The sequence below is a fragment of the Homalodisca vitripennis genome, unplaced genomic scaffold (genome assembly GCF_021130785.1).
Source record: "Homalodisca vitripennis isolate AUS2020 unplaced genomic scaffold, UT_GWSS_2.1 ScUCBcl_2303;HRSCAF=6921, whole genome shotgun sequence".
Taxonomy (NCBI): Eukaryota; Metazoa; Arthropoda; class Insecta; order Hemiptera; family Cicadellidae; genus Homalodisca; species Homalodisca vitripennis.
The window spans coordinates 1-72,089 of NW_025778421.1; the positions used below are offsets into that span (position 1 = coordinate 1).

At 35.5% G+C, this 72,089-nt stretch overlaps 3 protein-coding genes across 3 annotated transcripts; 1 reads left to right on the forward strand and 2 right to left on the reverse strand.

Annotated features, from left to right (window-relative positions):
• Nucleotides 1-61: 61 nt before the first annotated feature.
• LOC124371948 (PDZ domain-containing protein 8-like) lies at nt 62-27,850 on the reverse strand. Its single transcript, XM_046830317.1, has 9 exons — nt 27,528-27,850; nt 23,705-23,913; nt 20,211-20,393; nt 18,070-18,262; nt 16,693-16,850; nt 16,267-16,462; nt 11,223-11,353; nt 10,937-11,134; nt 62-174 (listed from the first exon to the last, which is right to left on the reverse strand). Exons 2-9 carry the CDS (start codon nt 23,873-23,875, stop codon nt 73-75), a joined length of 1,332 nt encoding a protein of 443 aa, XP_046686273.1. The 5' UTR covers nt 23,876-23,913; nt 27,528-27,850; the 3' UTR covers nt 62-72.
• A 19,436-nt stretch (nt 27,851-47,286) lies between these two features.
• LOC124371947 (putative GATA zinc finger domain-containing protein 25) lies at nt 47,287-49,742 on the forward strand. The gene is made up of 3 exons (XM_046830316.1): nt 47,287-47,513; nt 47,830-48,051; nt 49,438-49,742. Exons 1-3 carry the CDS (start codon nt 47,486-47,488, stop codon nt 49,443-49,445), a joined length of 258 nt encoding a protein of 85 aa, XP_046686272.1. The 5' UTR covers nt 47,287-47,485; the 3' UTR covers nt 49,446-49,742.
• A 3,481-nt stretch (nt 49,743-53,223) lies between these two features.
• Nucleotides 53,224-56,462, reverse strand: LOC124371946 (putative GATA zinc finger domain-containing protein 25). The gene is made up of 3 exons (XM_046830315.1): nt 56,236-56,462; nt 55,698-55,919; nt 53,224-54,311 (listed from the first exon to the last, which is right to left on the reverse strand). The coding sequence occupies exons 1-3, from the start codon at nt 56,261-56,263 to the stop codon at nt 54,304-54,306; spliced, it is 258 nt and encodes an 85-aa protein (XP_046686271.1). The 5' UTR covers nt 56,264-56,462; the 3' UTR covers nt 53,224-54,303.
• Nucleotides 56,463-72,089: the final 15,627 nt, after the last annotated feature.

Genomic DNA, 72,089 nt, shown 5'->3' on the forward strand with positions numbered 1-72,089 from the left:
AGACACTAAGGCGATAACAGAGACCATTACATGACTTATCAGTTAGAATGGTTTAAAAAATGTGAGTTTAGATCAAAATAAAACAGTACCTGACAGAGAAGTGGAATTGCTGCTGTCACTATCAGTCTTGTCCCCTGAGCCCCTTCGGTGTCTCAGCCCTGAGATTTCCAGTAACTGCACACCATGTAAACTCTGTTAATTGGCTGTTTAATGTTTTTATAGATCATACATTATAGAACATTGAAATTTTTTATATTCTGCCTGAAAAATTTGTAGGAAAATATAAGACTGGTTAAAGTTTTCTAAAGCAAAATTCATAAAAGATGAGTAATATTTCTTTACCATTATCTTTACAGTACAATATTCAATTAATACATTAAATACTATGTAATTAAACTATTAATTAAACAAAATTATTAATGTTATAAATATTGTTATATACATTTTTGAATACAAAAATTTGTTTAGCTACATTTTAACATACTTTACCTAAATATGATAATCAGGGTGTCCAGTAATGACCAAATCTAAAATTCAAGCACATTTCAAGGTTTTCAAGGCTCAAAATTATAAAATTCAAGGGCTATAGTCGCGGTTTACTTTTGGCTCTTTATCGGTAACTAACAATTTTACAAGCCAAAATCAAGTCACGAAATAGTGTTTACTTTCCATGTAACAATAAAGATTTCTCAAATATTTAAGGCCTAATAACAGCATTGTGATATTTTAAAATAACTGCTTAAAAGAATACATACCTTTATTTTAGGACGATGCTCAAAGATAGTAGGCCCTCTGTTTAAATTACTAATGTCCTTATACATTATTAACAACATTTTATAATTCGTTATTTAAAAATCTACAGTAAATGAGGTTTTTTTTATAACCTATAACTTATAAATGAACTTCCTTGTGTTCAAAAACATTGAACTGTAATCGTACCTATAAAATATGTTAATTTAATTATTTAAACAATACTATGCTTAATGTGTCATTTAATTTTGTTTAAAATGAATTTCAGTGTAATGTTACTATTAAATAAAATAGTAAAAAAAGTTGTAGGCCTATAAAAAATTATGATAAAGTACCAAAGCCTAATTTAATGTTTATATTGTAACAGTTTGTTACAAATACATTTTAATATCCAAATAGGTAAATGAATTCGATTTTTTATTTGAAGTCTGAAAAAAAACCCCTCAAAAACACAGGATAGTAAAGAAACAGTTTTACTTTTAAGTTAAAGAAGTTTTACTTACACTTTCAACATCAAACCCAATACTATTCTAAACCAGTTGAGGGTTAGGTTAGTTTTAGGTGAATTAAGTTTCATAAAAACAAAATAACTGTTAAAATAAATAAAAATATATTAATATTCATTTTGAAAAAACGGAATTAAACTTAAAAAGTCAAAAACATGGGCTATTCAAATGTTGAACCCTTTTTACAATTTATTTTGTGTTAAAAAATAAATTTGTCACAGAAAAAAAGTTTTACTCTTTTTAGAAAACATGTGTGAAAGTTATACAACTTTAAAATTGAATTACTAACGATGTATTGCACCTTTACTCATTGCACAAATTAATTTAAACAAATAAGGCTATTGACAATAAGTTAAATGAAAACAACCATTAATAGTATAGCAAGGGTAAATAAACACCTAGATTACTAAAAAAGTGTTGTATTAATTATATATCTCAAATATATTTAAAATAAATCCTATATGCATCCAATTGTACACCATTATTGATTACATGATCACGGTTTTCGATTACCTTAAATTGAAACATTTAATATTCATCACTATGTTTCAAAGAATTGGCAACCTCTTCAACATGCGAATATTATAAATACAATATATAGTCGCATAGGTTATTTAGCCACTCTTCAAATTACTTTAACATCAAGCATATATAAATGCCATCTCTCGCCAAACGTACTACAACACCATTTTTGGCAACTGCAACGAGAGCGAGTTACTTCCAAAATATCCTTTGTATTCTGTCAATTTCACATTGATGTGAACATAATCGAACTGTTGCACCAATATCTTCATTCGTGTTAGGCACAGCGAGCACTGCGACCGGCCCGGCCCGGCCTTTTATACTCTGTCAAAATGCATACGATCAAATGAAAACCCGCCCACTGCGACCGGTCCGGGCAGGGCTGGACCGGGCCCGGTCGCAGTTGGTGGGTGTCCATTTGATTGCGTGTATTTCGACTTCACAAAAAGGGCGGGCCGGGTTCACTCCGGCATAGCACCACCCACTGCGGCCGGGCCGGGTTCACTCCAGCCTAGCACCGCCCACTGCGGCCGGCCCGGCCTATCCAGCCTCGGTCGACTCTTCGGGTGCGGGCCGAGTCTTCCCGGGCTGTGCCGGGCCAGCCGCAGTGGGCGGGTGTCCCTTTGATTGCGTGTATTTCGACTTCACAAAAAGGCCGGGCCGGGCCGCCCGCAGTGTGCGGTTGCACATTTGATTGCGTGTATTTCGACTAAAAGGCCGGGACGATTGCAGTTAGCGGGGTGTCCATTTGATTGCATGTATTTCGACTTCACAAAAAGGCCGGGCCGGGCAGCCCGCAGTGGGCGGGTGTCCATTTGATTACGTGTATTTCGACAAAAAGGCCGGGACGGTCGCAGTGGGCGCCTTGCATTGGTAACGGCAGCGGCGTTAAAAAATATCAAAACTCCCGATTTGCTACAAAATACAAGCATAATTCCCGCCTTATTCAAGGCAGGTAATATTCAAGCATAATTCCCGCTCTTCCCGATTTTCAAGGCTGCTGGACACCCTGATAATGTATTTTATATAAATAAAGATTTCCATGATTATATCTAAAACAAGCTCAAAAATAATATAAAGAAAATATTACGAGTAACGATTTTTATGCTTTTGCTTGACACTTATTTTAACTTCTCAATTCCTAGGAAATTCAGATATTTTTTTCACTGTACACAAAATTACTCTACTAATAAACAAAAACTTACTGTACAGTTATAAAATATTCATCCTAAAGTTATGGTTCTTTACTCTTGCACACTGTGAATTGGCAAATGGTTTTTGAGCATGGGAAATACTTACATCTTCCAAGCTTAATTACAAAGCAACAACAGAGTCCTGCACAGTTTTTTTAAATTATTTTGACCAATCTCTCAACTAAACAAAAACAAAAAACAATCTAACCTTGCATGTAATAGGTGACAATTGAAAACAATGAGAAAGCATTCAAACAGGTGATCAATTCAGTGCTACCAGTAAAAAAAAACGAAATGAAATGTATTTTAATCTTAGTAAAAGAAATCAGTGAAAACCATACCAACAATACCTAGTGGATATTTTCAGAACTGGAACAGCCTACAACAATAACAAATGGCTAAAAATAAACTATGTAATCATCTCGTACCTCAGCATTCATCCACTTGGTACATGATCAGCTTGTATGTCTTCCTCAATGGGTTAATAATAAATAATAAAATTTTTAAAACATTTACATAACTCAATTTGGTTTACAAGTTTATTTATTCTTCTATTTTTTTGTTGCCATTGTGGTTAACTACTAAGACCAATGTAAAAACTAATAGCATCAAACTCATTTATGAGATAATGATGGATATTGAACATTTACTATCACAAAGTGGTCAGCCAAAAATAGGCTAAAACTAATAATACACAAGAGAGGAGAGTGACTGTCATTCTCGATGGTGAAAGTTTTGTAAGATTGCGACTGGGTAAGAACTCATGACGTCATACAAAGCTTTTGAGCTTAATTTTGCAATCATGTTACTCATTCCATTGTACCGTAGTTGTAATTATTATGCTGAATCGCGGTAGGAAGTAGGCTCTTTTGTTAACTAGACGCTGTGCGTGGACATTGTTTGTTGGTTCGAGACAAGTAAATCGGCTGATCGAGATGTCTACGGTGATACGTTCCCGAACCGGTTGTCTTGAGAGAGGGGGAGCAGTGTTGGAGTGTCGACGACAGGGTGCAGACGTCCAGTTGAGAAGCAGTAGTTCTTCCTCTAATCCTCTAGTTTGGGATATAGAGTAATTCTTTTTATCGGGTGTAATTTAAATCAAGTTATTAATTTTTCTTTAGTGCGTATTAGTTTCCTATCAGCCTCCATAGTCTTCAAAGTAGTAAGTCCCGTACCAGCGTTTTAGTTAACATATTTTATTTTTATACTGTTGTGATTAAATTTCTAAAGTTTCCCATATTACAGAGTCTGTGAATTAATTCAATTTCTGAAGTATTGTCAATTAGACTTTGATCGTAAAGTTAATATCAAGTTTTTGTGTTATTTTGATTTTGAATATTTTGAGAAGAGAACTTTTTATTTTATTTTGTTAATTTAAACCATTTTGGAGAAGTATACATTTTTAGTTTCATTTTCATTTTAATTCATTTTTGGGTGAATTTTAATTTGGAATAAATCAAGTATTTCCAAAAAGTTGTTTTGATTTATAAAGTATTAGCTCCAAAGTAATATAATATATGTACTATAATAACAGTACATAATTTGCGCCAATCTGCTATTTCTTTTTGAGCATAAAAAATTGTACAACAGGTTATTTACAAGAAAGAACTTGTAAACTTGCATAAACTTGTCGGATACCTGCAAGTGTGTATAACTTGTATAAGACTTGTGTAAGACTTGTATAAACTTGAAAAATTGTATATAAACCTGCATAATAGGGTGGGCTGAAAAAAAAAATTATTTTTTTTTTCAAGTGCTATACCGCGGAAAACTTGCATATATACTTCATAAATAAAATGCAACTGGGAAAAAAATTATTTTTTCAATATCACGGTAGCGCAATGCAATTAAAATAGTTCGTTTTTTGAAAAAAACTTGGATTTTTATAATTTTTTCTCCGGTGTAAAAAACTTTAAATAATCAATCGCTATAGTGAAAAAACTGTATAATTTGACTTAGAAAACAGAAATACACAATGAACCAGTTAAAAAAAACAATGTTTACGGTAGCGCAAACAGCTTTAAATAACGGATAATTACGCTAAAAGGCGCAGTTTACAACACTGCCGTTCCCGCGCGGAATGATTCGTTTTGTATGTGACTGTACCGTGTCCCCCACCACTCGTACCCAACCCACAATTCCTTGCGTTGTGTACGCTTGCTTCGCCATTTTGTGAGCTCGCGTCAGTGACTCGGCAGCTTTTGTCAGTGTCAAAGCTTCTTTTGTGTTACTTAGTTGAGTGTGTGTTGAGTGTCATGGCTTTGTCCAAGAAAATTACGCGTAGTGAGTTTTATTGTCCGATATTCGGTTACCCAAAGGAACTACCTGTAAGTAAACTGCCTTCCTATGAAGACGTTTTAAAGTGCTTCTTTCTTGAACATTACAATTTAGCTGTGGAAACCAACAACAAATTGTTGAACAACAACAGTTTTTCACAAATTTCTAATATTGTTGCACCGAAAGTTAAGCAATTATTTGATAAATCCTCAATACCAACAGTCTCCCTTTACAGAATTGTTCAAATGATCAATGCCTACAATAATAGTTACAGAGGTCTTATGAAGTCCTACAAACGAGATAAGGAAAAAGACTCGTTCAAAAAAAAAGTTGAAGAATTCAAGCAAAAGTCTTTGCGACTGTTTGATATCTCCGCATGCAAATGCACAATAACATTAGATTGCAATTGCCGAAAGGCCGTTGACTTGTGTGAGTGTCCGGTATCGATTGTTTGTACATGTGAGAAGTCAAAAAAGTACCAGTCATTGAACTTAAGTTTTTGTACCTTCAAAGAAAACATAGTTTAGGCAAAATTGGTAACGTAGATGTGAAGGAGTCAAAAAAAATTATTCAAAGACAAAAAAGAAAAAAACACTGAGTACAGCGGATGTCAGTCGAACGTTGACTCATTGTCACAGCCATTGTGCTCAAAAACTATGGAACCTACACAAATAGAAGACTTTGACTCAACTGAAATAAATAGAAATGAGGATAGTAGCGATGAAGAGTTTCAACCTGTTTGTAAAGACACCATGGCAGATGCGAGTTAAATTGACTAATACTGCGCTAACAAGTGATCGTTTTGGAGTTTCTGATAGAGCAACAGCTGCTATTGCTTCTAGCCTTTTGCAAGATTTTGGTATTATAACTGAAACTGAACATTCTAATGTTATTGATAAAAATAAAATCCGAAGGGGGAAAAAGGTTATCCGCACAGAACTGCAGGTGCAGAATCAGGCTGAGCTCAACACATTTCAAGGATTGTATTTTGATGGAAGGAAAGATGACACTATTGTGATTGAAAAGGTAAATTCAAAGCATTTTCGGAGAGTGATTAAGGAAGAACATTATTCTATCATTCAAGAACCTGGATCTGTATATGTTGGTCATGTGACACCTTGTTCTGGATCTGCTCAAAACATTGCCGACAGTATAATTTCTTATTTAAAAAAAACTGGACTTTCCCTTGATGATTTAGACGTCATTGGATGTGACGGCACCGTTACAAATACAGGGTGGAAAGGGGGCGTAATTCGAACAATTGAAGAAAAAGTGAAAAGGCCAATGCAGTGGGCAGTTTGTCTCTTGCACTTCAACGAATTACCACTCCGACACTTGTTCCAGTTTTTGGATGGAGACACTACAGGGCCTACAACATTTAAAGGACCTATCGGAACAGAGCTCAATAACTGCGAAAAACTCCCCTTGGTGAAATTTGCTAGTGTGGAGTGTGAAATTCCAGATATTGACCGAAGCATATTGAGCAAGGACCAACAGTATTTACTGGACATAAGTTCTGCTGTACAATCAGGAATCTGTCCTATAGATTTATCTCACCGTGAACCTGGCCCACTCTCTCACGCAAGATGGCTAACAATGGCTAACAGGATTCTAAGATTGTATGTGAGTGTTGAATATCCATCAGACGAACATAAAATCGTAGTTCATTTTATTCTGAAGTCATACATGCCTGTTTGGTTCAATATCAAAAAAGCAAGTACTTAACTGATGGACCAGAACACATATTTCAAACTGTAAAATCCTCAAGATTCCTGCCTGAAAATCTGCTTCAAGTAATTGACCCCGTTATTGAAAGGAACGCTTACTTTGCCCACCCAGAAAACTTGATGTTGAGTATGATAGTAGATAAAAGAACTCACATAAGAGAATTGGGTTTGAGACGAATCATAAAGGCCAGGACATCAGCACCCAAAAGAAAGTCAATTAGAGCTTTCCATCCACCCAAATTAAATTTTCAAGCCACAGAGTACAGTGAACTGATTGACTGGACTGCCACCACATTGTCACTACCACCATTACTAAGAAGAATCAGCAACGAAGAAATTCGTGCAAAAATCTTGACTGGGGACACCGCAGCTGAATGGAGATTCGACAAATTTCCTTGTCATACGCAAGCGGTTGAACGATGCATCAAACTTGTAACCATCGCTTCACAAAAAGTAGTTGGTTTTGAAGCAAGAGATGGGCTCATCCGAACTACACTACAGTCAAGAGCAGCTATGCCATGCTTTGAAAGCAAATCAGCCTTCAAACTTCCTAAACAAGAATGATTATGGACTTGTGATGAAATATATCCTACAAATCAAAATTCCTTTTTGAATTTTCAATAACAATTTTCATGAAAAATGTGTAATGCTATGATTAAGTTGATGCTAATAAACTATGTTAAAAGGAATTTGAATTATTAATTTGCAGTCCCCACACTTTAAACAACAAATAAATTAAAACAAAACTTTTTATTAAAAGGCATTGTGAGTAAACTGTCGCAGGACGGCAGTGTTGTAAACTGCGCCTTTTAGCGTAATTATCCGTTATTTAAAGCTGTTTGCGCTACCGTAAACATTGTTTTTTTAACTGGTTCATTGTGTATTTCTGTTTTCTAAGTCAAATTATAAATTTTTTCACTATAGCGATTGATTATTTAAAGTTTTTACACCGGAGAAAAAATTATAAAAATCCAAGTTTTTTTCAAAAAACGAACTATTTTAATTGCATTGCGCTACCGTGGTATTGAAAAAATAATTTTTTCCCAGTTGCATTTTATTTATGAAGTATATATGCAAGTTTTCCGCGATATAGCACTTGAAAAAAAAAATAATTTTTTTTTTCAGCCCACCCTACTGCATAATCTTGTGTAGTGTGTAAGACTTAGGACTTAGAACAGTATTGTGATTTTAGAACATTGATTTATTTTTAAGTAAATTATATTAAAAATAAAATGGAGCTAGCGCATGTGGATCTGTTGCTCAAAAAGGAATTAATATTTGAAATAAAATTTTAGGGGCGGAAATGCTTTTGAAAACGACACCGTCCCGAATCTTAGAAGAATGTAGAGCTCCCTTTTGAAATTAAATATTAGGGACAATGCTGTAATCTGAAAGGGGGTATAAAATAATTATAGTTATAATAGAAAAGGTCGAGAACAATGAGGGCAGGAGATAGGAATATTGTGAGAGCTTCCTGTGTAAATCTTAAAAAGGCCGGACGTACCCAAGCCGCAATAACCCTGCCCGTTGTAAAAGTGTTTGTTTGTAAGAGTACATATCATAAAGTATGATTACAAGTGAACCTGATAAGTGAAAGCGAAGTGAGCCCGATAAGTGAAAGTATTTATGACTCGATAGTAAAGAAAGGACTGGCCAGTATGATTGAACATACTGATGTTAAATGCTTATCGGAGATAATAATGAAATATTGATCCTGGTTAAATGAGTTTTTAAAAATAAAGATAGGTTGTTTTTCTTAAAAGGTGCATATTTCCAAATTAAAATTAAAATACGAAATGTGATATTTGAGAACTCTATAAACATTAGCCCGCCGCACAGGTCAGTATGTTTTATTTTCAGGAAAATTATATTGTCGAAAAGGAACAGAAGATGGGTCTAAAACAATAAAATTGGCAATATAATTCATTTCTAAATTAACTTCAAGAGAATTGATTATATATTTATGTATTAATTTGGCCCAAAACATAAAACAAATTAAGTGTGAGTGTCAAGTATTTTATTATAATAGTAAAAACAAATAATGGATTATAAAAGGGTGATGTGACGACGTTTTTACTACAGCAAATTGTATGGCTAAAACAATGAGAAGTCATGATATAAAATGCCAGTGTAAGTGTGTGTGATAGGGGTGTTGTAAACCATGTAATTTTCAGGGACAATGAATGGCATAAATGGTGTATGAAGTTAATACACTGATAAATTGTGATATTTTTTCCCTGTTCCTTCAAATAGAGAAGGACAGGGTAATTTTGGTAATATTGTGGTATTATTTTCCCCTGTTCCTTCAAATAGAGAAGGACAGGGTAATATTTTGGTATACAATGAGTTGTATTGATAGTGATAATTCTTCCCTGTTCCTTCAAATGTCGAAGGACAGGGTAATATTGATTTTAATCACTATAAGAGGTTATTGTGTGTAAATAATTAATTATTGTGCCATTGTAATCCCTGTAAATTGATTGTATTGTAATTAACAACATCTGGTAATGGTTTACATTCGTGACACTGGCGCAGGCGTACAATTAAGAACACTGTGAAAGACTGACAGCCATACAATTATACGGAGGGAATATTTTGTAAAAAAGGATGTCCTCCAAGAGCTAAATGCCTCGCGGGCTGAAATTGTTATTAGATGGGAGGAGCAGGTAGCAGTTCTATTAGTGAATCAGAGCCAGCCAACCACAAGATCAACGAGGCCGCCACACTACACCGGCCGCCTGGTTATTGGGGAAGCTGCGCCTCGACTCCTCGCCTATCACATCCCTCCGCGATGGCTACATCTGGACCCATACTGGACATCGGGCAACCCTACCACATCATCCCTCGGACTACAGACCACGGCCTCCACGTAGTGATAAGTATAAAAGATTGTTATTTAAAAGTGTGAATGTGGAGGGAAATTATTGTACTTAGTCCGGGATGAGTGTTTTTAACGGTTTTGGTTCCTACCGTGATTTCAGCTTCGGGGTAGGGAAAATATGTACCGTAGTTGTAATTATTATGCTGAATCGCGGTAGGAAGTAGGCTCTTTTGTTAACTAGACGCTGTGCGTGGACATTGTTTGTTGGTTCGAGACAAGTAAATCAGCTGATCGAGATGTCTACGGTGATACGTTCTCGAGCCGGTTGTCTTGAAAGAGGGGGAGCAGTGTTGGAGTGTCGACGACAGGGTGCAGACGTCCAGTTGAGAAGCAGTAGTTCTTCCTCTAATCCTCTAGTTTGGGATATAGAGTAATTCTTTTTATCGGGTGTAATTTAAATCAAGTTATTAATTTTCTTTAGTGCGTATTAGTTTCCTATCAGCCTCCATAGTCTTCAAAGTAGTAAGTCCCGTACCAGCGTTTAGTTAACATATTTTATTTTTATACTGTTGTGATTAAATTTCTAAAGTTTCCCATATTACAGAGTCTGTGAATTAATTCAATTTCTGAAGTATTGTCAATTAGACTTTGATCGTAAAGTTAATATCAAGTTTTGTGTTATTTTGATTTTGAATATTTTGAGAAGAGAACTTTTTATTTTATTTTGTTAATTTAAACCATTTTGGAGAAGTATACATTTTTAGTTTCATTTTCATTTTAATTCATTTTTCTGAACAGACTCTTAATTAGATTTAACCGATTGTGAGAAGTTTTTGAAGAAAATCAAATCTAAAGTTTGTAAACTTTGTTAAATTTTTGGGTGAACTTTAATTCAGAATAAATCAAGTATTTCCAAAAAGTTGTTTTGATTTATAAAGTATTAGCTCCAAAGTAATATAATATATGTACTATAATAACGGTACACCATTCAGCATGGTGTTGGAATTTGGAGGAGTCTGTCATCACTAGGAGAGCCTGACATGATCTTGAGAATGAAATAATGAGTAACACCATAATGTATTTTGTCTGAAGGCCAGACAACATCAAGAACACAAAATAATGAGTAATACTAGAGTGTACCTTGTCATCACTAGGAGGGCCAGGCAAGATCTTGAGCCTCCGTTCAAGTCTGAGAGGCACTCGGTCCCCAGCTTGCTTGGTGCACTTGCTGATCTGAGTGAGTGAGGTCACTTTCTTGCCATCAATAGCTACCAGAATATCCCCAGGACGGACCTCTGCTACCACATACGGAGCCACTGATTCCACTACAAAACATACCTAAACAAACCAAATTTGTTCTTGACATGATGATAATTCACAGCATACAAGATCTTCACTTTTATTAATATTAAAATGAGTGAGTTACCTGATATTTGTCTGCCACAAACTCCTGTTTGAAGTGTACACCAAGGGAGTTACCTTGCTTGAGTACACTGACATCCACCGTTAGATAGCTGCCAGTCTCAGAGTGCACCATCTCCACCCATGCCATACTGTCTGGACATTCACACAGTTCAATCAGACTAATGTCAAATTAACACTGATTCCTTTTAGATGTTGTTAAAATACTTTTAAGAGTTATACGATTTTTGAGTTGCTGTTTCCTGTGTACTGTCATGGCTCCCATGACTACAGCCTGCTGCTCTGTCCTCTCACATATTAAGAGTATATTATATATCATACATCATATTATGAATGTATCATATTATATATCATACCTGCTTCAAATATGCTCTTTCTTTCCCTCCCCTTCAACCTCTTTTTGCTTATACAAAATTCCTTGAAGACTTATAACCTTCTATGAAGTGTTATAAAGAAGTTACTTCTATGAAGTGTGGGTAATGACAGTAATGAGGTGATATGGGTGTCAGTTGTAGGCTGGCAAGGGAGCTAGACTTGTTAGAAAATAGTGACTGGGAGAAAAGCAAGTGCACCCCTACTGATGTATATATATGCTCAGGCCAGTAGAAAGTTGGCTGAAAAATCCAAAGCTCCATGATAACACAAAATCTCCAAAGTAAAGTTTCCTCATTGTATAGAACTATTACTTGTGGTGTTCCTCAAGGATTTATTCTTGGTCCTGTATTATTTCTCATTTACGTAAATGATCTTCCAAAAATGTCAACAGACCTAAAAGTTACGATGTTTGCTGATGATTGTTCTTTTCTTGTGTCCAATAAATCCCAACATTTGACTATATCAAATTCAAACATCCAGTTGCAAAGTTTAAATCAGTGGTACATTTAAAATAAACTAAGGTTAAACATCAGCAAAACTAATATCATCCAGTTTCATCTGGAGAACGCAAACCAGTTTAGTTCAGGGTCTTATCAAACTAGGAAGTGAGGCAGCCAAGCAAGAAACTTCAGTTAGATTTCTGGGTTTATATATCAATAATAGGCTCACATGGAGTGGCCACATGGAACATGTCTGCAAAAGGCTTTGAACCATGGGATTTGCTCTCAACCGTCTCGCCAAGATGTTCAACGGACAGTGTATTTTTCTCATGTTAAATCGATTTTGAGGTATGGGTTGATGTTCTGGGGTCCATCCAGCGTGGCAAATTTCAATTTGAGTGTTTGTCCTCCAGAAATGGTGTCTGCAAATCATCTCAGGATGTAGGAGGTTCGAGACTTGTAAACCTCTTTTTGGTGAATTAAAAATCCTTACTCTGGCGGGTCTGGTGGGGTACGAGCTATGCTCTTTTGTTAAGGGTAATCCAAAGCTTTTTGTAAGCAATGGATACTACCATCAGTATCCGACCAGATCAAGAGAACTGATATCTGTGGCTGCACATAGTACCAACGCATTTGAGAGGGTTCCACTTAGGTGCAAAAGCACACAATAAATTACCATTGGATATTAAAAAAAGCACAATTTACGTTTATTTGAACAAAAATTAAAGACACACTTTCTTAATAAATGTTATTACTGTGTAAAAGATTTGTTATGTAAGGTTTAGTTCTTAGTATTTGACGTGTAATGTAAATATGTATTTTGCATTTACAAATAAAGATCTTAAATCATGAACCTCTAAATAAATCAATATTTTGCAATTTACAAAACACCAAGTTCTAAGTCAAACATAATCCGCCATAGTGACTAACAACTTTATTCCCACAAAAGTAAATTGACATTTTTTCTAATACTACTATTAAAATATAAAATAAAAACAATTTGTTCTTGTACAAAACTTATTGTCTTAACCCATATTTCATATGACTACTTACAAAATCTACAACCCATCATGGAGTGATAAAAAAATTTATATTTCTAATGTCCTCAAAAATGGTATTTTAAAGAGTAGTGCCTATTACATTAAAAAAACCCCAACCTATTCATTACCTTAACTATTTTTATAGTTTAAACCCTTATCTTTTCTTTTTCACATGGCCAGAAAAATGCATTTCCTAAGTTGTTTACAGCTATCAAATGCTTCATTTATGACTCTTTTAGTTTCATAGTTTTAGTCTATGGTTGCAATGGACTTAATATCTTAAGACACTATCAAATATTTTTATTTAGCAATTTTACTGCTAACACTGTTTGTTTTTGTTCTTAAGTCATCTAAAAATTACAGTTCACTATATTCAGAATATCCAGCCCTTCTTGGAGAAGGGCCGTGGAAAATTATATCTGTCCCAGGAGATTTAAATGGCTAAAAGGATCTTATTGCCCGTTTAATCCTCTCAGATGTAATGTCTCTTTTTGATGGTTGTCTGGATTTAGCAACCTCCCGACTAGATCTCCCCCCTGTTAGAGAATTAAAATCGTCATTTTGAGTTAAGAGTCTGCCCGGAAAGTGTGGAGTCTCTTTATTGTCCACTGTAAGGCTAACATTAGCCTTTACTAAGGACCCTAAAGGGTTAGAGTGATCAATTTGGAGAGTTTCATGAAGCCTGGTAGCCTCAGGTAGGCTGTTAATGTTTTTGCAAAAATGTTTCCAGGTTATTCTTTTATTTTTTCTAATTTCTTTCTTGTGTTCATTTAGGGCTTGAGAAGTTTACGGGTTTTGTTTTGTGAGTGTATCTAACCTGTTAGTCCACCAAGGCACATCTTTCTTTAGCCTGTTTTGTCTTAGAGGGCAGTTTTCCTCATAGGCATTCATGATGGCTTGCTATACTGACCTGACCTTTCTAGTTCAAATTCATTATTCTGATAGGTAACATAATTTGGTACCCTAATGAAGTAAGTTCCAACCCTAAGGCGTGACCCCAAAAGTTCCGCTTGTTTCTTTGATGTTTAAATCACAAACCAGATCGTTAAGATTCCTTTGAGTTAAAAAATGAGGCATAGTTCACTCAAAACAAGGAAGTTGTACATCTTCAATTTCTTCTTGTTCTGTGTCAGAAAATGTACTTTTCTTGATTTCTCCTATAAGTGGAGGAGAAGAAATCAGTAGTTCTTGATAGTCGAGTATCTTGGGACAAGTTAGGATATTTTAAAGTATGTTTAGACTTACTTGTTGTTCCTGTTACGTTTGTTACAAAAGTAAGATCCGAAGTATGATCTGATGATTCTCTTCACACAATTGAAACCAATAATAGCGTACAGTATATGTACAGCATATATGTTATGCTGAATTTTTATCCTGATTGCTCACTTGACAACCAAAATAAAGTTCATAACATTTTTGTACTAAAGGAGTAAAATTTCTTCTTTTTTTTAAAGTCAACTCACCTTACTCATAGCAAAAGGTATCAGGATGATTTAGGAATATATGTGATATTGTAAATCAATCATTCATTGTGAACAGTACATACGTCAAAATCAAAGTTTGTATATATGGATTAGGGGTTACATATTTTTTGTCAGTTCGAAGAATTCAGTAAGATGGAGTAGAAGGGATGAAGCCAGAACTTTAGTCAAAGTCCAAACTATAGTAGGTCTGTCTTCTTTAGCTCATCTGGAAGGGCATTCCACAAATTCGCTACTGCATACATTGGTTTTTTTCTCTGTAGAGGTAAGGTGATGTCTAGGAAGGCAGTAGTTTTAGCCAGGTCGAGTGTTATATTTATGGTGTTGAGTGCCAATTGTCAGTAGCTCAAGCAATTTGAAATGCATGTGAATTACAGTTCCAGGATGTATAGATTAACCGTGGTGAGAATATTCAACTCTTGAAAAGATTACCTGCAGAACTATCTTGTATATGAGTTTGCAATGATTTGGATGGCTCTCTTTTGGTGGGTGACTATCTGCCGCAGATAGCCCTATGCAGAGCCTCCCTACTCTGCATTTCCATACCAGAGGGGGTTCATAGAGAGCATGGTAGGGAGTTTTGGCTGTTACTGTGTCACTGATATGTTTCATCCCGCGGATAACATACAATCCTCCACTGAGCTTTCTGCAGAGAATCCATATGCTCGGTCTGTTAAAGAAATCATTATTTTTTACCCAGAGATATTTGGAAGAGGTACTCTTCTCCAGATCAGGGAGTCCTCCAGTGGTGTTTATTGTGCTTTCGTAGTGCTTTAATAACAAGTTCACTACCATGGCAATATTGCACTGACATGTTGATGGCGTTATATGCATCTATTTCAAGTTCTTGTTGTTTTTTACCTAGTAGTAGCACTGCATCATCAGCATACTATTGAGATTTTACATGTATTAGGGGAAGTTAATGGTGTATAGGATAAACAGGACTGCCCCAAGTACACAGCCTTGAGGCACTCCTTGTGTGATAGTTTGCATCCCTAAAACTGTTTACGTGTTAGACTTTTGGTAGTGTATTTAACATCTATCATTTGGCTCTGTTCAGTGAGGTAGCTTCCAAACCACTTAAGAGATTGTCCTAGTTTTTCAAGAGAAGTTAATTTTAACAGTAGATGGTCATGGCTAATGCAATCAAATGCTTTACTGAAGTCAAGTATAATGGCAGTGGAAGTGTTTTCCTTTTGTAATTGATCGGTCAAAAATTCTAATACACTTATCAATGCTGTTGTTGATCTGCTAGGCATGAAACCATGCTGTTGAGTTGTCGGTAGTTAGCTGCTGATTAGCTGTTAAGTGTTGAGCCCAGCTCGTCAGTGATCCGCAATGGGTTAATGTCTTCTTGGTGGATATTGGTGCAAACACAGTCAATTTAGGTTACTGTCAGAGGTGATTATCACAATAAGTGTTTTATAAGCCTTTACTTAATCTAATATTGGACTGACCCTTCACCTTTTTGTTAGAAGCTGAAATGAGTCTTACTTTAGGTTGCCCTGTGAGTGTCATAACCAGTGACAGACTATTATCTTGCTGCACTAACTTATGGCATCACTAAAACCTAATACAACCCTAGTTGTGTTACTATAGGTACTCTTGACTAACAACGATTTTAGAGACACATTTTTCTGCCATACCTGAGTTCTACTTATATCCATTTAAAAATGTACCAGAACTAAATTACTAAAAATTTTATACATTACCAACAGCCAGACTGCAGTAGACTGGACCTGTGGTTTCTGACACTCGAGATACTTGAAGCACTGCCACATCCAGCCCTCCGGACAGCATTACGACTGGGCTGTCATCCACACCACCTTCCTCACTCTTGTTGAAAAAAGGTTTGTAGCGAAGTTTATAGTTTGGAAGCGTGTGTTTTCTTTTGAGAGCTTTTCTGATCTATTAACACAAAGCAACACATTCATTTTACACGCTTATACCCAGAAAATTTTAGGATACTATAAAAACAGTGTATTCATATGCTTACATCTGGCTTTTTCATTTTACAGCTGTTAATTAACGTGTAAAACTGTATATATATATATATATATATATATATATATATATATATATATATATCTCAAATCTAATTTAAAATATTAGATACTTCTCTGTAATTGGACTCGAACCTGACTAGCTATAATGGAGTTGATTTGTGTCAGCGCCCGGCCCTGGAACTGGGATTCGACAGTCAGCTGCAGCTGGGGGTCTGAGTAGAAGCTGAACGACCAGTGAGTATACGGGTGTCTGGTGAACTTGAGGCAGCCTTGCCCCTTCAACTCATTCACTGATACAGTTCAGTATAAGTTAGACAGGTAAACTATGTTCGTAAAATAATGTTGTGATAACAAAAAAGAGGCTGTTAATCTGTCTTGAAGAACTCAGAATTACATTTGCAACTGTGTGATGAAATAATATTTGATATGCTGAATATAGTTCAATATCAGGATCTTGAAATTACTACAATTACTAATTGAACATTAATTACATTTTTTAAATAAATTTGATTTTTAAATAAGTTTGTTCAACATAATATGTTATGAAGAAACTACATTACAATTCAAAAAACATCACTAGCATTCTTCCTGTTATGTTTTGGCTCATGGTTCGATCCAAAACCTCCTGGGGCTTCAACGTTCTACTAGAATTCTGCTTATACAGTTAGATATACGGAATTTTGGCTCGCCGAATTTAAGCGTTGCTTGTTGCTATGCCTCTCCGCTTGGTAAAGCATCTGTTAGCATGGAAATTTCGGTACTTATAGTATGCACCATAAGGTAACGTAGGTCTTGCTAGCCAAGCTTATCTGCTGTTGACTTTTGTTTACAGATTTTTGATTTACAGATTTTCTATCAATCGTTAAAATCTCATACTCAGCCAAAAATACTTAACATTAAGAAATTTAAACAAACCCATTTAGATGGAGGATTCAGACTTTATTCCATTGTTTCTATAAGAGGAAAATATACTACTAATTTAAAATCTTTGGGGGAACCAGGCAAATTTTGGGAAAAATTTAGGTAATTAATCAGATTTAATAGTTAAGTAACACTGGATCAAAACTCCTCCGTTACGGTGTGTAGCACTGCCGAAAATAAATCCCTTCCCCTGAGGCTTTACATAATTTAGGGACAGCCCCTTATGAGTATACTGGGTTTGTTTACAAATTTATTTAATCTGCTGTTTTCTCGTTGCTGTCACGGTTATCCATTAGACCAATGTAAAAATATTCGCTAATGCTCAGCCAAATCCCATGGAATGGCATGCACCAATATCAAACTCAATGTTCCTCATATATAAATGGAGCTTCAAGCAATATTTCAAGTGTATAGGTTAGTTTGTTTTTGAGATATATTGTGAACAGACATACAGCCAGAACTTAAATCATATCAAATCACAAGTGATATGCTTCGCTAAAGCTCAACCAATGAGTATTTTTAAAACTATATTTTATTTTAATATTTTCTTAAAAATAATAAACTAAAGAAATTTTAATGCGAAGATACCTTTGACAGAGACTCGAGCAGTCTTGTTGAGTCGCATGTTCGCATCTATTGTTAGCTGGAAACCACCACTGTATTCCAACAGTAGACAGAGCTCTAAATCATCAATCAAACCACTTGTGGGATTCACATTCAAGTGTTTAATCTCTATGCAGTCAATGTTTGGAAACTGTGTGCCCAAATTAAGTTCTCTAAGCTGAAAAATAAAAATTATATTTACTGAAATTGTTCAGCCTATAGGCTATAGATGCAGACACTTAACACTGTTTATGAGAATTTTAATCCATTCAGGAAGTATTTATAAAGGCCTCTGCAGTACCGGTAACAGTAATCTTCAATTTATAGTTTAATTTAATGCGGTATGTTATGTAAATTTTCATGTTTATCAAAATTCAAATAAACTTTTGTGTGGAATCAAGAAATTACATAATTCAACATGCTTTTTTGAGTTCTGTATTTTTGGGTAATAGATGCAAAATTTTAGTTAAAAAAAATATACCATTTACCTGTATTCATTATCGCCATACCACGGTTGTTTTCTTCACTAATGCAGCCAATTAACCCAATGCGGATCGTATTGTTTTGGCGCACAGGCAGCAGCGGGCACGAATTAATTTACAGTCAGCGGCTGCACGATCAGCAATGGTGCGCCACATCGAATTCCTTGCTATTGTATACTAGAAAATTTAGCTGTGTAGGTATTCGTTCAGATGGAATATGGACCTGCTGGGATATCCGTGATATAGGAATGATAACACGCGAGCAAGGTTCAGGGGTGGCAGGGATGATGTCTGAATCATAGTCTAAATAAAGCGGCTCGGGCGAAGCAATTACGACATCCGGGCCATTGTCTATACTAAACTCGCCAACATGTACGTCTGCGTCGTTTAGTTCTGTGTCACTAACCTCAAAAGTATTATAATAACAACTGAGGAAAACACCCAATCAGAAGCGCTAAAAAGCAGAGAGTAAACTCATATGAATGATTTTTCAACTTCGACATACAACTACGATCTGTAGGATATTCATAAAACTTTTGAAAACTCTAAACGTAGATCATTGTTAAACACTCTTAATTGACAAGTGAAGAGGATCGCCCGATCTATCAGACATTAATAGAACTATTTGGAGGGAAACTGAAAAGCAGACCGCTTTTGTGACCTGAGCTCGTCATTGTGCTGTTAGGCCCGGCCGCTGCGTGACGAGCCCAGCTCGTCAGTGATCCACAATGAGTTAATCAGTTCAAAATCTGTATATAATTTCTAATGTGCCACAGTGTGTCAATCAGTTAATTACCATGTGTAGCTTTATAGTAGATTCCATCAACAATAATGATACCGGAAGTAGTCTGAATGTTTCAACATAATATTATTCACAATGGTGAACAATTCTGTTTAGTTATAAGCCAGAAGCTGTTCTGCATTACCTGTGATTGAAAGTACCCAAGCAAATCACAATGCAATAAGTTTTGTTTGCAGAGCTCTCTAGAAAGTTGTAATACTACGTTCTACTTACACAAAGGGGACCTAGCCTGAGTAATGAAAAACTCTTTTTTTCACTAGTGATATACAATCCTTATCTATACTTTCACCATAGCCTAGGAATATGGCTGTGACTCACTAACTGACCTGTCAACAGTTCAGTAGTTCAGTTCAGAGGAAAATAAAAATCTGTAAATGAATGTGGATCATATTTTCTAAATAGTATTTAATATCCTCAAAGTATTTTTGGCATGGAAAGAGCCATTCTAAAAAGTGTATGCCAAAATATTGATACAGTATAATAACCTTAACTAGGAATACAATTTTATTCAAGAGAAAAATTTTACTATAACACCTGAATGTCAATAAGGCAATACAGGTGAAATATAAAATACTATTATGTGAAATAGCCATGAATATTGTTTTAATTACAAAGTATAAACAATATTATCAGTCAATATAATGCATATATACATCACTACTCATTGCAAACGATAAACACCGATTGTGGGTATGTTGGGCTGATAATTCTGAGCCCAATGATTTATAACATTCATTAAAATACATTCTTAAACAGTTAAATCCGTAACCATGTATAAATAAAATATTTAGTTCTTTGCTGCAATGTGTAACTGAGTGTCATAAAATGAGATGATACTCAACTGCAATAGCCTCAAACAGTTTCCCAGTAGTTGTGCGAGTCAGCAGTTCCTCTAACTCAAGACTAAGTCGGGCCCTGAACCAACGTCTCACTCTGTTACTGTTACGACACTCTTGGAATAAAAACTGAAGGACAGAATTTAGAGCTTTTGCTGGTTCCGGTTTAAAACACCCATCAAGCAGACTCTGGAAAATAAAACACATTTCAAATTCTCAGATCTGTTTAATCTACAAGAAATTATACTTGTTTGTGAACATTTCATCCTTGACCGATTACTTTGACCATATTGGATTATTAAATTTGGAATCATATTCTTGAGTATAACAAATGGTTGTTCTTACTCCATATTTAATCAATCAAACAATCTTATTATAAGTGTTTATTATTTACGAGTATCTTCAAGAAGTATTAAAATAAATTTTATAAAAAGTAAATTTGTTTAAAATCTAGGACATGTAAAAGGTAAATTAAATGTTATTTAATTGTAATACACAACGTATCTGTACAAAACAAAAATATTGGTAAATTTATACTTTTTTACCATGTATGTTTACAGAAATTGAAAAATAATTCTATTTTAGGCCTGAATTCTTTTGGTAAAATTATGTATAAAAATCAGATATTTAAAAATAATACCTGGTATATTTAAGTATAAATGGTAAAATGACATTTTTTAGAAAATTTTGTTTGAGTTTTTACAACACAGTGCTTTAACTTCTACGACTGAGGTAGAGGTCAAGAAATAAGTGCAGTTAGTGATGACTAATAGACTGGATAGGCCCATGTGATGTTGCCATATAATACGCAACGCCCGGGGTGGTGTGCTGCAACCGACCCGGACTGTTGTCACATTGATATATTATACAAACCTCAAACTAACAATAATTCTCATCCATATCTTATCGACGTAAAGGTAAAAGCTCTCCACAAAAAATAAAGGATTAAATGATAGTTTACTATATTATACTTTGATTAATTTCATAGTTTAATAATGTTATTACAAAATCACCAACAGACACAAAAAAAACATAAACCATTTTAAGAATTTTCCCAGGAGGACTTGATAGGTTGTTTTCGGCGGTTTGTTGAACTGCTGAAGTTGTAGACTGGTGGGCCTCATGGTGTGTTTCCGGGGTGTGCAAAAAGCCCTTGAGGCTTAAGTGCATGGCAGTAGGCCGCCCCAAGGGGGAAAAAAATTGGTGAAACAGTTGGTCGGTGTACTTGCTTATTTACCGCACGATACAACAATCTTTTCATATGAGATTATTTAGAATCTTTTCAACAGATTTTATTTGATTACTAAACATTACATTAAACTAATCTGCCACACTGTGTTGGTTAAATTCTACGCTAAATGTGTTGCTTGATTGTAAGAAATGATTACAATTTATAATATGATCACATTTTAAAATGATCAAATAATCACATTTCCCTCAAAATATTTAAAAGGATTGTAAAACAAAATGCGTTCAAGAGCATGAATGTGATTAATATTCTTACCTTTACATTGTATTCGCTTTCAGGAGGCTATATCGTAACCATATATGCTTACTAGAAATCAGGAAAATGCAAATAAATCCCTAACTGCCACTGACGGGTGGACAGAGGAAGGGGACTCGCGCAGCTCCTGTTTACATGTATTTCACCTGTTGCCATGATTACCACTTGTCTGACATCACCTATTATATATTGTGTTAAACTTTATTGGCTAAAAACAGAATAGTGCATTCATATTGTAGAAAAACTTGTGATTTACCTGTATGATACTCCCAACAGTCTCAGGTTTAATATTTACATCACCAGGTTGTGGAAATAATTTTACGTAAAACAGCCAGGTACAAGAGGTAATATCAAATGTTTATTTATGAGTGTGTAACCAAACCGTTGCATTAAAAAATTCCCTTTGTTATACACAGAATTATATCATTGAAAAAAAAAAACAACATAATTCTCAGATTTATTTGATAAAGTCCTTACAAAATTTAATGTTTATTGAACATTACATGATTTTACTATGTAAATATGTAATGTCGTTATGTCAAAGATAAACATGTCGTATTTCCTAACATAAAATAAGGGCAATTAACATTGATGTTTTCTTTTTAATTTACATTATAGCTAATTTAATACAAAAGGCTTGTTTCTTTTGAGTGTAATGGTTAAATATGTTAAGTACTCTGGGCTGCTTGTGGTTAGAGTGGAGAACAAGTTTGGCAACATCGCTCAGACTTCATTGGCTATCCCGAGGTCACGTGCCAAATAAGCTCCTCCCTCAACTGCAGTTTTTGGTGATCTATACGGTAGAGGTGTTGGATCGCCCCCGGAAGAGTATAGAACACTCACTAGACGAAAAGGGGCTCTTATCCTGAACATTTTGATAATATGAGGTCTCAAAACAGTGTTTTTATGCATTTCTTAGTAGCAGGAGAAATTAGTTTTCCATGCATATCAAAATTTCTTATATTTAATTTTTACAATAATGAGCAAGGTAAAAATTCCAAATGTGCATAATCAGCCATGAATTAAGTCTGCCAAATATCAGACCAATATTTAGTGGTCCTTTAGAAAATGTACCTAGGTTAACATTGCTAAGTATAGGGATAATACAAGTGGCCTGCTTTTATTTCTGTTCATATGTTATTTATTCAGCTCAGTGACAAAGTCCTATCAGTTCAGTAATATATACCTTAGAATCGTGATTAATTTTCTGCCACAGTCAATACATTGTTTTTCTACCAGTTAAATATAATATGTCACTGAAAAATTGATTGAAAAGAATATGGTAGAAATGTCATGTACTCAATTAAGAATCAGTGTTCTAATTATCTAATATAAATACATTTGAGAAATCAACATGAATGGCTTGAAGTGCAATTTTAATATAATTTTCCGCAGTTTAATAAATTAATTGCGAGTTTATGGGTCTACAGAGGGTGAGTTCTAAATGTCTGAATTTATTTGCATTTTTCTTCAGATATCGATAGCAAACCTTTACTCGACATTGGTCAGTAAAAAATATTACCTGTTGGTATAGTTGAAATTTTTGGCCACCACCTTATTGTTGCCATGCTGGAATTAGTTATTATTTAAATGTAAATATACAGTGGAGGCCAAACTACTCAGCACTGATGGTCTGTCACTCCTTTCTTTGTTGTGAATTTTTGATCGACCACTTTGAAAAAAAAAAAACCAACCCATTCATGTACTTTCCCCTCACCCATAACAATTGACCCATAAATGGCAGTAAGTTCCCTATGTTTAGCTGCCACTGAATATGGTTTTAGTTTAAAAAAACCTAATTACAGCACACACTTCGAATTTGGAGGGAAACTCAACTGCGGCACATATTTTGCAAATCCATAGAAAATAAACAAGTGCTTTTATAACCTTCTAACTTTTGGAATAACACTAGTATTTAATGGTTGTATATTTTAATGCAATAAAGGCATGCTCAATATTATCCTTCTAGATAGTTTAATTGTTTGTAGTAGCCTACCTTGGGTATCTCAAATAGTTCTGCTGTAGGTTCATCTGTTTTTGTAACCATAGGTAACTTCATCAAATATCTATTAAAAAAATACCACTGGATGAGTAGTGTAAGAACCATGCCACTGAGCAGGGAAAGCACTATGAGGAAGACAGCTGTGAGTAAACCTATTGTGAACATTGTTATTGCTTAAATTCAGGCCGGTCTTGTTCATTAACCTGAAACAACAAAATCAACCATAAGCAATTAATCAAACATGATATCTTGTTACAAAATAATATACAAAATTTGAGTCTTGAGCAAACTAAAAGTTCTTTTGTCAAATTTGTAAATAAACTCAAACTCTAAAATATTTATTGTTTAATTTCTTATATGCTATAAGTATCATGACATTATTAGTACAACTTAACACAAATAAATTGTCATATCCTAAACAAATATTTAGTATACAAGGAAGGATCTGAAGGTAAAAAATAATATAAAAAAAATTATTTTGTTACTTTTTGGATCATGTACAAATGATGGTGTGATAAAAAAAAAATACTGTGAATGAATTTTTATAGTGGCAATTGCTGACCCTGGACCTTGTTTGTCGACTGTCAGATCCAATAGATTGAGGTTCTGTTTATCATGTCTGACATGAATTTTGAAAAACGCACTAACATTAAGTTTTGTTTTAAAAAGAATGCTAAAGAATCTCACAAAATGTCAAAATCTGTGTTTAGAGATAATGTAGTAAGTCTGAAGAATGTATACAAGTGATATGACCGATATAAAAGCAGTAATAAGTTGGTTACAGATATTTTTTAATTATACTTTTTTGTTTTAGGGGTGTGGGATCATAACCACATAACTGGTATATATTTGTATTACATCAAAATTTCAAAATTTAAAAAATATTTATTTGTTTCTCTAGTTTCAGAAAATATATAGTTTAATGGACTTTACATTTTAATTTTCATATTGATAAAATTTACAACAGTGTAGCATTGTTTTATGAAAATTGATATTACGTGGTAACATACTATGTTACAATATTTTTTCCTTACATGAAACATTATTATATCACTTCAAGTGTCAGCAATAACATATCATTTATCAATAACAAGTACAAATACAAAATTATGTAGCATAACTCATAATATATATGAATCTGGAAAGCATAAATTTCCTTACATGTCAAACTGTATATCTTTAAAGTTAGAAGCAATGTTCAAATTTTCTTTTTATTCGAAAAAATAAAATTGTATTTATCTACTAAACTTATTCTGTATTGTTAACACATATCCCTAATATTTATAAAACTTTACTTAGAAAAATGTACAATAAACCTAGTTTCAGTTGGGGCACTGAGATCTTACATTAACTAGACCTAATCAGATTCATCACCGCTGTCATGGTCTACTGGTTCACTTTCTAACATCTCTTATATTATTGGATCGATTCCTATCTATTTCAAATGCATACAATGTTGGTAAAGTTCAACATATAAAATAAATAAAACGTGCTAAAATACAAACTTGACACTGCTACTCTAGGCCTAAATAGATTACAAAACTTGGGTTATTTTGAAACAAAACACTAATTTTTTGATTTAATACATCACTCCCCATGAAAGAGAAGATGATAACGTCTCTGTTGAAAAAGGTCTGACCAATGAAGAAATGTTCGAGTGCTTTGAGACTGGCATTAAATTGTTGGAAGAGCAAGATTAATGTGATGCTATGCAGTTGCTGTCTTTAAAAACACCTACGAGACTTAGCGGCAAAAGAAAACGGGTGTCAAAGCTTAAGTAAACATGTTCAGCTATTTTAGGTTAAGTTTTAACTATTTTATCATATAGTATGTATCTAATTTTTGGGTTGATTTTGTACTGTTCCCATTTTATCTTATTTTAAGTAAATTTAGTACTGTTTCTACGATATCTAAGTCACTGGGCCAAAATTGTATTTACTGTACGTGCAATCCCTACTTTATGTGTAACCTTCACATAATATTTTATACTTTCTTGTGATATTAAAAGGTTTCAATTTCAATCTTTTTATTGTCGTAGACATGTATTACGTGTATGACAAAAGTCAGTAGTGCATTATTAATACTATTGCTACTATATCAGTAGTACATCGCTAAACAGAAATGTCTTTGGTAAAGGGGTAAAGCAAATTTTAAGGTGGATGGCGCAGGTAGTCATGCGACCGTCGACCGGGGTACCGCTATGTCTGGGCTGGACAATGGACACCTCCTGCACGGATACCCTTGAGGATCAACCGTTTGACAGTTCTTGGACTCGCTAGTTAGCGCCCTCCCTTGTATTATAAGCCGCAAAAACATTATTGACTTATTGCCTGCCGGCAGGGTGTCACGGCGAAGACAGTTGTACAATTAGTAGGATTCCGAAAATTGTACCTGGAACAACAGGTGCTATTGTGTGTTTACTCCAAAAACGTGTTTTTTGCTCTCCCACCCATTCTCCTACCCTTAACAAAAAACTATGTTTTTTACAGTGATCTTCGATGATCCGAAAACCCTCCTACACCAATTGGTTCGAATAATGAACAATACACTGTAGTTAATTTATTATGTAGCTTTATTGCAGTGATGTTTGACCAGTGACGTGGTGTCATTGCAGCGATTGTCACCAGTACCTCACTTAAATTATAACTTTTCAAATATAAAAACAACTTAATTACTGTACTTAACATAATTCGTTTCAACATTTCGGTGTTGGTAGTTTAGATAATTATAAATATCAACGATTTTATTGTGGTGGTGGCCACTTATTACACTGCGGGTAGGGTACGATAAGCGGACCCGGTTTTTTATATCGAAATTGGCAAACGATATTACTTAATCATAACCATGGATATAATCAATCGATACTGATTAATTATTTTGAACTATTAACTTAAATAATCTATATCAACAACGGTAAACACTATAAAATAATACACTTAGGATAATATTTCAATTTTACATTAAAGTAATTCTGATTATTGAAAGTGGCAGTCAGTTGTAGAAAAGTACACGATGTTGCTTTTTCGTGTCTTCAACATGTTGGACCCGTACCGAAAAAACCCATAATGTGAAATTTGTGGGAAAGAAACAACTGTAACTGTGTGAAGAGTCTTCAGTTTTCCTAATTTCGGTTATAATAATTTGTTTGATCACTGTAAATATTAAATTCATATTTTAATTTAAAACATATGATTGTTATTGAGGACTATAGGTAATTTTATATCGATTGATAGTCTATGATTTGATATGCGAATATTAGGTATCGATGACTATATTCTTTGATATAAAAAACCGGGTCCACTTATTGTACCCTACCCTACACTGCAGCCTAATATCAATAAACAAATTTCAAATTGATAATCAACAATTAATACAAAAATAATATACAAAAAAATTAATACACAAAAAAATATACCAAAAAATTAATACACAAAAAATAGTATTACAAAAAATTAATATACAAAAATGTATAAAATTTCATATTTGTAGTAGATTTTTGCAAAATTTAATAAAAAGTTGGAATAAACCATGAAGATGCAGGAACATTTCAAAGATTATAGAATATTTGTAGCTCTCTAAAGATGAGAAAAAGGCAGATAAACTTGGTCAATTTAAAATAGGTAAGATAGGCCTTAAGAAAGGACTCACCTTAACAAAAACTGTCTTAGAATCTTATACAATTTTTTAGTTTGGTTTAAATACACTAGGGTAATATAAACATTAGAAATATAGGCCTATTATGGTTTTCTTCTAAAACAAATATTCTGTGTCAGGATATGTACTAGGCCTAGTGAGAAACAGTTAGGTTTTATCTTACCAATACGAATATTACAGCCTATTGAATTTTATTTCTCTTTCAAATAGTGTCTTCCTTTGATATTAGTTGTGAAAATCTGCTTCTGAGGACAACAAAAACTTGACACATAACATAAGTGTACATTTTTTATCATAAATAACTGTAAAATATGGTGCAGTAGGTAGTCAAAAATAATCACAGCAGTAAACCAAAGTTATCAAGTTTACAATTCGATTCAGTGAGTATATTGTGCCTACTATATCGTTTTTGACAGGTAAATTAAAATTGATTTTCGCACAGCAATATTTATTAAACTAAACATACGGTTACCAATGACAGTAAGGATGAACCAGCTGTGTGATTTTTTTATTCATTAAAACAAAGACCACCCCACTATACTGTGAACATTCAAAAGCACGCAAATGGGTAATAACCGAATGTACAATCAATGATGGATTTCAGTCTGTATAATATGTATCAAAAATAGGGGAAGGTAAAAGAATCAGTCTATGAGAAGGTTTTGCTAAAATCTGTTCCACTTGAAACGTTGTAGTAGTGTGCTGTATGAAATAGCGATTATAAAATATATCACAAAAAACTATTAAACGTCATGTATTATATTATATATTATAGTAAACTCGAAAAATAACAAAAGCACTTTACATTATAAAATTAATTCATAAAATGAGGGGTTGCAGTGTAATAGGCGGGAACCACAACTGAATCGACTATTGATTAGAACTATGGAATATAATTGCTCTTGACCTAAATTCGTAATTAACAATTGGTGGCTGTTTCTATTTTACAGAATAACAATATTGCTTAGTACAATCTTAAAAGTCTACAATGCAATTCGATTCGACATTATTGTTCGATATTATTTCAAACATAGTGAAATCATGTGTATAGTATTTGAATAATGGCTACTAGATATGGGATATACAGTTATTTACCTTTTTACTACAAAAACAACGTCATGGCCGATACTGTTTATTATTTTTTTTTGTATTATAGAAGTTTCACAGAAGTTATTGGGTTTGCTAATGATTTTTTGAATCAGTATTATCATTGTAGTGCGCTTGCCCTAGTTCGGACGAGATTACGTAAGGTATTATATTTATTTCGAGGAACAATTATTAACTTTAGCTTTATACAAGTTAAGTAGTTTGTATGAAAAAAAAATGAAAACTATTATTAAAATGTATTAAACTAGTTATTGAACGGAATATTTTATCTGTTTCTAAATTTATGACAAATGCATCTGTTTGGCTCACCCACGAAATTGAGTTAAATTTATGACGTAGTTCATAAAAGACTGAACAATTTGGGTATTTATTTCATTTTCATTTATTTATTTCCACGGCAATCGCCACTTTTACAATACCATTACATAGTAAAATAACATTGTATTGATTTGTATCCACTCCTTTAAGCCTTTAGACACTTGTGTTCAATATAATTGAATTATAATGGTGTATTGAGTTGTGTTATTATAACATTAGTACACTCTGTAATAAAGCAATGAAAAAATAAATTTTGATAAACTGATATGAAATCTTCTAACTGACTGCATTTTACGAATTATTGATTAATACATGGTTTGAAGTAGTGTATACATTGAATTGCTCTTACTTGTAATTGGAATGTATTTGTTTTAATTCAAGAGTCTTGAAGAACAGTTACTCTAATGCTATGCTATTAAGATATTAATCTCAAATTCAAGTAAATTGATCATTAAGATCAAGTAAATTGTTGATTCTTAATAAACATTAAGATACATTTCCTAACAATAGGAAGTGCTAATGTAAAAGAACGTTCTTTATCAAAATTGTGCTTTATATAAACACAGGGAGTCATTGAAAAGTTGATCAAACATCGCGTCCTATTACAAAAGTTTCACCAATCGTAACGAGGGAGCTTTTGTTCTGAGAGAAAGTTTATATCAAATCTCAATTCTCAGCAGTCGAAATTGTTGAAAACTGATATCTTTGTAGCTGAAGTAGTGCTACTAAGTAACACTTTACCTTATGATCATGTTACTTTGCTGGGTGTTATTATAGAGTCTGATTTTATTCCGGAGACTGAAGATTACAAAGTCCAATTGTTGAGAAGATCATTATTGTTTAGTACAGTATACAACAATGTATATAACTCATTACAACGTAATATTTAGACTATACATTTCTTTAAATTGTACTACGTTTAATTAATGATAACTGAGAACCAACAAATAAATGACGAATTAGTTAAGTTTGTTTTCAATTTTCAGAAATTAGTCTGTACATGTCCGTTTCTACAGGGTGGCGCATATGTCAGTTTCCCCATAAATTGGGATATTTTTCGATAGGTTGGTAACGATGTGAAGTTGACAGCAAAACGGAGTAAGATAATTAATTGTTGTCTGTTCCAGAAGCTAGTGTAAAGTGACGCTCTTTGCATATGTCATTTTTTGCTTGTGTTTTTAAAATGTTTACAACCCAACAACGAATTTACTGGTATATCCCTCAGTTGTGGTGGAAGCATAATAGAAATACTGCTATAATAATTGAAGAATTTAGTGGTAAATATCCAGGTGTCACGATATCCTCTTGACAGTAAATGCGGAAGTTAAATAAGAAAGTTGAAAACACAGGAAGCGTTTTAAATGCCTTGAAGTGTAGTCAAATTGCAACGAAGAAAACCTGCAGACAGTTTCTCAAGCTTTTGTAGTCAGTCCCGGTAAATCGATTCGTAAGGCATGTGCTGAACTAGAAATATCAAGGAAGAAGCGTGCAAAGAAGTTAAAGCAATTAAAATTTAAGTCATACAGTCCGTCATTACTCCAAGCGCTTCACGAGGATGATTCCGATAGGCGATTGAAATTCTGTGAGACAATAATTATCATCTCAGAGGCTGATCCAAATTTCTTGCGATAAATTTTGTGGTATAATGCGAGGCATGTTTCAAACTAAATAGACGTGTTAATCGGCATAACTACGTGTACTGGTCGGAAGTTACAATGCTTGACAAACTTGAATCTCATGGCATCCGAGGCGTGCCTCTCCAGTGGCTCAGGTCATTTTTAAGTCACAGAACCCAAATTGTCCAGATCTCAAACAAATTATCTGAACCAATTCACCACAGGGCTCAATTCTCAGTCCAATTCTCTTCCTGATCTATGTCAATGACGTAGGTTCATCACTTCTGCACGGAAAACTTGTGCAGTATGCTGATGACACGACTCTCTGTTTCACTAGCAAATCAAAATTGATTCTGGAACAGCAGAGTTTTGTTGAGATCAACAACTGCGTTCAACATTTCAACAGCCTCAATCTTAAGACAAATTCTGCAAAATCTAATTTTCTAAATTTTGCTTTGCGATCAGTAGACAGGCATGACGAGCAAGCTGTTATGTTGGCTGACACAATGCTGGAAGAAGTCTACTGTTCGAAATTCCTGGGAATATACCTAGATCGAGGGTTGACTTGGAATAATCACATCGATCACGGCCGTGTGTTGGTCGTCGTACGGTGAAAGAATAAATTGACAGCGCAGTTCTCAACCTGCAAGTCCACACATGTCCGCACCGACACCAGACCATCGTGATCGCACCGTGCCCGCACCGTCACCGCTAGTTGAAGTTTGAATTTTGATGGGCACGGTGCGGTCTACGAGAGGCATCAGTCATGGATATAAAACACTTATCGAAGAAGTAAAGACTTTTCCTGTTTTTTATGATCAATCAAGTGAAAAATATCGGAATGCAACATATGATAATGTGTGGAAGAAGATTACAGAAAATTAAGAATTGGAAAAGTATAAATTTGAATAGAGTTTTGAAATATAATTCTATGTTGGTTACTGTTGCATTCTTCTTTTTAAAACTATTTAAAAGTAGTCTAAACGTTTTATTTTATTGAATTATTAGTATAGCCTACTAACTCTAAATTCTGCGTTCGCGTACAAAATTATATTTATTGATAAAAGTATTTAATTTTTTTACATTTAGAGTAAACTAGTCATATTTCCTTACTGTACTAAAATTGAAACAACAAATTTGAAAACTAGCCTATGTTGTACATTAAGTGATTTTAAGCAACTAAATTCGAATTATGTAAAATCTATAAAACGTTTTCATTAATCATAACAATTATGTACTTATTTGCGCAAAATTCTATTTACATTGGATTTATTAAAGTTACTTGATAAATTTATTCCGGTATTTTGTATGGGTCATATTTGGAATGTTTCTATGAGATTTTTATTTGGTATTGTTTTCACTACAATAAAGTAAAAATAAAAATATTTTATTTACAATAAGATTTTCAAGCAAGAAAAGAAACACGTTCTCCAGTATTTATTTTACAAATATCTACTATGTTTTGCAAATTATTATAAAAAGGCTTGCAACACAGCAAACTCTGGCCTCACATTATAAACTCTTGGGTGTAATACAAAAATAGTGTCCCGGACCTTACTGTGAAGCCAATGACATATTGGAGTAAGCTAGGTGTAATAGAAGAGGACAGGAAATAAAAGATCAGATTATCAGGTAGAGTGATATTTATCAAAATACAGGGTGGCGCATATGTCAGTTTTCCCAGAAGAGAAATTTAAAGGCGTTATAGGTTAATCGAATAGGTTTTCACTTTAAGGCAAGAAAACAAATTCATTATACGAAATTACTTACACATTACCATACAATGTTATAGCGGTTGTTTGAAATGTCCAACTTGATTTTGTATACACTTCATACAACGACTGAGAACAAAATCACAAACATTTAGCAATAACGGTTTATCATTATATTATCAAGTTCAAATGCATTTCTAATTATTTTTCCGAGTTCGTCAAGATTTTGCTGTTTTGAACCATGCAGTCTCCTTTATAATAACAGTGAAAAATCACATGGGGTCAGGTCTGGCGAGTACCAAGGCTAAAAATCCATTCGATAAATGTGTTATTTAAAACATTTTAAACTTGGATACCGAAATGTGCTGGGGCACCATCTTGTTGCCAGATGAGCGTTTTGCAGCTTGAACACTCATAAATTGATTGTTTGCACAAGCTCCCCACAACACCAACCCGTAAGTGAGATGGGGGTAAATCAAGCCATAATACGCCATCATTAGAACCTGAATAGGGCAGTATTTGGCTAGAGACCTCAAAACATAAATGCCTGAGGCCAATTTGGAGCAAACGTGATCGATGTGATTATTCCAAGTCAACCCTCGATCTAGGTATATTCCCAGGAATTTCGAACAGTAGACTTCTTCCAGCATTGTGTCAGCCAACATAACAGCTTGCTCGTCATGCCTGTCTACTGATCGCAAAGCAAAATTTAGAAAATTAGATTTTGCAGAATTTGTCTTAAGATTGAGGCTGTTGAAATGTTGAACGCAGTTGTTGATCTCAACAAAACTCTGCTGTTCCAGAATCAATTTTGATTTGCTAGTGAAACAGAGAGTCGTGTCATCAGCATACTGCACAAGTTTTCCGTGCAGAAGTGATGAACCTACGTCATTGACATAGATCAGGAAGAGAATTGGACTGAGAATTGAGCCCTGTGGTGAATTGGTTCAGATAATTTGTTTGAGATCTGGACAATTTGGGTTCTGTGACTTAAAAATGACCTGAGCCACTGGAGAGGCACGCCTCGGATGCCATGAGATTCAAGTTTGTCAAGCATTGTAACTTCCGACCAGTACACGTAGTTATGCCGATTAACACGTCTATTTAGTTTGAAACATGCCTCGCATTATACCACAAAATTTATCGCAAGAAATTTGGATCAGCCTCTGAGATGATAATTATTGTCTCACAGAATTTCAATCGCCTATCGGAATCATCCTCGTGAAGCGCTTGGAGTAATGACGGACTGTATGACTTAAATTTTAATTGCTTTAACTTCTTTGCACGCTTCTTCCTTGATATTTCTAGTTCAGCACATGCCTTACGAATCGATTTACCGGGACTGACTACAAAAGCTTGAGAAACTGTCTGCAGGTTTTCTTCGTTGCAATTTGACTACACTTCAAGGCATTTAAAACGCTTCCTGTGTTTTCAACTTTCTTATTTAACTTCCGCATTTACTGTCAAGAGGATATCGTGACACCTGGATATTTACCACTAAATTCTTCAATTATTATAGCAGTATTTCTATTATGCTTCCACCACAACTGAGGGATATACCAGTAAATTCGTTGTTGGGTTGTAAACATTTTAAAAACACAAGCAAAAAATGACATATGCAAAGAGCGTCACTTTACACTAGCTTCTGGAACAGACAACAATTAATTATCTTACTCCGTTTTGCTGTCAACTTCACATCGTTACCAACCTATCGAAAAATATCCCAATTTATGGGGAAACTGACATATGCGCCACCCTGTAGAAACGGACATGTACAGACTAATTTCTGAAAATTGAAAACAAACTTAACTAATTCGTCATTTATTTGTTGGTTCTCAGTTATCATTAATTAAACGTAGTACAATTTAAAGAAATGTATAGTCTAAATATTACGTTGTAATGAGTTATATACATTGTTGTATACTGTACTAAACAATAATGATCTTCTCAACAATTGGACTTTGTAATCTTCAGTCTCCGGAATAAAATCAGACTCTATAATAACACCCAGCAAAGTAACATGATCATAAGGTAAAGTGTTACTTAGTAGCACTACTTCAGCTACAAAGATATCAGTTTTCAACAATTTCGACTGCTGAGAATTGAGATTTGATATAAACTTTCTCTCAGAACAAAAGCTCCCTCGTTACGATTGGTGAAACTTTTGTAATAGGACGCGATGTTTGATCAACTTTTCAATGACTCCCTGTGTTTATATAAAGCACAATTTTGATAAAGAACGTTCTTTTACATTAGCACTTCCTATTGTTAGGAAATGTATCTTAATGTTTATTAAGAATCAACAATTTACTTGATCTTAATGATCAATTTACTTGAATTTGAGATTAATATCTTAATAGCATAGCATTAGAGTAACTGTTCTTCAAGACTCTTGAATTAAAACAAATACATTCCAATTACAAGTAAGAGCAATTCAATGTATACACTACTTCAAACCATGTATTAATCAATAATTCGTAAAATGCAGTCAGTTAGAAGATTTCATATCAGTTTATCAAAATTTATTTTTTCATTGCTTTATTACAGAGTGTACTAATGTTATAATAACACAACTCAATACACCATTATAATTCAATTATATTGAACACAAGTGTCTAAAGGCTTAAAGGAGTGGATACAAATCAATACAATGTTATTTTACTATGTAATGGTATTGTAAAAGTGGCGATTGCCGTGGAAATAAATAAATGAAAATGAAATAAATACCCAAATTGTTCAGTCTTTTATGAACTACGTCATAAATTTAACTCAATTTCGTGGGTGAGCCAAACAGATGCATTTGTCATAAATTTAGAAACAGATAAAATATTCCGTTCAATAACTAGTTTAATACATTTTAATAATAGTTTTCATTTTTTTTTCATACAAACTACTTAACTTGTATAAAGCTAAAGTTAATAATTGTTCCTCGAAATAAATATAATACCTTACGTAATCTCGTCCGAACTAGGGCAAGCGCACTACAATGATAATACTGATTCAAAAAATCATTAGCAAACCCAATAACTTCTGTGAAACTTCTATAATACAAAAAAAAATAATAAACAGTATCGGCCATGACGTTGTTTTTGTAGTAAAAAGGTAAATAACTGTATATCCCATATCTAGTAGCCATTATTCAAATACTATACACATGATTTCACTATGTTTGAAATAATATCGAACAATAATGTCGAATCGAATTGCATTGTAGACTTTTAAGATTGTACTAAGCAATATTGTTATTCTGTAAAATAGAAACAGCCACCAATTGTTAATTACGAATTTAGGTCAAGAGCAATTATATTCCATAGTTCTAATCAATAGTCGATTCAGTTGTGGTTCCCGCCTATTACACTGCAACCCCTCATTTTATGAATTAATTTTATAATGTAAAGTGCTTTTGTTATTTTTCGAGTTTACTATAATATATAATATAATACATACAAATGATCTCGCACAGCCGTGTGTGTTGTCACAGTCGTATCACGACTCACAGGTCTTATGACGAAATGTTCTTACAACTCAAGGCCTAGGTCATCGGGCGACCTTGAAATCCAAGGTCATCAAGGTCAGTGACCGGCCTTGCGAGGTCAGTGACCGACCTTGCGAGGTCAATGATCTTGCATTCCTGAGTGATGACGTCATGTGATCTAGATTGGCGTAGAAGAGACATTTCTTTACTACTTACTATGGGTTGATATATCCATACCTGTTTTATGTTATGGCCATTTAGAGATTCGAATGTGAAAGCACTAGACCAATTTTCAAATTTCGGAAGAAGGCGTTAAGAGCAGCATTCAGGTAACCTCACCGGTCTTCCTGCAGGCCAATCTTCAAAGATTCCAATTCTCTTATTTTTCCGTCCATTTACATTTTGAGTTGTTTAACCTTTGTGCGAAAACACTTTGAATTATTTGATGTAACAAACACATCAATTCATTACAATCTTAGGCAGTCCAGACCATCAAAATTACTAAGTATCATACAATTTTCTTTGATCGGCATCTCCTCATCAGTGGTACTGAGCTTTTTAAGCACTACCTGACTGCTTCAAGACCGAAAATGCCGTAAAGGCTTTCGAAATAGGCGTTAAAACTCGTCTTTTCAACAGTTGTCTTTAAAGCGTTCAGGAATATTTAGGCCTAAACCGTACTATTATTACGGCCACCTGCATGCAGAATATGTTAGTACATATATATATTTTAAAATAGTAATAGTTATTACTTTGTAATGTATAACTGTGAAAACTGATCCTAATGGAGCTATTGTATAGTTAAACACTGTATAATAAAAAATTTTGAGTTCTGAGAAACCAAATTAAGCTGTAGGTATTTCAATGTGCAGGATAGTTCAGCTGATTTAATATCTAAAACATTAATAATTTAAACATCTATAATAAACAACTATCTAGGCTGTGTATACTTATAAAATATAACAAACAAAATAGTGTAACATTTAGTGACTTTTCATAAACGTGTCTGACACCTTGTGATACAAATACCACATGTACATCGCGGTCATTAGAAGTTAGTGATTGGCATTATATTACGTATTGTTGTCATTCTGTGGTAACGTAATACGGGGATAATTACCTCCTTCTTTTCGACCGGCGCATACCGGAGAACCCGGGGAGTGTCCCTGAATTGTCGCAGGGACTGATGTGTGCTTTGTACTGCCGATGGTGTTTTCTCTGGTATGACGCCAGGAGCCAGCCCCTTCGGGCCCTAGTCAGGAAGTGCGCCATGGATGCAGAGGTCGGACTCTGCATTGCTACGGTCGGCCCCCGGCACGTCTGGTTTCCGGTGCTGGGAGTACGGAGGTCGGGCCCCAGGGAACTGAGATAGAGGCTCAGTCCTCGAGGGTACACCCGTTCCCGATTTTTCCGGGCCACCCTTGTCGCATCGGAAGATATCGATGGAGAGACTGCAGAGAGAAAGCCGCGAAAAAGAGACTCAGACCCCATCACCATCTATGGTGGCAGCAGCCTTTACCACGGCTGGGAAACGAACGGCCGGAAGTCCCCCTGAACATCCAAGGGAGGAAAAGCGGCAGAGAGACGCCGGAGAGCCTGCTTCTGTCGACGCGACAGAAGAGAGCGAGTTTCGCCTGGTAGTCTCAAAAAAGAAAAAAAGAAAAGCGAAGGCCGTAGATAAGAGCGGGAAGAGGCAAGACCTACCTCCACCTCCTCCCCCACAAGTAAAGAATCCGGAGAAACTCTCGCGTTCCAGGCCTGGGAGGCAGGTGGTGATTGTCAAGCCTAAAGCTGGCAAGTCATACGCCGAGATTCTTGGAGCAATGAGGGCTGGAGTTACTCCCGAAGAGTCGGGCACTGTGGTACGCCACATAAGGAAGACTGTCACTGGAGGAGTATTACTGGAAATCGCAAAATGCGACGACAGAAGGAAACTCCAGGAGGCGATACAGAAGGCGGTGGGCGATAGGGGCGATGTTCGCTCCATTGTTCCTAAGGCAAGGCTAGAGATCCTAGATCTGGACGCCTTGACCACCGAAGCCGACATCTCGGACGCCCTAAGCAGGGAGTTTCCTGTCCTTGGTGGCGAAATTAGGGTTACCCTCTTCAAGCCTAACTGGCAAGAACAGAGGAAGGCCGTGGTTGAGCTTCTCGAGAGTGACTCCTTGACAGTACTCCGAAAGGGGTCGGGTGGGTCGTCTGCCGGATTCGGGGTCGTGTGGAGGTGGACAGATGCTTCCGCTGTCTCGGCTACGGTAACACAAGGAGGAAATGTTCCGGGCCGGATAGGAGCAGTAACTGCTGGAAATGCGGCAGCGCCGAACACAAGGCGGCTGTTTGCACGCGGGCTCCTTCTTGCGTCTTATGTACCGGAAACCCTGGAGCAAAGACGGATCATGTTCCAGGATCAGGTGCCTGCGGGGTTTTCAAGAAAGCCCTGGACGACAGGAAGACCCGTGCTAGGCCACGAAAATGATCCGGTTTATCCAGGCCAATCTGCAGAGATGTCACGCTGCGGACGCAATCCTTGAACAGCTGGCCTGTGAGACCAAAGCCCAGATAGTGATCGTCAGTGAACCCGTCCGAACCAAACCCAGCTCATCTTGGTTTTACGATGGACTCGGCACCGCGGCTGTTTGGATCGCAGACAGTCGTGGGGTCCGTGTACTGAGTCATGGTTCCGGTGACGGTTATGCCTGGGTTAAGTTGAACAGCGTTACCATTTACAGTGTGTACCTCTCCCCAATTACTCCGCGCGAGAGTACCTGGGAAGGTTGGAAGCGCTGGAAGACAGTCTCCGAAACGTCCCTGGGCGTGTTATAGTGGCGGGTGACTTCAACGCCCGTGCGGTTGAATGGGGTATGCCCGTGACTAATGTGAGGGGAAGACATATTTTGGAGACGGTCTCGAGACTCGATTTGGAAGTCGTGAATAGAGGGACAAGGCCGACCTTCCGAAGCACTCTCGGTGAGTCAATACCAGATATTACGATGGTATCGGCCGATTTGTTTCCTTTAGTAGCGGAATGGCGAGTGATGGACGTCTACACTGCTAGTGACCACGAGTTCATCGCTTTCCATCTTATCGATAATCGGCTGCCGCGGCGAGCGAATACCCGAAACACTCTTGGCTGGAATCTGGCTAAGCTGGACAGCGGAAAACTCGTCGAGCAGCTAGATCGTAGTATCGAGGCTGGTGTTCCGGGGTTTCCCGAGTCCACTGTAACAGCTGAGGTTGAGGCTTATATCGACTCTTCCATGAAACTGATAGAACACGCTTGCAATTCGTCAATGCCTCGGAAAAGACCTTACCGGGGCCGTCGCCAAGCCTTCTGGTGGACGGACGAAATCGGCGAGCTCAGAAGAACTGCACTAATGTGCAGACGTAGAGCGCAGCGAGCTCGAAACCGGCCTGAAGCTATAACTAGGTCGGCAGAGCACAAGGCTGCTAAGAGTGCAGCAATTCGCTTGAGCAAGGCACGATGCTGGCGTGAGCTCTGCCAGGAGGTGGACTCGGACCCTTGGGGAAGAGGATACAAACTTGTAGGAAAAAAGCTCGGAGGAATAGGGAACAGCACGGAAATGCCTGCTGGAATGATTTCGGCGATCGTGGAAGCTCTCTTCCCAAGTCACCCTGTAAGGCGGGAGGAGAGAGTAGCGAGACCAGTTCCAGTCGTTCCCATTTTTACGGAGCAGGAGCTTGTAGCGGCGGTGTCTACCATGCGCAACAAGAAGGCTCCAGGACCTGATGGCATTCCAGCTGAGGTTTTGAAGATTGCGGCGGCGAGTTATCCACTCTTGCTGCTGAATATGTATAATGCATGTTTGGTAGCGGGTGTGTTCCCGTCGCGCTGGAAGGTTGCTAGGTTGGCGCTGATCAGCAAAGGCAAAGGTGATCCGAACTCCCCGTCGGCATACAGGCCACTTTGTATGCTTGACACCGCGGGGAAGCTCTATGAAAGGTTGCTGAAACCCAGGTTGCAGTCGTCCATCGAAGCCGCCGGAGATCTCTCTCCCCGGCAGCACGGCTTTCGAAAGCGACACTCAACTCTGAACGCCATTACAGAGGTGATCAGTGCCGTCCAGCAAGCCGAAACAGCTTGTCACCAGGCTTGGCCGATTGTGCTGTTGGTTACCCTTGACGTAAAGAACGCGTTTAACTCTGCTCGGTGGGAGGACATGCTAAAGGCGTTGCAGCGGGACTTCAGCGTGCCCGACTATCTCCTGGTCATTGTGCAGGACTACCTGAAGAACCGTCAGCTGTTGTATGATACCAAAGACGGAAGGAGAACAAAAGAAGTCACTGCCGGTGCGGCTCAAGGGTCTATTCTCGGCCCAGACCTATGGAATGTTTCATACGATGGTTTGCTTCGCCTTGAGATGCCCCACGACGTCTACCTCGTGGGTTATGCTGATGACGTGGCTGCAGTCATCACGGCGAGGACTCCGGACTTGGCACAGTTACGCCTTAATCAGGTAATGATTCGGGTCAATGCATGGATGACGAGCCATGGACTTGAGCTGGCGGTCGCCAAGACCAAAATCGTTATGCTCACTCGACGGAGAATCCCCACTCTGATCTCTATGAATGTGGGGGGTGTCGAGGTTCGGACAAGAACTGCGGCGAAAGCTAGGGGTCAGCCAGGCATCCATCTTCACGTTTCTGATGAAGGATCGCATGTACATGAGTGGTGACTGCATTCCAGGCGTCCTCACTCTGCAGCATCATCTCCACAATGGTCTCTGCTGTAACATCGCCAACTTTGGTGGCGAGCGTTCGCCTGGCCTCGGTGAAGCGCCCGCAAGCGAAGAAGGTGTGATGAACATCATCATTTTCCTCCGGGCAGTAAGCATACCGAGGCGACCTGACTTTTCCCATCCTGTAGAGGTACTTCCTAAAGTAACCGTGTCCCATCAGGAACTGGTAGAAATCTATCTCCCCGTGGCCACGATCTATCCAGGATTGAAGCTCTCGAATGAGACGGAAGGTCCAGCGACCGTCCGATCCTTCCGTCCACCTCCGCTGCCAAACATGCAGAGTCTCCACCCTGGCAGCAGCCAAGGCATCCTCTCTACCACGCTCGGCAGCCTCCCGGAAGACGGTCTGTCTCTCGATGGCCAGCAGGTCAATAGGAATCACCCCAGCCACGACCGCCACGGCCGAACCGGAAACGGTGCGTAAGGCGCAGGCGACCCTAAGTGCCGCTCTTCTCTGTACCGATAACAGCTTTTGACTGTATCGCCTTATCCTCATGACATCCACCCAAACCTCTGCGCCATACAGAAGGGTTGAGTTTACAGTAGACATGAGGAGGCGTCTCTTACTTGACCTAGGGCTTCCTACGTTAGCCATCAGCCTGCCGAGAGACATAACCACCCTAGAGGCTTTATCACATACCGGCTGAATGTGCTCCCAATACCGAAGACGGCATTCGAGTAACACACCGAGATACTTCGCCGCAGTTCTTGTCCGAACCTCGACACCCCCCACATTCATAGAGATCAGAGTGGGGATTCTCCGTCGAGTGAGCATAACGATTTTGGTCTTGGCGACCGCCAGCTCAAGTCCATGGCTCGTCATCCATGCATTGACCCGAATCATTACCTGATTAAGGCGTAACTGTGCCAAGTCCGGAGTCCTCGCCGTGATGACTGCAGCCACGTCATCAGCATAACCCACGAGGTAGACGTCGTGGGGCATCTCAAGGCGAAGCAAACCATCGTATGAAACATTCCATAGGTCTGGGCCGAGAATAGACCCTTGAGCCGCACCGGCAGTGACTTCTTTTGTTCTCCTTCCGTCTTTGGTATCATACAACAGCTGACGGTTCTTCAGGTAGTCCTGCACAATGACCAGGAGATAGTCGGGCACGCTGAAGTCCCGCTGCAACGCCTTTAGCATGTCCTCCCACCGAGCAGAGTTAAACGCGTTCTTTACGTCAAGGGTAACCAACAGCACAATCGGCCAAGCCTGGTGACAAGCTGTTTCGGCTTGCTGGACGGCACTGATCACCTCTGTAATGGCGTTCAGAGTTGAGTGTCGCTTTCGAAAGCCGTGCTGCCGGGGAGAGAGATCTCCGGCGGCTTCGATGGACGACTGCAACCTGGGTTTCAGCAACCTTTCATAGAGCTTCCCCGCGGTGTCAAGCATACAAAGTGGCCTGTATGCCGACGGGGAGTTCGGATCACCTTTGCCTTTGCTGATCAGCGCCAACCTAGCAACCTTCCAGCGCGACGGGAACACACCCGCTACCAAACATGCATTATACATATTCAGCAGCAAGAGTGGATAACTCGCCGCCGCAATCTTCAAAACCTCAGCTGGAATGCCATCAGGTCCTGGAGCCTTCTTGTTGCGCATGGTAGACACCGCCGCTACAAGCTCCTGCTCCGTAAAAATGGGAACGACTGGAACTGGTCTCGCTACTCTCTCCTCCCGCCTTACAGGGTGACTTGGGAAGAGAGCTTCCACGATCGCCGAAATCATTCCAGCAGGCATTTCCGTGCTGTTCCCTATTCCTCCGAGCTTTTTTCCTACAAGTTTGTATCCTCTTCCCCAAGGGTCCGAGTCCACCTCCTGGCAGAGCTCACGCCAGCATCGTGCCTTGCTCAAGCGAATTGCTGCACTCTTAGCAGCCTTGTGCTCTGCCGACCTAGTTATAGCTTCAGGCCGGTTTCGAGCTCGCTGCGCTCTACGTCTGCACATTAGTGCAGTTCTTCTGAGCTCGCCGATTTCGTCCGTCCACCAGAAGGCTTGGCGACGGCCCCGGTAAGGTCTTTTCCGAGGCATTGACGAATTGCAAGCGTGTTCTATCAGTTTCATGGAAGAGTCGATATAAGCCTCAACCTCAGCTGTTACAGTGGACTCGGGAAACCCCGGAACACCAGCCTCGATACTACGATCTAGCTGCTCGACGAGTTTTCCGCTGTCCAGCTTAGCCAGATTCCAGCCAAGAGTGTTTCGGGTATTCGCTCGCCGCGGCAGCCGATTATCGATAAGATGGAAAGCGATGAACTCGTGGTCACTAGCAGTGTAGACGTCCATCACTCGCCATTCCGCTACTAAAGGAAACAAATCGGCCGATACCATCGTAATATCTGGTATTGACTCACCGAGAGTGCTTCGGAAGGTCGGCCTTGTCCCTCTATTCACGACTTCCAAATCGAGTCTCGAGACCGTCTCCAAAATATGTCTTCCCCTCACATTAGTCACGGGCATACCCCATTCAACCGCACGGGCGTTGAAGTCACCCGCCACTATAACACGCCCAGGGACGTTTCGGAGACTGTCTTCCAGCGCTTCCAACCTTCCCAGGTACTCTCGCGCGGAGTAATTGGGGAGAGGTACACACTGTAAATGGTAACGCTGTTCAACTTAACCCAGGCATAACCGTCACCGGAACCATGACTCAGTACACGGACCCCACGACTGTCTGCGATCCAAACAGCCGCGGTGCCGAGTCCATCGTAAAACCAAGATGAGCTGGGTTTGGTTCGGACGGGTTCACTGACGATCACTATCTGGGCTTTGGTCTCACAGGCCAGCTGTTCAAGGATTGCGTCCGCAGCGTGACATCTCTGCAGATTGGCCTGGATAAACCGGATCATTTTCGTGGCCTAGCACGGGTCTTCCTGTCGTCCAGGGCTTTCTTGAAAACCCCGCAGGCACCTGATCCTGGAACATGATCCGTCTTTGCTCCAGGGTTTCCGGTACATAAGACGCAAGAAGGAGCCCGCGTGCAAACAGCCGCCTTGTGTTCGGCGCTGCCGCATTTCCAGCAGTTACTGCTCCTATCCGGCCCGGAACATTTCCTCCTTGTGTTACCGTAGCCGAGACAGCGGAAGCATCTGTCCACCTCCACACGACCCCGAATCCGGCAGACGACCCACCCGACCCCTTTCGGAGTACTGTCAAGGAGTCACTCTCGAGAAGCTCAACCACGGCCTTCCTCTGTTCTTGCCAGTTAGGCTTGAAGAGGGTAACCCTAATTTCGCCACCAAGGACAGGAAACTCCCTGCTTAGGGCGTCCGAGATGTCGGCTTCGGTGGTCAAGGCGTCCAGATCTAGGATCTCTAGCCTTGCCTTAGGAACAATGGAGCGAACATCGCCCCTATCGCCCACCGCCTTCTGTATCGCCTCCTGGAGTTTCCTTCTGTCGTCGCATTTTGCGATTTCCAGTAATACTCCTCCAGTGACAGTCTTCCTTATGTGGCGTACCACAGTGCCCGACTCTTCGGGAGTAACTCCAGCCCTCATTGCTCCAAGAATCTCGGCGTATGACTTGCCAGCTTTAGGCTTGACAATCACCACCTGCCTCCCAGGCCTGGAACGCGAGAGTTTCTCCGGATTCTTTACTTGTGGGGGAGGAGGTGGAGGTAGGTCTTGCCTCTTCCCGCTCTTATCTACGGCCTTCGCTTTTCTTTTTTTCTTTTTTGAGACTACCAGGCGAAACTCGCTCTCTTCTGTCGCGTCGACAGAAGCAGGCTCTCCGGCGTCTCTCTGCCGCTTTTCCTCCCTTGGATGTTCAGGGGGACTTCCGGCCGTTCGTTTCCCAGCCGTGGTAAAGGCTGCTGCCACCATAGATGGTGATGGGGTCTGAGTCTCTTTTTCGCGGCTTTCTCTCTGCAGTCTCTCCATCGATATCTTCCGATGCGACAAGGGTGGCCCGGAAAAATCGGGAACGGGTGTACCCTCGAGGACTGAGCCTCTATCTCAGTTCCCTGGGGCCCGACCTCCGTACTCCCAGCACCGGAAACCAGACGTGCCGGGGGCCGACCGTAGCAATGCAGAGTCCGACCTCTGCATCCATGGCGCACTTCCTGACTAGGGCCCGAAGGGGCTGGCTCCTGGCGTCATACCAGAGAAAACACCATCGGCAGTACAAAGCACACATCAGTCCCTGCGACAATTCAGGGACACTCCCCGGGTTCTCCGGTATGCGCCGGTCGAAAAGAAGGAGGTAATTATCCCCGTATTACGTTACCACAGAATGACAACAATACGTAATATAATGCCAATCACTAACTTCTAATGACCGCGATGTACATGTGGTATTTGTATCACAAGGTGTCAGACACGTTTATGAAAAGTCACTAAATGTTACACTATTTTGTTTGTTATATTTTATAAGTATACACAGCCTAGATAGTTGTTTATTATAGATGTTTAAATTATTAATGTTTTAGATATTAAATCAGCTGAACTATCCTGCACATTGAAATACCTACAGCTTAATTTGGTTTCTCAGAACTCAAAATTTTTTATTATACAGTGTTTAACTATACAATAGCTCCATTAGGATCAGTTTTCACAGTTATACATTACAAAGTAATAACTATTACTATTTTAAAATATATATATGTACTAACATATTCTGCATGCAGGTGGCCGTAATAATAGTACGGTTTAGGCCTAAATATTCCTGAACGCTTTAAAGACAACTGTTGAAAAGACGAGTTTTAACGCCTATTTCGAAAGCCTTTACGGCATTTTCGGTCTTGAAGCAGTCAGGTAGTGCTTAAAAAGCTCAGTACCACTGATGAGGAGATGCCGATCAAAGAAAATTGTATGATACTTAGTAATTTTGATGGTCTGGACTGCCTAAGATTGTAATGAATTGATGTGTTTGTTACATCAAATAATTCAAAGTGTTTTCGCACAAAGGTTAAACAACTCAAAATGTAAATGGACGGAAAAATAAGAGAATTGGAATCTTTGAAGATTGGCCTGCAGGAAGACCGGTGAGGTTACCTGAATGCTGCTCTTAACGCCTTCTTCCGAAATTTGAAAATTGGTCTAGTGCTTTCACATTCGAATCTCTAAATGGCCATAACATAAAACAGGTATGGATATATCAACCCATAGTAAGTAGTAAAGAAATGTCTCTTCTACGCCAATCTAGATCACATGACGTCATCACTCAGGAATGCAAGATCATTGACCTCGCAAGGTCGGTCACTGACCTCGCAAGGCCGGTCACTGACCTTGATGACCTTGGATTTCAAGGTCGCCCGATGACCTCGGCCTTGAGTTGTAAGAACATTTCGTCATAAGACCTGTGAGTCGTGATACGACTGTGACAACACACACGGCTGTGCGAGATCATTTGTATGTAGGTGCAAGACATGCGCAGGAAGTAGTTGTTTGCCTTTTCGGAGTTTTTTGCTTCATTAATATTAATAAAGCGGATGACTAGAGTGATTAAGCAACGTGTGATGCGGCCTTGAGGTTTCTTTATAAGCTGAGGAGGAAATTCTTTTTTAGACAGCAGTGCGTGTGTTGTATAATTCAAGACATTTGTTGAAATAGTTAGTAGATTTATCAAACAGCGTGTGATGTATTATTGATGAATCATGACATTATTGCAACAGATAGTGGACTTACCAAGAGAGATTCAACTATTGATTTTCCTTAATTTACCATTTGATAATGTTAAACTAATTGAATGCTCTTATTTTTGGCAAATGTACTGTAGAAGAATCAATTTAAACAATAAAATATTGGATTTCGATTGGAAAGCTAGTTATATTTTACATTGTATGCATAATGATAATTTAGAACATATAATATCTTTGTATAGCAGAAGTTTATATTTTGGACATTTTTGTATTAATAAATTGACTTCTTCTTTTCTTATTGCTGATTATATTTCAAATGATAATGATATAAGAAATTGTAACTATTGGTATCATATATTTCGTTTTAAATATTTACAATCTGAAGATAGGTTTTGTTTTAAGAAGTGTAGGCAACGGTATGTAATTTTTTTTGCATATTCAAAACAGTCTATTAACAGATGTATTAGTATAAAGTTTGTGTCGGACTTCAATTGTAACGGAGCGAAATCTAGTAAAATTAATTTTATATTACCAATTAAACAGTATTACAGTAATATTCATAATTTTAATTATATTTCAATACACAAATATTTGCCTCAGTATGACATTCAGTTTCAACAAATTAGTGATGAATCACTTGTTTTAGTACAAAAAAGTAACAATTGTATAGGATGTATTATTCCTCATAGTTGTCAATGTTTTTGGAAAGGTTTTTATTTAAAATATTACACAACATGATTTGTTTCATGATAAAATTGTTAATAGAACAACACATGACTATACGTAGTTTACTTGTGATGTGTATAAATTGAAGAAAATTTTACAGTGGAGTGGTGATACTATTGATATTAGAAGATCAGAAACGCGTTATAGTATAAGTGTTCTTTGGAAGGTAGTTGTTTACAGAACTTGTTTAATTAATTCCACTTGCAAGAGCGTATTGATGTGACCAGGATATAGCGCATATAATTATTCCACGTGCTAGGACAAGTGAAAGTCATAGCCTCGTAACTTTGTTGCATCAAATACTAGCTTCATCAACTGATATCAAAATTATGATTTGACTATTTGACAATGTAGAAACTAATAACAGTTTCTATTACGATTTTATTATATATATAATAGTTGATTTGACTGTTGAAATTAAATGTAAGATTTTTATTTACTTACCGTTTGATAGTGTTAAATGTGCAGACAACGATATATATAATTTTTATTGGAGATTCAAAATATTCTGTAACCAAATGTGTTAACATTAAGTATTAAACAAATTGAAATTTAAATGCAGTAACATTTATACGAAATAATTTTATATTGTCAATATATTTTAATATATAAGTACATACCTCAGAACAAAGTATTTTTTAACCAAATAATTATTAATCTGTTATTTTAATAATAAATTTATAAGTTGTGTTATACCGCATATTGGTGATTGTTGTTTGAAAAGGAATTGATTTGAAATATTATTACAAACTGTGTAGAGTAAGTACGCGTCAGCCTTGAAGCTTCCTTTATAAGCCGAGGAGAAACTTTCAGTCAACAGTGGTCTCTGAATGTTCACCAAGACACTCCAACATACAGGTGTGTATTTGTTTCAATTTAATTTCATTTTTTGTTAGGAGGCTTTTTTCCTAGGCCTATATTGTTTTTTCAAAAATATATTAACGATAAAGAAAGCTATTATTTTAACGAAAATAAATGTTTCTAATGGTTAATTTTAGTTCGATAATTAACAATTTAGATATTTATCCACTTAAAGTTTGTTAATTGGAAAATGAAAATCATTTTTGATTTGTTGATGATATCAAATCATCAAGGTAACAATTATTACTGTTGAAATTAATTTTAATTGTACTGATTATACTGTTTATTAATTATTTTGTATTTTATATTTTAGAAATGAACTCGGAAACAATTGACTTGACTCTGCGAGTTGAAGAAGAACCATCATCAGCCGCTTCTTCTAAAAAATTACCTAAACTGCCAACTACTACTTTTATCAACAAACATTATCAACATCATCAACAGCAGCTGCAGCAGCAGCCGCACCAACAACCGCAACAACCTCAACAACAACAACAGCAGCAACAAGGACAGACTCCTACTACATCAAATACTGGTAGGTCAACATCACACATAAGGTTTCTAACTTTAATGCAAATAATAGAAAATCTTTGGATGATAGGATTTAGAAATTTGGACACATGGCAACAGTTAGTTGCAGAACTTCAAAGATCAAAGGAGGTTTACATGAATCCCGTTGCTGTACAACTACTTTTTATTTTTCAAAATTTGTGTGATGTGCTTTCAAAACATTATATGATGTCTGGTGATCTTTCACAAGACAAACAATTGTATTACATGTTACAAGATCAGCCTTGTGATGAATTGTTATCAATCTTTTCCGGTGTTGTTGAAAAAAATATAAATCTTTCATTTCCATTAAATATTATTTAAAATATTCAAGATATTGGAAGAAATAAATTAATTTCACTTGAAACAGGTTATGTGAAAAAAACTTCTGCTAAAAAACAAATCAAAAAAGGAATTAAAAGATCTAAAAATGAAGCATCGTCATCATCATCATCATCATCTGATACTGATTGTGATAACAATGCTGATTATGATGATGATGAAGGTGATAAATTTGTCAAATTATTTAATCAAAAGAAAAGTAGATCATTTCTCAACATTTACAATACCAATGTGGGGATAAGAAAAAGAAAATTTCCACACCTGGCGAGTCAGGAACACATTTAATCAAGATTGAAATAACTGATGTTCGAGATCTAAAAAAATGTAAAAACGAAAAGTTTTACTGGCAAAAAGTTTCCAGAAAAGGTTATTTCTTGTTAGATATTAAACAAAATGTAGAAGATAAGAATATTTTTGATACAATTAATAATGTATTAACAACAGTAGGACAAAATATGTTAAGACTTGAAAACGTAAAACAAGAAACTGTCACTTATGATAAAAAATATAAGGCATAGTGTAAGTAGTAAATGGGTTTAATTAAATAATATAGTTAGTTTTATTTTTTTCAGAAAATACAAACTTAAAATTTACACGGCTGTCAGAAAACGGATTTCCACCTGAACGTTATTCGTCTTGTGCTGCCGGCTTTGATTTAAGAAGTGGTGAAACTGTAGTTATTAAAGCGTGGGAACGTGAATTAATAAACACTAACATAGCCGTGGTGTTACCAGACGGTTGCTATGGACGGATAGCGCCCAGATCAGGGTTATCATTAAAATATGGGATTCACGTAGGAGCCGGAGTTATTGATAAAGATTATAGAGGAAATATTGGTGTATTATTGTTTAATTTATCGAGTACCGAGTTTAAAGTAAATATTGGGGACAGAATTGCACAATTAATATGTGAACGCATATTTCTATCCCGAAGTTGAGGAAATTACAATTGACAAATTAAATTGCACAGTTAGAGGAGCTAAAGGATTTGGCTCAACAGGACTAAATTAGTTTATCAAATTATTTTACAGATAGATAATGGATTCATCTTTTAGTCAAGCTATGGAAATAGACAGTGACTATGAAATGGAAGTAGATCAAGAGGAGGAGGAGGAGAAAAAAAACTATTAAAAAACTATTAAAGACAAAAAAGCTATTATTAATCCGAAAAATATTAATGACAACAAATGTTTTCAATGGTCAATTTCAGCTCGGTACATACAAGGTGACCATAAAGACCGCATTGATGAAAGGTACACATCTATTATTAATAAATTTAATTTTAATGATTTAGATTTTCCATGTCCTTTGAGACAGATTAAAAAGTTTGAGAAGAATAACATAGGAATTAGTTTACGGTAAACATAACATTTATATGTTTACGGTATTAATAACAATTTAGAAATTTATCCGCTTAAAGTTTGTGAAACGGAGTCTGAAAATCATTTCGATTTGTTGTTGATATCAAATAATCAGGGGAATAACCATTACTGTTATATTAAAGATTTTTCAAGATTAGTTCGATCGCAAATTTCTAAATCGACAAAAAAATGGTATTCTGTAAACGTTGTTTTACCCATTATTGTGGAAATGATAAAATTAACAGATTAAAAGTTCATATGATGGACGTTCTTGCAGATAAAACTAATTTTTCATTTTGTGTACCGCTCCAATTATTATTGGGTTTTGCAGAAGATTATAAAAAAATACTTTTGAATGTAAAACAAGAATTAGTGCTGATACGCGCTTCAACTGATAAGAATGCAATTTTTCAAGCTACACCAAGTCTTCACGAGTGTTCATTTCAAATAAATAAAATTGTTTGGAAAGTTCCTTATGTTCGTGTTGATGATAATATAAGATTGTCATTACTAAAAATTACTGACTCTGATCAGCCAATAACAATGGCGTTTAGAAGATGGCAAATACATGAATATCCTTCACTTCCTGTTTCTAAAGCTCAGACTTGGACTGTTAAAACTACATCTTTGGTGGAAAAACCTCGATATGTAATAATAGGCTTTCAAACAAGTAGAAAAGATAAAAATGATAAAAATTCATCATATTTTGATTTTTGTAATTTGGAAAATGTAAAACTTTATTTGAATAGTAAGTATTATCCTTATGATAATTTCAATGGATGCAAAGCACTGATGTATGAATTGTATTCAAGATTTCAGTCTTCATATTATGTAGGAAGTGATAACCAACCTTGTCTGAGTAAAAATGAATTTCTACAAAAATTTCCACTTTTTGTTATTGATTGTTCAAAGCAAGTTGATACAATAAAAACTGGAGCATTGGATATAAGAGTTGAATTACAAGCGAACGAAGACTTTCCAACTGGAACTGCAGTTTATTGTTTAATTATAAATGATGCAATTGTACAATACACACCATTATCAGGAATTGTAAAAAAGATTATGTAAAAATAAATGAAATTTTTTTTAAATAAATATTTGATGTTGTTATTTTTTGCCATTGGGTTGCAAATAAAAACAATAGTAAATGGTTACATAGAAATAATTTATTTAATAAAAACATAACTTGATAAGGTTAGTACATTATACATAATATATATACACATACAGATATGATGTTGTTATTTTACCCTTGAAATACAAATAAAAAACAATAATAAATGGTTACATAACACGATAAGGTTAGTACATTATACATAATATATATATATATATATATATATATATATATATATATATATATATACATACAATAATGAACAAGAAAACAATTGTTAACAACTTTTTTTTAACTTTAATAATTTATGGCCATACGCTAATGTGTGAATACAGTCGTCTGATATAAATCTTTTGTCATCATTTCCATTTAACGCTATTTTGTTTATTGTAATTGTTCTTAAAATATGTTTTCTTGATTGAAATATTCTCATTTTTTTCTTAAATTACAAGACATAAATAAACAATTTTTGTAGTCGTAGAAATTAATATGTTTTTTTTTACTACTGATTTAGTTACACCTTTCGCTTTTTTTAAATTCAATTTTTTACAATTTTCTAAATAATTATCGTTCATCGTTCTATACGTGTACAATTTGCTTCTTAATCCTACGAATTCAACTATTGGAACACTCATGCACTCGTCTTTAAAACAACCTAATTTTTTCTTGTTGTGTCCAAAAAAACATTTATGTTCTTTTGGATAGTCTGACATATCAAAATAATTTTTAATTTCTAAATTAGTCAAATCTTCATAAAAATCAGTAGTAAAAATTTCGTAAAAAAAAGAATCAGTATCTATATAGAGTAAATTAATTCTATTAGGATAAAAAGGTTTCATTATATTATAATGAAAATTATACATGTGATATTTGCTTAACTCTAACACAGTGAAACCTATATAAATGGGTTTATTAAACAATACAGTATCTTTAACACATTCTACAGCACTTAAATTTTCAGAATAGATTATTCGGTTCTTAAAACTCGGTTTGGATATCAGTTCTGTTAGTCTTTTTTCGTTATTCACTAATTCTAGATTTAATCTATCACGTACATTTTCAATAGATTTTCCAAACATAGCGTTATTGAGTAATTTATAAAAGTCTTTTTCAAATTCATTTTTACTCTGTTTTCTTTTGTCAGTATTAAACATTATGTATGGTTTTAACCATTCACTTTGATTGAATTTTAAAACTCTGTGTATTCGTTTTAATACTAATCCGTTTTCTATTGCTTGTTTCAAATAAATATAATGGCAAACATAGTAATCTTTATCTAAAAGCGTTGACAATAATTTAGGTTGTTTAGATTTTGGAGGTGGTTTTTTTTTCTGGTAAAAACGGTAAATCATTATGTTCTTCGTGCAAATAAGAAGGGTAACCGATACTGCACTCAACAATATAACCTACTGGGCTATCGTCTGAAACTGATTGCACATCAAATTGAATGATCTCTTCCGTTGTTAACCATTGAAATCCGTCTTTTGGAATATGTCTAATCATAGCCCAACCATATAAGTTATTTGCATCAATGTATGTTAAATAACTAGAAGGTGTATTAACATCATAGAGAATATCATTTAAATATTTGTTATTTGCTTTAGCATATCTTTTCACACAACTCGTTATTCCACCTCGTATACCTTTCTCAATAAACATATACATATCATAAGTAGGAAGCAATTGTAATTCAACTTTTGTAAATTTTAACATTGCGTCGAATGTTAAACTGGGAAACGTTAAGTAATTAGCAGGATCTAAATCGTAATTATTACAGCATATGGTTCTAAAATTTTCAAAAACATCTGCTAATAAAAGTACATCTGTACGTAAATATACATGTATATCTGAATAGTCGCCTAATGTTGTACAATTAAATTTTGACCAAACTTCTTTGGCATGATCAAACTCTTCATCTGAAATATGTTCTTCTGTTATTTTATTGAAAAAACATTCTTTTGGTGGCAATTGTGTTTCTTCTAATTTAGTCCATGAATCAGTGTAATCATAAGGATATACCCCTTTTCTAGTAACAAGAGGCATATCGTCATGATTAAAAAACAATTGAGTATGGTAAAAGTGATCTTTAGGTAAATTATTTGCTAATTGTGATAAACTGGTACATATTTAAAAATCGAAAACTATCTAAAAAACGTAATTTAATTTTACCAATAGTTGATTTGGAAAAAGTAACATATTTTTCAGAAGAATTTGGAATAACACTAATTTTTTGTTGATCACAACCTAATTGCTTTACAATAAAATGTGTATCGTAATTGGAAATTCCATGTAAAAATACAGGTAAAAAAGTTTGACTTTTTCTTTTTAGATTACATTTACTACAAACAATGTTTCTAAAACGACCAGTAAAATGACAGTGGTCTCTAACAGGTTTATCTAACATTGAAAATTCTAAATTACATAATTCACAGTGAGTAATTGATTGAATTCGATTGAGTTCATCAATTGTAAGCGATATCATTGGATTATTAACATCAATTAAATCAGCAATTAGGTTTGCAATTGATATGAGATAATCCATAAATTTTAAAGCAGCGTCTGGTCCTCTATAAAGATAAGGATCATTTGGCAACTGAGACGATATCGGTTCTGGTAAATCTTTGTCTACAACTAAATAGACACAAAAACTCATAGGTTCATGAATTTCATTGACTAATGTATATTGCGACTGTTGTTCATTAACTTTTTTTAAAATACATTCAAAATCGCAATATGCAACAACAGGAACTTTGTATTTAAAGTGAAAATTTTGAAATTTTAAAATTGAAGGATTATCTTCATTGTCAACAAAAAGCATTTTTGCATTTAACGGTTTATTAATTTTACAATCTTTTATATGAACTTTTAATCTGTTAATTTTATCATTTCCACAATAATGGGTAAAACAACGTTTACAGAATACCATTTTTTTGTCGATTTAGAAATTTGCGATCGAACTAATCTTGAAAAATCTTTAATATAACAGTAATGGTTATTCCCCTGATTATTTGATATCAACAACAAATCGAAATGATTTTCAGACTCCGTTTCACAAACTTTAAGCGGATAAATTTCTAAATTGTTATTAATACCGTAAACATTTATACTAATTCCTATGTTACTCTTCTCAAACTTTTTAATCTGTCTCAAAGGACATGGAAAATCTAAATCATTAAAATTAAATTTATTAATAATAGATGTGTACCTTTCATCAATGCGGTCTTTATGGTCACCTTGTATGTACCGAGCTGAAATTGACCATTGAAAACATTTGTTGTCATTAATATTTTTCGGATTAATAATAGCTTTTTTGTCTTTAATAGTTTTTTAATAGTTTTTTTTCTCCTCCTCCTCCTCTTGATCTACTTCCATTTCATAGTCACTGTCTATTTCCATAGCTTGACTAAAAGATGAATCCATTATCTATCTGTAAAATAATTTGATAAACTAATTTAGTCCTGTTGAGCCAAATCCTTTAGCTCCTCTAACTGTGCAATTTAATTTGTCAATTGTAATTTCCTCAACTTCGGGATAGAAATATGCGTTCACATATTAATTGTGCAATTCTGTCCCCAATATTTACTTTAAACTCGGTACTCGATAAATTAAACAATAATACACCAATATTTCCTCTATAATCTTTATCAATAACTCCGGCTCCTACGTGAATCCCATATTTTAATGATAACCCTGATCTGGGCGCTATCCGTCCATAGCAACCGTCTGGTAACACCACGGCTATGTTAGTGTTTATTAATTCACGTTCCCACGCTTTAATAACTACAGTTTCACCACTTCTTAAATCAAAGCCGGCAGCACAAGACGAATAACGTTCAGGTGGAAATCCGTTTTCTGACAGCCGTGTAAATTTTAAGTTTGTATTTTCTGAAAAAAATAAAACTAACTATATTATTTAATTAAACCCATTTACTACTTACACTATGCCTTATATTTTTTATCATAAGTGACAGTTTCTTGTTTTACGTTTTCAAGTCTTAACATATTTTGTCCTACTGTTGTTAATACATTATTAATTGTATCAAAAATATTCTTATCTTCTACATTTTGTTTAATATCTAACAAGAAATAACCTTTTCTGGAAACTTTTTGCCAGTAAAACTTTTCGTTTTTACATTTTTTTAGATCTCGAACATCAGTTATTTCAATCTTGATTAAATGTGTTCCTGACTCGCCAGGTGTGGAAATTTTCTTTTTCTTATCCCCACATTGGTATTGTAAATGTTGAGAAATGATCTACTTTTCTTTTGATTAAATAATTTGACAAATTTATCACCTTCATCATCATCATAATCAGCATTGTTATCACAATCAGTATCAGATGATGATGATGATGATGACGATGCTTCATTTTTAGATCTTTTAATTCCTTTTTTGATTTGTTTTTTAGCAGAAGTTTTTTTCACATAACCTGTTTCAAGTGAAATTAATTTATTTCTTCCAATATCTTGAATTTTTTAAATAATATTTAATGGAAATGAAAGATTTATATTTTTTTCAACAACACCGGAAAAGATTGATAACAATTCATCACAAGGCTGATCTTGTAACATGTAATACAATTGTTTGTCTTGTGAAAGATCACCAGACATCATATAATGTTTTGAAAGCACATCACACAAATTTTGAAAAATAAAAAGTAGTTGTACAGCAACGGGATTCATGTAAACCTCCTTTGATCTTTGAAGTTCTGCAACTAACTGTTGCCATGTGTCCAAATTTCTAAATCCTATCATCCAAAGATTTTCTATTATTTGCATTAAAGTTAGAAACCTTATGTGTGATGTTGACCTACCAGTATTTGATGTAGTAGGAGTCTGTCCTTGTTGCTGCTGTTGTTGTTGTTGAGGTTGTTGCGGTTGTTGGTGCGGCTGCTGCTGCAGCTGCTGTTGATGATGTTGATAATGTTTGTTGATAAAAGTAGTAGTTGGCAGTTTAGGTAATTTTTTAGAAGAAGCGGCTGATGATGGTTCTTCTTCAACTCGCAGAGTCAAGTCAATTGTTTCCGAGTTCATTTCTAAAATATAAAATACAAAATAATTAATAAACAGTATAATCAGTACAATTAAAATTAATTTCAACAGTAATAATTGTTACCTTGATGATTTGATATCATCAACAAATCAAAAATGATTTTCATTTTCCAATTAACAAACTTTAAGTGGATAAATATCTAAATTGTTAATTATCGAACTAAAATTAACCATTAGAAACATTTATTTTCGTTAAAATAATAGCTTTCTTTATCGTTAATATATTTTTGAAAAAACAATATAGGCCTAGGAAAAAAGCCTCCTAACAAAAAATGAAATTAAATTGAAACAAATACACACCTGTATGTTGGAGTGTCTTGGTGAACATTCAGAGACCACTGTTGACTGAAAGTTTCTCCTCGGCTTATAAAGGAAGCTTCAAGGCTGACGCGTACTTACTCTACACAGTTTGTAATAATATTTCAAATCAATTCCTTTTCAAACAACAATCACCAATATGCGGTATAACACAACTTATAAATTTATTATTAAAATAACAGATTAATAATTATTTGGTTAAAAAATACTTTGTTCTGAGGTATGTACTTATATATTAAAATATATTGACAATATAAAATTATTTCGTATAAATGTTACTGCATTTAAATTTCAATTTGTTTAATACTTAATGTTAACACATTTGGTTACAGAATATTTTGAATCTCCAATAAAAATTATATATATCGTTGTCTGCACATTTAACACTATCAAACGGTAAGTAAATAAAAATCTTACATTTAATTTCAACAGTCAAATCAACTATTATATATATAATAAAATCGTAATAGAAACTGTTATTAGTTTCTACATTGTCAAATAGTCAAATCATAATTTTGATATCAGTTGATGAAGCTAGTATTTGATGCAACAAAGTTACGAGGCTATGACTTTCACTTGTCCTAGCACGTGGAATAATTATATGCGCTATATCCTGGTCACATCAATACGCTCTTGCAAGTGGAATTAATTAAACAAGTTCTGTAAACAACTACCTTCCAAAGAACACTTATACTATAACGCGTTTCTGATCTTCTAATATCAATAGTATCACCACTCCACTGTAAAATTTTCTTCAATTTATACACATCACAAGTAAACTACGTATAGTCATGTGTTGTTCTATTAACAATTTTATCATGAAACAAATCATGTAGTGTAATATTTTAAATAAAAACCTTTCCAAAAACATTGACAACTATGAGGAATAATACATCCTATACAATTGTTACTTTTTTGTACTAAAACAAGTGATTCATCACTAATTTGTTGAAACTGAATGTCATACTGAGGCAAATATTTGTGTATTGAAATATAATTAAAATTATGAATATTACTGTAATACTGTTTAATTGGTAATATAAAATTAATTTTACTAGATTTCGCTCCGTTACAATTGAAGTCCGACACAAACTTTATACTAATACATCTGTTAATAGACTGTTTTGAATATGCAAAAAAAATTACATACCGTTGCCTACACTTCTTAAAACAAAACCTATCTTCAGATTGTAAATATTTAAAACGAAATATATGATACCAATAGTTACAATTTCTTATATCATTATCATTTGAAATATAATCAGCAATAAGAAAAGAAGAAGTCAATTTATTAATACAAAAATGTCCAAAATATAAACTTCTGCTATACAAAGATATTATATGTTCTAAATTATCATTATGCATACAATGTAAAATATAACTAGCTTTCCAATCGAAATCCAATATTTTATTGTTTAAATTGATTCTTCTACAGTACATTTGCCAAAAATAAGAGCATTCAATTAGTTTAACATTATCAAATGGTAAATTAAGGAAAATCAATAGTTGAATCTCTCTTGGTAAGTCCACTATCTGTTGCAATAATGTCATGATTCATCAATAATACATCACACGCTGTTTGATAAATCTACTAACTATTTCAACAAATGTCTTGAATTATACAACACACGCACTGCTGTCTAAAAAAGAATTTCCTCCTCAGCTTATAAAGAAACCTCAAGGCCGCATCACACGTTGCTTAATCACTCTAGTCATCCGCTTTATTAATATTAATGAAGCAAAAAACTCCGAAAAGGCAAACAACTACTTCCTGCGCATGTCTTGCACCTACATACAAATGATCTCGCACAGCCGTGTGTGTTGTCACAGTCGTATCACGACTCACAGGTCTTATGACGAAATGTTCTTACAACTCAAGGCCGAGGTCATCGGGCGACCTTGAAATCCAAGGTCATCAAGGTCAGTGACCGGCCTTGCGAGGTCAGTGACCGACCTTGCGACCGGCCTTGCGAGGTCAGTGACCGACCTTGCGAGGTCAGTAATCTTGCATTCCTGAGTGATGACGTCATGTGATCTAGATTGGCGTAGAAGAGACATTTCTTTACTACTATAGTATGCGGCCAAAGTTACTCGAGTGTCTGCAAACTTGGATATAGTACTAACTACAAATATTCCTGAACTCAATTTCTTGCATACAAAATCAATGTGATTCTGGAACTTTAGGTGGTCGTCAATATACACCCCAAGAAACTTTGAGACGTCACATAGAGACACCTCCATCTCTCCCAAAACCAATTTTGGCTGTTCCGATAGTTTGTATCTATTGGTGATACAGAAATCTAGTACTTGAGTTTTTGCTTCATTCAGCAATAGCCGATTTCTTTGAAACCACTGGATTAAATTACCGGTTTCTCTAGTAGATATCTCAAGTTCGATTCGTCTTGAGCCTTTATGGAGGTAGAGATGTCATCCGCAAACAGGGGTACTTTAGCATTTATGCCAGTAATACAAAATGTCAGGTCGTTAATAGAGAGGAAAAAAGATACAGGACCCAAGAATGACCCTTGAGAAACTCAGTAATTTGTCGCCTTTGAATTTTATAAAACAGTTCTTTTACAACCTGTAGATTCCCTGAAGGGCACTTAAACTAATGTCGAAGGTTCAGTGTTTCCAAAACTGCTTAGTTGGTTTTATAAAAAGATTATTAGCTTAGCTGAAATGGAAAATGAATCATTTTAATTACTACCTACTTCAGCCGTTCCAATAGTCTGGCAATTAATAATGTGGACTATTAATTAACATTGCTGACATTTATTCTTTTGCAAATTATTAGAACTGGGTTCCACAATCGCAGCTCACCAATTTTAGAAAACCATGTCGCGAAAATGCACATGTAAAATGCAATATTATCTAATTTTTAGTCACAAGTTACATAAAAAACCCTTTAAAAATTCTTAGTTATCACGAGCTACATCAATTCTTTAGTTTAACTGAATCAGATAATACTTCTTTCCGTTGCTAATTTGGCTTATTCATTTTTAAAAACGTTGCTTATTTTCTACGCAAACATGCAACAAATTCCAGTTGTCAGTATTGTAATGTGACACGGTAATCAAATGAAGATTTAAAACTTGCTCATTGTTTGAGCACCATTCCAGCCAGCGTAGGAGACGAAACTCAACTACTAAACTGATACAATAAAAATAGTACTATGTAAAAATAGTATATATATGTGCTAGTTCACCAGTTTTATTTCAAATCTTTGCTTGAAAACGATTCAGGTAAAGATTTGAGATAAAACTGATGAACTAGTAAACATTTTTTTAAATTTACACACGATTTAACGAGTAATAATTTAATATTTAAGTACGTTTTAAAGATTTTTTTTAAATATGATCTTTACTAGCTACTAAACAATTTCTTTAAGGAACACTAATATAGTTGAAATAACTAACAACTCAAAGTAATTCGATTGATCTTAATGTAACTTTACATACATTTTTTTTATTTTACCACTAGTATTGATCAAATAATGGCTGGAAATTTGTTTCGAGTTAGATGTGAAAGTATTTCTAGCTAGCTTGGGTTAGAGGTTTGGGTTCCAAAACTTTTCGACTGGATTGCCATTACATTTTCACGTTGTAAATCATGTTTCGTGGAGCATTTTCAAATGAAAATGCCATAAGTCCCTGTCTCAGTAAATGCTTGACACGCAGTTCTGACTGATGCCCTATTGGTTTCTTATCTTGTTCAATAGCTTCGATTCGAATGTATATGTCTACAATGAACTGAATGAGAGATGAATGTGAATAAATTAAAAGCGTTTCAATTGACGCTGTTTTTTTATAAAAAACCTTGTTTCTCAACTCACAATGTTTCATACTGTAAATGTTTTGTAACTATTTAATTGAATAAAAAAAACATCATTAAATGCTTTCTTTTACGAAGAACTTTCTGTATTGTTTTGTTTGTGTTAATTTAATTCAACATTAATTTTTTATCTTTGTGTTTTTTACTATTAGCCTATTTTACATTATTTAGTTCTGAAATAAATTTTCTAAAAGTTTTGGTTAACAAGTTTGCGTGTTTACTGCAGATTTAATGAAGTTAATGTACTTCAAATCTAAACAAAGCATGTTTTTCGAGACCGAATTTAGCACATTTTGTCCGATATCTCAGAATTGGGTGGTCTTTCGGGTCTGGGACGTATTTTATTAAATTTTATCATCTTTATCCCATTATTTCCGTCCTGCCCTAGAAAATCGGGCGAAATATATAAATATCGAGTAGATAAAATAAAGGACCTTGGCGTCATCACAACACCAACTCTTCACCCTGCTGAGCACATCCAATACATCTGTAATAGAGCAAACTCAACTCTTGGATTTATCTTCCGCTCTACTCGTAATCTTTCAGTAGACGCCCTGCTGATCCTCTACAAAGCACTTGTTCGTCCTCTCCTGGAATACAACTCTTCCATCTGGTCACCTTCCCAAGAAGGACTCAAAACACAACTTGAAAGAGTTCAGCATCGTCTTGTCAGAACAGCTGGGTTCAGAGATGGCCACCACTACATGAATGTTCCAATTGCTGGTTATCAACTACAGCATGGCCTTGCTCCTCTTGAGGCTCGTAGAAAGATACATGATCTTATCTTTCTCCACAAGATCATCATCGGAAGCATTGATTGCCCGCAACTACTCAACAAAATCTACTTCCATGTTCCTGGGCATACGAGACTGCGAGACACCTTTGCAAGACTGTACTACTCAACGACCTACCAACAACAGAGTACGATACCTCGACTTCTACGCAGCGGAAATGAGATGGGACATCTTGTTGACTTCTTCGCCACCAGCCCTGCTAGATTTCGAGAAGAAATCATCAAATTAGTATATGGCACTCTATAATTCTGTTTCAACTATACCTTTTTTTCTGTTTTTACTCGCCTTTTTTAGTAGTACTTTGTTATATATTATAGTCTTTGCATTTAAATTGTTCGATATTGTTGTTGTATTTTATAGTTTATTGATTATTTCATGTACATGTATGTAATGGTATTGTAAAAGTGGCGATTGCCGTGGAAATAAATAAATGAAATAAATGAAATGAAATGAAATCTTTGTCTAGCTCGCTAACAAACCGTTTCCGGACATTTCCTTATATGAACTTTTTTCATTATTTTTATGAGAGGAAACCACCTGAAAAGTCTATTGGGTTACTCGTGGGACACCCTGCATGGAAAAGTTAGAGAGTAACTGATTTTGATATTTGCATAACTGTGCTGACCAAGGGTATACTAATACATATTTAATATTTGCTAAAAAGTACAGTTAAAAGTATATTTGTTGGGTTACTCGTGGGGCACGCATGTTTAATGAGTGTTATAAAACTCACCTTGAACCGTTATAAATTTATTGATATAATTTATTGGACACCAAAAAAGAGTTCCAGTGCGAACGTTGCCAGAAGGCATTCAATCATTTATTTAATACAAAAGTTGTTAAAAACCCATTTCTTGGACTATGTACAACAGTAGAACAAAACATGGAACGTAGGTCTCATAATAGTAGCTTGTTGAGAAATCTTAGAAAGAAATCTTAAGAAGTAGTGAAAATTAGGTGTTGATAACGAAAAATTATATTCGTATCAAACGCTTGGATACTACATTAGGTTTACCACAGACTAACTATAGCTTTGATACTCTGTGGGTTTAATAATTAATGCAATCTAAGGCAGTAGTAAGTCAGATATGTGCTCTCATGAAAACGCAATAGTAGTCCCCTTTTGTTACAGATAGGCAAAGTGTTGTGTGCGCGCGGCCGAGGCTGTACTAGTCATCTACGTAACATTGACCTCACCTACTCGCTATCATTCTGTGATTGATTTAAAAGAACGGAACTACCGGAACAACTTTTATTAGATTATAACCACTGGAAAACACAAAGAGGTAGGATATATTTCAATTATTCTTGCATCGGGAAATACCGAAGGGATGGGAGGCTTGGCAAATCCGTTGAAGGAACGTGATAACATTAAGATGACCGCGAGTTTATATAACATGGTCTTGGAGACCCGCTAACTTAATCGACTTCGAATTGATCGGGCCCCTATTGACATGGTTAGCTTGTTTATGACTAGACTCTATCCGCTGAAGAAATAGCTACCTTTTGATTACTGGGCAATTTATAGCGTACTTCCTAGACTTTTTGAACAAATTTATTTGTGCCCCATTGAATTTTTACTGTTTTAAAAATATTTATTTATTCCAAAATCTGGGGAAGGGGATACATACCGACATTATCACCTGGTTATCACTGCTGCCTTCGTGTGTCTAAATTACGTTATTACACAACTTAATTTGTGTTTTGTGTTTCCAGTTGATAATCATTATTTCTACGCATTTGAGAAAGTATGAAACTGTATTCCCTTATTTAATTCATACTTGGCTCTTACATACTAATTAATAAGATATAATGGTAAGTGGGTGCGAACAGCAGTCGTAGGCAGAAGTTACAAGTTTCAAGATCGATATAGTGATGTGGGTTGACTCGGCACATCTCGGCGCGGCTCGGTCCAGCATCCGAATGGATCAATGATGGCGGCAGCCAGCAGACGGACCGCTCGTCATAGTTCGCCTTCTCCATCCCCTGTAAGTGTAAAACCTACCACTTAGAGCCCCAATTAATAACACTGCGATTCCATTGGTTAAGATTTGGCGATACGTACATAGTAAATAGAGTGGGGTCAGTATGCGTTTCTCAAAAGTTCAGCTTCACTTTTTTTAACTTCACAGCAGTTGAAGGGGTCTATTATAATTTATTGATAAACCCGTGGCAATATACGAATAATAATAATGAAAGTAAACCAATGGTAAAATGTCATCCAGAAATTCAAAATATCACATTTTGAGTCAACATAGAAAGATATTTCTTTCACCCTTAATTGGTTCTATCACGTTTAAGATCTGCTACTGGGAATACAGCTTCGGTTAAATACACCAATAAATATTACATGTTTGAATCTGTATTGTTTTATCGCATGAGGTAACTGACAATACTTGTATAACGTGTGTAGCCTTCTTATTAATTATGTAGTTTCCGGCACAGTTAGAACAGCTTTACTTTTATAAAGCCTTATAACATATCAATGTAATTTGTATATAAATGGTATATAACAATTTAGTTTTCAAAAACTTTATTTTCTGTCCTTATTTATGTCATAACCTAGATTAAAATGTTGTACCAAAGTGTAAACAAACTTTTAGATAATTTAATTGTCTGTGAAATAATTCAGAGAAAATTTCATATATTATGATTCGCAGAAATCCAAGGAAGGTTTATAAGGAGAGAACAGTTTTTAAACGTTTCCCAGAAAATTTAAGAAATTTGGAAAATAATTATAATAATACGACACGACCGTAATGCAGAGTGAACTGAAACTTAACAGCTGTTGACACTCAACTGAAGTTCATCAAAGAGACTAAAGCATTTGTTTACATTTTAATTTAAGAAAATATTATAAATGCAGTGCTTAATCGGTAGTGAAATGCACGTTGCAAAGACAGAGTTACTATCTAAAGTTTACATCAATAATGAATAAACCATGTAATGCATAGGAAATACTATTTAAACGCTGTTATAAAATCCACCTTAATGATCAAAGCTGTGAATGTTTGCACGTAAGGTACCCAAAGTGAGTGGCTCACTTGATATCGTGTATGGCATGTTTACTGTAGCTTACTAAAGAAGTATCAAAGGGATAGCACATTCTCCCCCTTTCAGCGGAAGCAGAACACAGGCATCGGAATTAGAATTTTGAACTGAGTATGCTTTCTATTCTAAGTTGGATCTCTCGAATCCCGAATATGTATTTTTTTTAGTGCAACAACATAAACTCAACTGTGGATTCTTAAAACTAATAGACCGGAAGTGAACGACCGGACATATTTGGACGCAATAACTTCTTAGTCGTACGATATATTTTCTTTATTGAGACAAAAAGCCAAACTCTCCAAACTCTAAGTATGGTAGGCTACTTGAAATATCTTAGACTGGAGGTAGGTAACAAGTGCTGGTGTGGACGCTTTTTAACCCAAGTAGATAATGTAAACCAACATGTATTTTTTTCTTGGTCAGGAGAACATCAACTGTAATACCGTAAACAAATTAAACCGGGGGGTTAATTTAAACTACCGGAACTGATTACGTTATATATCGGGAAAAAGGACAAAGTATAATTATAGCACTTAAAATATCTTGGACACACAAATAATTTAAACATATAGAAGTTAACACTTTTGGATTAAATGAGGCTTTCGAGAATAATATGTATGTATTTTTGCATACAACAAAACACAAAATAGAACCAGTCAAACTAATTGTATATAACTTTTTATTCTCTTACCATTAGATACTGAAATAATACGTACTACCTAATCAAAAAATATCATACCGCTTCTTCATAAATGTTTTCACTGAGAAGGCCCTTAGATTTTGAGAATTGCGAATTTTGAGGACGGTAAAGTTTTTTTGAACACTTCATTTGGAAAAATAATGGTAACATCTATGTTTCACAATACAATTTTAACTAACATTAAACAGCTGTTGACACTTTTAAACTTTCTTTAATTTTTGAACTGAAGTTCGGGGCTGATTTTTTTTAACATTTTAATTTTATGGAATATTAAGTACCTACTTTAGTAGTGGAATGCGGGTAACAGAGACTAAGTTACCCTATAACTTTTATTCCAGATTGCACTAATGAAGAATCAAGCATATCTAATGCATTGTAAATAGGCTACTTTGTGTAAGGGATATTTTTGGTATCAGTAAACTAATGTTATAAAACCCACAGTGAATCTTTGCACACAAGTTAATTATTAAAACTGGTTTGCTTCTTTGACTTTGTGATATGGCAACATACAGTGACTTAAAGAAAAACAGCGGAATGAACACTATCATGCCTCAACAAGCCATTCTTTCTCAGAACTGTAGGTCCGAACACTGCAAGGCTTCTATAACGCAAAACCCATTAAATATGATTACTTTGAAATGTCGTATCGCCTTTGTAATGATTTCCACCTTATATCGGGAGTAGATATTTAGGACTTTTCAGTATTAAGTATGTATATTTATTTATAGGAACAATAAGGCAAACTACTTTACACTCAAAATATCTAAGACCGAATAAAAATTGCAAGAATCGGAAGTAGGTTTCCGATACAGTAGGGTATACTGTATTGAGCAAAACAATAAGGCAAATTCAAATTTGACACCGTAAATACATTAAGCTAGAAGTTAATCTAAACGTTATGAGAAGACACTTTTTTGACAGCAGTAGATTTCCGAGACCAACATCCTAACTAATACTATACATGTAAGTGCGAAAGTGAGTTCGGTCTCGAAAGTGACGAAAAATCCAATCTTGGTTTTTAAAGGTGCATTACAGCAGACAAATATTATTAATTGAAAGCGCTTCTTAAAATGCAATCGGACTGACAAAACAGTTTTTACCTAGTGTTTTCTAGTCCGCTATTTTCTTCGAATTGTTTTGTTCAAAAGTTTTATTTAAAGTGTTTTTTAATTATTGTTTTTAACTTTTTACCGTGTTTAGATTGTATTTGTTTGATTTAATTCACAAGATTCGTTCACAACAAGAAATTTGATGTTCAATTCAAATATTGTAAACAAAGGCTTAACCTAAAATGTTTTAAACCTACTCCTACCGCTATGACAGCCAGCCAGGCTAATGAATTGTTCCCGCTCGGACAAAGTTCGACGTTAGACATGAATGAAATGCTAACTGTTCCTCTTCCCGATAACAACAACGACTTCGTGAATCCAAAAAAGCGACATATTACTAAAACTGCAAATGCTTCTCCACCTCCTAAGAAGTACTACCTCGATGTGAGTGAGATTCATTCAAAAAACCAATTCAAGATACTTGAACCAACCCATACCAATGTTGCAGATCATAGCTACTGTCTTCCTTCCTCACAACAAGGAACATGAAATGGAAACAAGGATCTCCTGATGATATAAAGAAAAAATAAATCACGATTCTAAGATCCCACCAATATTTTTTGCGTGACGTAAATAACCACCAAGAAATAATAAAAAGATATTAAGTGCAATGTAATATCAAGTTTCACAACTGAAATCAAAAAGCTAAATCGATCAAGATAAACCTAACAGAAATAAATGACTACAGGAAACTAACTAACTTTTATGAAACAAATCAAGTAAAGTTTTTCACGTTTAAACCTTCCCAGGACAAAAACCTTGAAGTGATCATATTCGTAATGTTTCCCTACTCTCTAACTGACGAAGAAATCAATCAAGAGTTATGTGACATGGGTTACCCGACCATTAAAGTATCAAGATTGTTCAACAAAAACAAAAGTCCAATGCCACTCTGTTTTGTAGAGCTGGAGAAATTCGGAAAGTGGTCGTGTATTATGAACCTTGAACAATTGTTTCACGCCATAGTTAAAGTGGAAATTAAAAAAGGAAGTCAAAAAAACATCCCACAGTGTCTGAGATGCCAAGACTTTTGGTCACACAAAAAACTTCTGCAAACAGGACCCTCGCTGTGTGCGGTGCTCGGGATCCCATCTCTATTCAGACTGCCCGGTCAGTAAAGAAACCAAACCAGTGTGTGTTAACTGCGGCGAGGAACATACTTCAAATTACAGGAGGTGTAAATACTACCCAGGGCATTCAAGCAGAAATTGACCGGTCGCAAGAAATCCTCCATAGGGAACGACCAAGAATCTCGTCCACAAGTTACAACGACAACGACCCGAAAAACTCAACGAACCTATGGAAAACTCAACCAAAATCATCTCCACCTCGATCTCCGTTGAATATGAACTCCCCCAGCTATGCTGAGGTGGCTCATCCGTCGTACATTCCTTCAACTGCAAACTCCGTAGAGGATCCACAATCTCTGGAAGCAGGTAACATCTCAGGTCTTGACGAAATAATAAGCAATGTAGTAAAAATACTCATACCCCAGTTGAAAAAAGGTTATTCAGCAGGTTATTGCTTCTTTCTTTAAAAAATGCCCGTGACTAACAATCAGGGCCCCAACTCTCTTTAAAAACTTAATTGTTCTCAATTGGAATGCCAATGGCTTGAAAGACAAAAAACATCTCTTCACAGATTTTCCTAGTAAGACATAATATAGATGTTGCATGTGTCACTGAAACTCACTTCCTGCCCCAATGATAAATTTAAAAATAAGTGGCTATTCTATTTTACAGACAGGACCGAGTGGCTCCTCATGCCTCTGGGGGGTGTCGCAATTTTGATCAAAAGAAACATAAAACACCACGAATTTCTTGCTCCCCAGTTACAAAGTTTAGAAGCTGTTTCCATAAAAATAATTTTACAAAATGGACTCAACTTTTCATTAGTATCAGCATACTTACCTCCTAACAAACGTTTTGTTGATGAAGATTTTTAATAGGATTCTCTATAATAATAGTCCTACTATTTTAATGGGAGATCTAAACAGTAAAAAACACCTTTATGGGGATGTCGCACTAATAACCCAAAGGGTAATAAATTGAATGACTACTTGATGCGTACAACTATTAATATATCTGCTCCTGTAGAACCAACATTTTTATCCGTGGCAGAGGGAAACCAGCAAACCTGACATATTAGATATTGTTTTTGTTTAATAATTTCAAATGAACCGATAGTACAGCAAACCTTATGCGAGTTAACGTCTGACCACTTTACCAGTAATTGTAACTTTTTCAATTAAACCCGATTTTACCCAATCCTCCATTGAAACTAATAAATGGTAAAGTTGACTTGGGCTGTATTTCATAACGAAATTAGAAACTAATATTATCTTGCCGAATTGTTTACAGTCTTTCGAAGATATTGACAACTGTGTACTTACAATTCACTGAACTGATTAAAAATTCGGTATAAAAAAAAAAGCAGTCGCAAAACAATCACAAACCATGTTTTGTCCTAATCGCCCTCCGCAAAGAAATTCTTAATTTAATTAAAGAAAAACATGTTTTTAGGAGACGGTGGCAGAGACACAGGCATCCAGAAGATCGCATGCAGCTTAAACAGGCTCATCAGGAAAATAAAATCAGAATTTAGATATTTTCAAAATTAATGACTATCAGAAATATTTGAGTGAAATAAAAACCCAGGCGATAGTTCAATGTGGCTGGCAACCAAAAGAATTCTCAGAACGCCTTCTACGATCCCTCCCCGTCAACAAGGCCAGGAGACGTACCAGAGTGACTCTGAAAAATGTGAGGTTTTTTGCGAATTATTTTTGAAAATGCTTTTTTTTCCCCTAACCCTACTGTTAATTTGCAAACTGAAGATGAAGTCAACAGGTTTTTAAATAGCACAATCTTATCTGCTGAGCTTCCCACTCAGTATATATCTCAACATCTGAAATTAGAAATGTTATCCAATACTACCGTTGAGGAAAGCTCCTGGGTATGACTTGATAACAAACTTAATATTAAAGGAAACTCCCGCCAACAGCCCATCAGCTATTAAAAACTTTATTTAATGCATTGCCTACACGTTGGTTACTTTCCTAAATCCTGGAAACATGCTGAAGTTATTGTTATCCACAAGCCCGGTAAGCCTGTTAGAAAATCCCCTTAGTTACAGACCCATCAGCCTACTACCCACTCTGGCAAAAAGTATTTGAAAAAGCTAATACAGAAGAGACTATGCAGATTCATTGAAGATGCTCAATGTATTCCTCCCCACCAATTCGGTTTTAGGGCAAAAACATTCTACTACGCAGCAACTTGCGAGGTTAACACAAACAATAGTGCAAGGGTTTGAAAATAAAAGACACTCTGCTGCTTTGTTTCTGGATGTTGCTCAGGCCTTTGACAAAGTATGGCACAAAGGCCTTTCTGTATAAGCTATTTTTCAAACTGGACTTTCCAAATTACTTGCAAAACATCATAGAATCATTTTTAGAAAACCGGACTTTTTTCAGTAAAAAATAAATTCTACTCATTCCACTGTTCGACAGATCCGGGTCTGGTGTGCCACAAGGCTCAATTTTAGGACCTATCCTGTTTAATATGTTCATGCATGACCTACCCATTCCAGCTCATTCTACGCTTGCTCTTTTCGCTGATGACACTGCCTTGATTTCCCAACATCAAGACATTGACACAGCAGTTGACATGCTTCAGACCTGATACAGACCTACTGTTGGATTGGTTCGTTAATTGGAAAATCGCACTTAACCCTCTAAAATGTGAAGCGAAAATATTTTCGCTAAGAAAATTCAATCCCTTAAGGAATATAGAAAATTCAAGATAACATCATACCATGGAATGGAAAATGACAGAACTGTTAAATATTTGGGTGTCTTATTAGACTCTAAACTTACTTATAAACAGCACATAAATTCAAAATTAAATCAAGCAAAACACAAGATTGGCACAAATGTACCCAATTATCAATAGAAGATCATCTCTTAAACTTAAATGCGCTCTTTTAATTCTACCAAGGAATATTCAGACCCCTCTTAACTTATGCTTGTCCAGTTTGGGGTCCTTGCCTCCATAAATCCAAAAAATGAACAAAACTTCAAGTATTCCAAAACAAGTTTTTTGAGAATAGCAACAAATTCTCCATGGTTTTGTTAGAAACCGACAGATTCATAATGAATTAGAGAAAATTTCCGACCATCTGTGACTACATCCGAAAACTAAGTGCTACATTTTCTAGAAGAAACTCTGGAACCAATCAACAGGTGCTGTCCATTTTAACATTGGCCAAAGAACTGTCAACAGAAGACTGAAAGCACGTCTTGTTCAAGACATTTTTATTATAATTTGAAACTTACATTGTTTGTCAAGTACTAATTTTATTGTTTATTTTCTGTTAACTATATTATGTTATAGGGTGTCTCCATTGGAGCAAACCCACTAAATGTTAATATTTCTATGTTCTTCTGTTCTCTATGATTCATACTTCTGTGTATAATTATTTACTTGTAGTAATTGAACCAGAAATAAAGCTTTTGAAAAAAAAAAAAAAAAAAAAAAAAATGCAATCGACTGTTCCGTGTAAACATACTTTTCTGACCGTACAAACATGTGTTTAATTAATCTATCCACTATTTTAAATTTTTTACATTTATAGTTTTGAAAGCATAGATTACGTTTGATAGCACCTACTATTAGAAACAAATACTATACTATTTTATTACTACAGAAAGCACCTGTTCAACTGTTCTGTGTAAACATTATTTTTTATTTTTGTATATATATATATATATATACAAAAAGAATTGCAAAATGTGTTACTAAGCACTAACGCCAAAAATGGTTGGACGAATTTGGCTTAATTGTTTTTGTTAAATATTCGTTGAAATCCGAGAAGAGTTTATAAGAAGAGAAAAATAAGAAAAAATTATATAGAATTTGTTGGATTTCTAAAAACATTTTCTGATTCATAATCCATATTTAATTGACACTAAACAACCGTTGTCACCTTCAGAAGAAGTTCAACAAATAGCCTGAAACATCTGTTTACACTATAAATCCTAATCCTAATATTATAAATGTGAAAATAAGTTTGTTTGTTACGTATTCACGCGTAAAATATTCAATCGATTGCGCTGAAATTTTACATGGACATTCCTATGGTCCCTAGTATGAATTGGCCTATTGTTATTTTGATAATCCCTCCGGGTTACGCCCCACTGGTCTTTACTGTAGCAAAAAGTATGCTCCTCAGACTTGTATTGTTTTCTTGATTGGCGAAACAAGAAAAACTCAAAACTTGCGTCGAAAATATAATTTAATTAAACCAGAAGTGCTCATACGTTCAAAGCCTAAGAAATTGCGTGAAAAACCTCGGGTAACTGCTAGTATTTCATAAAATATTAAGTGTACTGTCCTTGAGCAGTAGTATAATGCAGATAGCAAATACAAAGTTAATATCTAACTTTTACTCCAGACCACCAGTGAAGAATTTAAAACATCTAATGCATTGTAATGTTATTTAAAACTTTGATATAAAAGAAACCTTATTGAACAAAAACGTGGATGTTTTCACATACGGTACTCCAAATTGGTGGGCTCCCTTGACATTGTGGTATGGCATTCTAAGAGTGGAAAAACAGAGAAATTAATACTAACATGTCTCAACGATCCATTCTTACCCAGACTATAGTCTAGAAAACAACAAGTCATCACAACATAAAACCTTATAATGTAATAAGAATTTACCCCTTATACCGGAATTAGATAGGGTTTGACCCTAGCTCGTAATAGGCCTTCATGGGGAGAAAAAGGCTAACTCAACTATGTCACTCACTGGAAATACCTTAGATCGAAAGTAGATTACAAGAGCCGAAATTATTCACTTTTGACTAAAGTTGTTTCTGAGAGCTACATATGTAGGCTATATAGTTTTATTTATCGAGAGAATAAGGCAAGTTCACCTGTAGCACCATAAGTGATTTTATATTGTCGGAAGGAGGCACCTTTTAACCGAAGCAATCTTTTCAGACTTGCGTATGTAGGTGCTTTTTTCTTCGTAAGTACAACGAGGTAAACTCTACCATGGCACTGGAAATGTCTTGGACCGCAAGTACATAGTAAAGATTGAGGTAAACGCCTTTTTACCGAAGAAGTTTTGAGACCTATAAATTTGCAATTTTGATCAGAACAACAAGGTAGACTTAGTTGTGGTGTTGGAAATATAATAATCCTGCATATGCAAAACACGACATAATAGTCAGGCTAAAATCTGATACGCTTAAGCATGAACACTAAAATAATATGTACATGATGTATGCTACTTATATTTCAAGAATGTAATGGAACTCCTAATCAAAATCATCATAAGTGA

What these genes read in the sequence shown, in the direction of transcription:
- LOC124371948 (XM_046830317.1), bottom strand. Translation starts at nt 23,875, where the DNA reads ATGTTCACAATAGGTTTACTCACAGCTGTCTTCCTCATAGTGCTTTCC. An exon ending in TTGTGGCAGACAAATATCAG is followed by an intron (nt 11,135 to 11,222) that starts GTAACTCACTCA and finishes TGGTTTGTTTAG; the next exon opens with GTATGTTTTGTAGTGGAATC. An exon ending in GCCCTCCTAGTGATGACAAG is followed by an intron (nt 175 to 10,936) that starts GTACACTCTAGT and finishes CATGGTGTGCAG; the next exon opens with TTACTGGAAATCTCAGGGCT.
- LOC124371947 (XM_046830316.1), top strand. Translation starts at nt 47,486, where the DNA reads ATGTTCACCAAGACACTCCAACATACAG. An exon ending in CAAGACACTCCAACATACAG is followed by an intron (nt 47,514 to 47,829) that starts GTGTGTATTTGT and finishes TTTATATTTTAG; the next exon opens with AAATGAACTCGGAAACAATT.
- LOC124371946 (XM_046830315.1), bottom strand. Translation starts at nt 56,263, where the DNA reads ATGTTCACCAAGACACTCCAACATACAG. An exon ending in CAAGACACTCCAACATACAG is followed by an intron (nt 55,920 to 56,235) that starts GTGTGTATTTGT and finishes TTTATATTTTAG; the next exon opens with AAATGAACTCGGAAACAATT.